The 72,089-nt window shown below is 32.4% G+C and overlaps 4 protein-coding genes and 2 pseudogenes across 4 annotated transcripts; all 6 read right to left on the reverse strand.

Annotated features, from left to right (window-relative positions):
• Nucleotides 1–7,328: 7,328 nt before the first annotated feature.
• On the reverse strand, nucleotides 7,329–8,264 carry LOC143396972 (olfactory receptor 6C2-like). Its single transcript, XM_076852973.1, has one exon. It carries the CDS (start codon nucleotides 8,262–8,264, stop codon nucleotides 7,329–7,331), a length of 936 nt encoding a protein of 311 aa, XP_076709088.1.
• Nucleotides 8,265–16,059: 7,795 nt separating this feature from the next.
• Nucleotides 16,060–18,108, reverse strand: LOC143398476 (olfactory receptor 6C2-like; annotated as a pseudogene).
• Nucleotides 18,109–27,807: 9,699 nt separating this feature from the next.
• On the reverse strand, nucleotides 27,808–28,743 carry LOC143396973 (olfactory receptor 6C2-like). The gene has a single exon (XM_076852975.1). The coding sequence runs from the start codon at nucleotides 28,741–28,743 to the stop codon at nucleotides 27,808–27,810; it is 936 nt and encodes a 311-aa protein (XP_076709090.1).
• Nucleotides 28,744–42,776: 14,033 nt separating this feature from the next.
• Nucleotides 42,777–43,721, reverse strand: LOC143398477 (olfactory receptor 6C2-like; annotated as a pseudogene).
• Nucleotides 43,722–48,663: 4,942 nt separating this feature from the next.
• Nucleotides 48,664–49,611, reverse strand: LOC143398478 (olfactory receptor 6C2-like). The gene has a single exon (XM_076855387.1). The coding sequence runs from the start codon at nucleotides 49,609–49,611 to the stop codon at nucleotides 48,664–48,666; it is 948 nt and encodes a 315-aa protein (XP_076711502.1).
• Nucleotides 49,612–64,603: 14,992 nt separating this feature from the next.
• Nucleotides 64,604–65,545, reverse strand: LOC143396974 (olfactory receptor 6C76). Its single transcript, XM_076852976.1, has one exon. It carries the CDS (start codon nucleotides 65,543–65,545, stop codon nucleotides 64,604–64,606), a length of 942 nt encoding a protein of 313 aa, XP_076709091.1.
• Between the last annotated feature and the right edge of the window lie 6,544 nt (nucleotides 65,546–72,089).

Consider the following 72,089-nt stretch of genomic DNA (forward strand, 5'->3'; position numbering starts at 1 on the left):
TTTTACTTTATTTTTTTTTCCGTGTGTGTTTGCTTGTTTCACTGACATTTTGGGTAGATATATTAATATAGCTATCTATATCTAGCATAATTTTTGTAGTACAAAAACATTAAAATTTCTCAAAATAGCATTTTTAACCTCATTCCTTTTGTATTGAGAAAAGCCTATCCTATTTAAAATTTTGGCTTTATTAATTTGATATAATTTAAAATCTCACAATATTCAACTTTTAGTATTTTAGAGGTCTTTCTCAAATTGAAAGGTTTGTAATTCCCTTTCATGACAAAAACACTAATTTTTGGTGCAATCTAAGCTTTTTGTTTTTATTATTTAAATTTACATTTTAAACTAACACATAAAACATAAAAAAGTATACATATTTATGGGGTACAACATGATTCTTCAATACATGTATACATTGTATAATATTCTAATCAGGGAAAAATAATCTGTCTTCACAAACGTCATTTGTTTATGACTGAAACATTCAAGATCCTTTCTTCTAGCTGTTTGAAATATCTGATATAATAATGTTATCTGAAGTCACTCTTCTGGGCAGTAGCACAGCAAAACTTCTTACTCCTATTTGTAACTTAATACTCATCAATTTACCTTTCCCCATTCTACTTTCCCCAGCCTCTTGCAATTGCCACTCTACACACAACTTCAATGAGATGCACTTTTTTATATTTCACACATAAAGTACTTGTCTGTCTGTTCCTGGCTTATTTCTGTTTGTATCTCTCTTCTTTTGGACTGAGGATTAAAGTACGAGCACTTAATCACTGAGCCACTTCTCCTCCCATTTTTATTTTGTATTTTGGAGACATGGTCTCTCTAAATTCCTGAGGGTCTCACAAGTACTGAGACAGGTCTCAAATTATGATCCTCCTCCCTCAGCCTCCTGAGTCACTGGGATTACAGGCATGTACCACTGTACCAGCTTATTTATCTTAATGCAATTTTTTCCACTTTCACCTATGTTATTGCAAATAACAGAGTTTTATTTTATTTTATGTGTGGGAAGTATTACAATGTGTATATATACCACATTTTCTTCATCCATTCTACAGCTGATAATCACTTAGCTTGCTTGTCTTTTTCTTGTTTTTATTTCTGAATGTTCACAAGAGGATTTTTTTTATTCTGATTTTTTTGTGCTCTGTTTGTACGATCTAGAACAGTACCTACTCTAAAGAAACTACCCAATACATATTCATTAGGTGAATTAATGAATGAATCATTTGGAAGTTTTTGATTGGAAGAAACAGTGGTGATGATTATTTGTTCTGTTGTCCTTGAAAATGTAAAAAATGACAAGAAGTTTATATCTATTTTATTTTCTTTTATCTTATTTTTTGGTCTTCAAATTTGAAATTGAAGCAATGATTTAAAATTTTGAAAGCTATTAACATGCCTATTATGAAATGATGTCATCTTAAAAGAGGCTTGTTGAGAAGATGCCACTGGATGAGGATGAGCAAGAGCGTTTTGAAAAGTTAACTTGCCAACAGACTTTGGGAAGTTCACCAAACTTGTTCATCAAGTTCATGTCCCTTATTTCTTGAAAAATATAAAAATTCTTTTGACTGGCTCCTTGAAGGGCTGTTGTATTTGCTTGTTTCTTAGTGTGTAAATGAAGACAAGCTTCCATGGAAGCGATGGAAGTAGTGAGGAGAGTCACCCCCTTATTTATGGCCATTGAGTCCTTTGTTGAATGTTTAAAGTAGATGAAGATGCAGCTGCCATATGTGAGGGAAACTAAAATCATGTGGGAAGAACAGGTAGAAAAGGCTTTTTTCTATTGCTGGGCAGAGGGAATCTTAAAATTGCCTTGATGATGTAAATGTTGGACAGAACTACACACATGAGTGACATAATGAGGTTCAGTACAGCACAGATGATAATGGTCTGTTCCATAAACCAAGTATTTGTGCAAGAGATTTTCAGAGGGTTTGAAATGCATCATGAAGAAAATGATCAATGATACTGAAATCACAAATCTCCAGATTTAGGCCCAGGCTGAGTGGGGGGATTAAAAGAAACAGACCAGCTACTCAACAACAAAAGACAAGTCTCCTGCAGACTCTACTACTCATGATAGTCACATAATGCAGGGGCTTGCAGATGGCCACATAGCGATCATAGGACATGGCAACCAGGAGAAAAAGTTCAGTTACACCAAAGAGGTCAGTAAAAAATACTTGGCTGACACAGGCATTGTAGGTAATCATCTTGTCACCTGTTGCTATGTTACATAAGTATCTGGGAATACATTTGGATGTGAATGAGGTCTCCAAGACAGCAAAATTTTGTAGGAAATAGTAGATGGCTATTTTAAGGCAAGCATTCACTAAGATGAGAGAGATAATAATCATATTTCCTCTAATGCTTAACAGGTAGGTAAGAAATAGAAAGATTAAAATCTGAACCTGCAGTTGTGGGTCATCTGTCAGTTCCAGTAGAATGAAAATCATTACAGTATTGCTAGCATTGTTGATTCCTGACTTCTGTTAAATCTACATGTAACATTCAGATACATACAGTTTGCTACAGAGTATTTATCAGTTTTACCTCTATCATTTAGGTTTTTTCTTATTCACAATGGTTTTAAAAAATATTTCATGTTTATATTTGAGCACTATTTATCTTTGAAGTGTATATTTAAATGTTTTATGTGTGTATTTGTATATAGGCATATGCTCTAAAATAGCAAATCACTTAATTTTTAGATAAAAGAGATTGCATTTCTAAATGAATTTTATCATGATTAAAAGAAAATGTGGTAATCTCAATGGTATCTTTTGAAAATTAATAATGAAACATATTATTTGATGTTTTCAAACTACCCAAACTTTCTCTAATTAACTTGGGATATCTCTAAAGCAAATTCTAAGTGATTTGTGAATTGCTGTGAAGTAAGAAAAATACTAATTCTGTTTTGTTTTCAGATAGTATTTATCTGACCTATGTGTCAGATCTCCATGTAAAGCAACACTGTTCAAGTTAAATTACTTGGTTAGTTATAATTTATTGTGAAATACTTCATATATTAGTTTTTCTTAGCCCTCTCAAAATATCACTTTTCTTAAATACCTGTTTCCTCATTTCAAGTCAGAGTTATCATTCAGTTACCTGTGCTACTTCTGTCATAACACATTTTTTTAATAACTCAATGGCACCTATCCCACTAAAATCATTATAATTTCCCAATAATTTACCCATTAAATAAACTATTTTGATTAACTTTTTTTCAAAACAGATGCTTATAGTTATACACTTCAAATCTGAGTTTGCATATAGCCATGTATTGTGAACTCATAAAATTAATCTTTCTGAATTGGAATAAATACTTAAAAGTGAAAGACCTTTATTTATTATTCAAAAGAAAACTGTCAGAATGTTCATTTTTTTAAAAAAAAATAGTTTAATTATCAATGGACCTTTATTTTATTTATTGATATGTGGTACTGAGAATTGAGCCTAGTGCCTCACACTTGCTGTGGAAACAAATTTCCACTGAGCCACAACCCCAGCCCAGAATGCTCATTATTATTTCAAAATAAATATCTCGAAATTTTGGTCAGTTATCTAATAATACAAAACCCTTTATCCCCTAAATAAATAATTTTATTTGTATATTTTAATGGAAATATTTCTTCATTAATTTTACTAAGATAATAAGTAATTTAACATTATGTTGACATTAGTCAATGATTAGACTTTTTAAAAGGTCAATATCATTTACACATAGAATAAGTTCTTAAGCAGAATTTTGCAGTCTTTTTCTGCATAAATAAAATATATTGTTTTCTAAATTTTATATTATTAATTCTTACTGCTCTCTTTCCCCAAACATGTCATGATCCCAACATTCAGATATTCTTACAAGTTTATATTTATTTTCTTAAGATAGTCATAACAAAATTTTTAGTAACAGATTCTCTTTTATAAACTTATTTGTTGGGTTCCTTTTACATTCAGATCCTGAATTTCTATTGTGGTCAAAGTACTTGATATATTATGGATTTTGATTCAGAGTGATATCTCACAAAATGAATTTGTAGGTGTTCCCTGTACGTATTTTTTTTCAAAGTGTTGAAAAATTGGTATTAACTCTTCCTTGATTTTTTGTCAAATTCATCTTCAAAATCATTTTATCTTTGGCTTTTCTTTTTTTAGGGAAGTTTTGACTACTACTTCCATCTAATTGTAATTAGTTTGTTTAGGCTATTCTTGATTCAGCATTGGTAGGGTACATACTTCTAGGGATCTGTCCAGTTCCTCTAAGCTATTCCATTTTTGTGGCATATAATTTTTTATAACAGTTTATTATGATTTTTTTCCTGAGGTATCTGTCATATATTTCCATTTTCATTTCTGATTTTATTTATTTCAGTCTTCTCTCCTCTTATTCTTAATCAGACTGCCTTAGAATATGTTGTTTTTCTATTTTGAAGAAAATAACTCTTTGTTTGAATAATGTAAAATATTGTACACACTCCCTACAGGTAGAAAGGAACAACAATCTCTTTCTTGTAATTCAATAGAATTATTCTTTATAAAAAATGATGAAATTTCTGTTATTTTACTAAAAGTTTAATACGATTACAGATAAATCATAAAACCAAATAAATATATAAACATATGAATATTTGCCTTGCAAATACAAGTCTTTCAAGAATTTTTGGGGCTGGGGTTGTAGTTCAGTGGTAGAGCACTTGCCTATCATGTGTTAAGCACTGGGTTCAATCCTCAGCACCAATAAAATAAATAAAATAAAGATCCATCAAAACTAAAAAAAAAAAAATAGAAACAGAATTTTTAGCATCTTACTTCATGTAAATTCTATTAAACTTAGTTCATTTGCCCTGTGATTTTCAGAGTATTCAAATTGTACAATTTCATGTTTTATAATTCAGTTTCCATGTTGACATGAACATTTATATAGATGTTTATTAAGCATTGAAATGCATCTGTTTTTTAGTTGTTATTTTTGTGTTTATAATTTACATGTAATACGTTTTATCATGTTTTTAATTCATTGGTCCCATAAATCCGTTAAAACACTAGACTCAAAAGGACAGGAAATTAGTGGGTTTTCTATTTATTTCATCTCTGCTGCCTGAAATGGTGCCTTGCTTTAGAAAAGGCTTCAATATTAGAATTTTATAAAAAAAATCAACACTCATAAATCAAAGGCATTTCTGCATATCATTGACAAAAACTTAAAAAGAGAAACGAGGAAAACTTCACCATTTTCAATAGCCTAAATAAAATAAAATAAAATACTTGGGATCAATTTAATGAAAGAGGTGAAAGATCTATAAAATGAAAATTAAAGAACCCCAAATAAAGAAATCAAAGTAGACCTTAGAAGATGGTAAGATCTACCTTGTTCTTGGATAGGCAGAATTAATATTAACAAAATGACCATACTTCCAAAAGCACTATACAGATTTAATGCAATTCCAATCAAAATCCCAATGACATTCCTCATAGAAATAGAAAAAGCCATCATGAAATTTATCTAGAAAAATAAGAGACCCAGAAAAGCTAAAGCAATCCTTAGCAAGAAGAGTGAAGCAGGTGGCATCACTATACTAGAATTTATAGAGCAATAGTAGCAAAACAGCATGGTATTGGCACCAAAACAGAGTGGTAGGCCAATGGTACAGAATAGAGGGCACAGAGACTAACTCACAGAACTACAATTATCTTATATTAGACAAAGATGCCAAGAACATGCATTGAAGAAAAGATAGCCTCTTCAACAAATGGTGCTGGGAAAACTGGAAATACATATGCAATAAAATGGAATTAAACCCCTATCTCTCAGCAGGCACAAAACTCAACTCAAAATAGATCAAGTAATTAGGAATACAACCAGAGACCCCATGTCTAATAGAAGAAAATGTAGGCCCTATTCTCCATCATGTGGGATTAAGCCCCAACTTCCTTGATAAGAGTCCTGTGGCACAAGAAATAAAATCAAGAGTCAATAAAAGGGATGGACTCAAACTAAAAAGTTTCTTTTCAGCAAAGAAACAATGTGTGAGATGAATAGAGAGCCTACATCTTCGGAACAAATCTTTACACCTCATTCATGTGATAGAGCATTAATATCTAGAGTATATAAAGAAATAAAAGCTAGACATGAAAAAATCAAATAACCCAATCAATAAATGAGCCAAGGGCCAGAAAAGACACTTTTCAGAAGATGATGTACAAGCAACAAATGAACATATGAAAAAATGTTCAAAATCACTAGCAATTAGAGAAATGCAAATCAAAACCACTCTAAGATTTCATCTCACTCCAGTCAGAATGGCAGCTATTATGCATACAGACAACAATAAGGGTTGGTGAGGATGTGGGGAAAAAGGTACATTCATACACTGCTGGTGGAACTGCAAGTTGATGCAGCCAATATGGAAAGCAGTATGGAGATTCCTTGGAAAATGGAAAATGGAACCATCATTTAACCCAGCTATTCCTCTCCTCAGTCTATAACCTAAGGACTTAAAAAGAACATACTACAGGGACATAGCCACATCAATGTTTATAGCAGTACAATTCACAATATTTAAACTGTGGAAACAACCTAGATGCCCTTCAATATACGAATGGATTAAAAATGTGGTATATATACACAATGCAATATTGCAATAAAAGAGAATAAAATCATAAAATTTTCAGGTAAATGGATGGAGCTAGAGAAGACAATGCTAAGTGAAGTTAACCAATCCCAAAAACCCAAATGCTGAATTTTTTTTTTTTTTGATATAAGGAGGCAGATTCATAGTTGGATAGGGAACAGGGGCATGGGAGGAATAGACGAACTCTAGATAGGGCAGAGGGGTTAAATGGGAAGGAAGAGTGTATGGGGTTATAAATGATGGTGGAATGTGAGGAACATTATTATCCAAAGTACAGGTATGAAGACATGAATTGGTGTGAATATACTATGTATACAACCAGAGGTATGAAAAATTGTGTTCTATATGTGTAATAAGAATTGTAATGCATTCTGTTGTCATATATCAATAAAAAATATTAGAAATGGAAAATTCAATCAACACAAATTCTTAATCCCAAATATGTGGTGAATGTATTGATTTTGTTTATTTGTTTCACTTTATATGCAGTTTCTGTTCAGATTTTCTATTATGTTCCAGTTGCCTGGAAGTAGGTTTTCTTTTTGAGAAGACTTATCCTGAAACTCTTTCCTTGCAAGGAAAGGAATGATGTAAAAAGTCAAACACACATATTTAGAGATCAAAAATCTTTTCAGTACACATAGAATACTTTTAAACTAGAAAATTCCCTTACTTATTTAAGAACAATGCAATTCTTTTGACTGAGTCCTTGAAGGCCTGTTTTACTTGCCTGTTCCTCAGTGTGTAAATGAAAGGGTTCAACATGGGACTGATGGACGTAACAAGGACTGTAACCCCCTTGTTAATAGCCACTGAATCTTTTGCTGAAGGCTTAACATAGATGAAGATACAGCTCCCATAGGTTATGGAGACCACAATCATATGGGAAGAACAGGTAGAAAATGCCCTTTTCCTTTGTTGGGCAGAAGGGAATTGCAAAATAGTTCTAATGATGTATACATAGGATAGAATGACACATATGAGAGTCATGATAAAAGTTAAAACAGCACAAATTATAACCATCTGCTCTATGAGCCATGTTTCTGTGCATGAGATTTTTAGGATGGGTTCTGCATCACAGGCAAAATGGTCAATAACATTAGAGTTGCAGAATTCCAGATTCAGGACCAGGCTAAGTGGTGGGAGTATGACCAACAAAGCAGCTGTCCAGCAACAAAGGGTGAGTCTTCTGCACACCCTGGTGTTCATGATGGTCACATAGTGTAGAGGTTTGCAGATAGCTATGTATCGGTCATACGACATGGTGGCGAGGAGAAAAAATTCTGTTACACCAAAGAGATCAGTGAAAAATATCTGAATGGCACAACTGTTATATGTGATGGTCTTATCCCCTGTTGATAAGCTGTACAAGTATCTGGGAATACAAGCAGTTGTGAATGAGATTTCTAAGAAGGAGAAGTTTTGCAGGAAAAAGTACATGGCAGTTTTGAGGCGTGCATCCAGGAAGGTGAGGGAGATGATTGCCAGGTTCCCAGTTATACTCAGCATGTAGGTGAGAAAGAGAAAGATGAAAATCACGACCTTCAGTTGTGGGTCATTTGTCAGTCCCAGCAGGATAAATGTTGTTATTGTGTGATTTCTCATAAGTGGATCCTGACTTCTAGTTAATTTGCATTTCAAATTCGGAGATGTTTGTGTAGGATATTAAATCACAGAAGAAGAATCTGGAAAACCCATTCACATGTATTTAAGTATTTTGTTTACAAATGTTGTCATTCACTGGTAGCATAGGTTCTATAATTATATATATTTTGTTTCAAGGTAGATTTAAAAAATCAAATTGCATTATGTATACCAATTCCAAAATGTTATGGTTGCTTCCTTCTTATTGCATTCTGTCTTATTTTTTTATTTTACCTGCCTCTCGGATTTAATTTTCCCCAACAGTTAGATTTGACTACTAGTGTTTTCTGAGATTGAGAGATTTTCCTTATTCATACTGTAAACCCTAAAGCTGAACCTTAATCTTTCTTTTTCATATTTATGCTACCTTGAAGTCTTTTTATTAATACAATTACATCACACAGACAGTTAATTATACAGGCTCTCCTTCTGTGGCTGAGGATGTCAAGTACACTTGTGTTTTCTTTAAACAAAATTACTTCCTTACTTATTCCCCTGATTTTCCCTCATAAATTTCTATTTAAAATACTTCTTTCCTCTTTTGGTACATAAGAAAGAGTATTTTTTTTTTTGAGAGAGAGAGAGAGAGATTTATTTATTTATTTATTTATTTATTTATTTTTGTAGATGGACACAACACAATGCCTTTTTTAATTTTTCATGTGGTGCTGAGAATCGAGCCAGGTCCCACCCATGCTATGCAAGTGCTTTACTGCTGAGCCACATTCCCAGCCCCAATAAGAAAGTGTATTTTGAGGATGAATTTATTGTATAGGGTGATAATATGTTACATATGGAATATATACCCAATAAAAATCACAATTGTTTTTTTTTATTTTTTAAATATAATATATTATTTTTTAAATATAAGTGTGGAGCACAGTATAAAATACTGTATTAGTATTCCAAAATCCAAAATATATCAGGTTTAAACTATTACATATTTCTTCAAGCATAATTTAACTTCACTGTGACTCAGTTTGTTAGTGTAAAATGTAAAATAAAATATTACTCTTCATACATATACTATGTGATAGTATATTTTATAAAATATTTATAAAAGTACCTGTCTAATAATGAGTAATAAATATAATTTAACTACTTCATCGCCTTGGTTCATAATTATTTTCCTTTTGTTGGTTACCATACATTCATTCATTATTATCCTGAAATGATGTTTTGCCCCCATGTTTTTCAATATATGAATTACACGAAAGTTTATCAAATACCTCCCTTTTTCTGTTGAAGTTTAGGAAATTTCTAATTATAATGTTATAATGTGTGTTTTCTTCATTTGCTTTTCCTAATTTTGAGACAGGGTCTAACAAATTGCCCAGGCTGGCCTTGAACTTGTGATCCTCCTATACCAGTCTCTCCAGTTGCTGAGATTATACGAATGTGCCACCCTTCCCAGCTCAGAAGTGTTTTCAACCACACAGTATTTCTAGTAGCCTCTGTTAACTTGCTGATTGTTACATACATATTGAACCTGTCACCTTTTTGCTTTGTCATTTCTAGACATTTATTTTCTTGCTGGTGTCTCTTATGTTGATAGTTCTTAGTGGTTCATTATTTCTATCTGATAGATTATTTTCCTGAATTTCTCAGCTCTAAAAAGTGATTGCTCTTTATGATCTCAATTGTATAATCAGATGTATCCCAAACAAGACCAAAGTGAAAATCATGATTATCCACACCCCTTTTTAATTCTCACCTTGTATTCTTTATAATCAAATTAGTATGTTCTAATTATTAAAACTTTACTACAGATTAGACATTGAAATAAACACTTCACATGGATTATCTGGAGTAATCTTCTCTTCAATGCTCTGTATTTGTCCATTTTATCTCTGTCCCACAGTATCCAATTTTAGTGGAAATGTGCATATCAAGCCATTAATTTTTAGGTTTTAGTTTCCAGAAATTTTTGTTGGAGATGTTACTACTTTTCACATGACACAAATTATGCTACTTTTTTTATTGTTACCTAATATAATCTTATAAATATCTATACAATACAAAAGATTAAAGCACTCTAAAAATACTGTTTAGTTAAAACCACATTAATTTACGTTTCTAAATTTTAATGAAATCAGGCAATATTTATTTATTAGAGTCACATATGACCCAATTCTCAAGAAAGAAAATGAAACAAATGACAGAATTTATTATACTTACCCTTCTGGCAATTAATCATAACCTTCCTCTATTAGTTGTTTACATGTATTTTTACAGACACAACTTGAAAATGTTGAGAAGAAACTTGATAATTTTTAGCCACTACTGATTGAATTTGGTCACTTCAACACTAACACTATCCTGGGAATATGTGATTTTCTTGGATTTTCTCTTTTATCAATTGCACCAACTTTCTCACAATAGATACAGTTCTATCATAAGCCCAGGAAATTATTTTTTATTTTTAGCTATCACTGAAAATTGTGTTCAAGGGAACTCTTGTTACCTTTAGAATAATTGATGTTCAGAACTCTTTTGCTCAGAGAAAGGGTTTTCCCATTTGAAGGTAGATATTTATTTTATTTGCCAAATCTGCAACAAAGTTAATGAAAAAAAAAAAAGTCCTCTGTGACCCAGATTCAAAAACTACTAATGAATCATTTGTGTAATGAACTTGGGGAAAAACAATCCAACCTACCATATTAACAATGGGAACATGGACTTTAGAGACAAAGAGAAAGCATGTGGATCATTAAAAGAGACTTGTAGGACAACTTTAAGAATCTCATTAAAAACACAACTTAGTCCAGTTTCTTTTAATTAATTGTTAGCACACAAGGTAGCTAAAAGATCTCTTTTTCTGCTTTACCAATTTTTATGCAAAAAATAAATTATACATAAAGATTTAAAAATATTACTCAGCTTTACTTTCTCAGAATGTTATTCTTATTACACAAAACATAAAAATTCTTCAGTCAAAATAAATAAATAATTTCAACAAACATGCCTAGGTTCAACTGTGAGCATTCTAAAAGAAAGCAGAAATGTCAATTTCTTTTTGTGCACTAACCTATCTGATATTTTAAATTATGTTAAAATATAGTACCCCAGCATTTCTGTGACTTGAAATCCACTGAAAGGTCTTCACAACATGAAATGTATTCTTTCATAAAATTGATTTTATAATTGCCCCAGGAATAGAAATATAATAGAATGCATGAAAATATTGTTAAGCAAATTTCTTACAATACCACTAAGTATAAGAATATTTTTAAAGCTCACATACAATAAATCTATTTTTATTAGTATTAATTTGACAAACCATAATTGTATGCAGTAATGGCATGAAATATGTTTTAATATATGTGTACAATGAGGACTGAACCAAGTATGCTAATTAGCGTATCCATTGAAGGGTTATGGAAAATAATATTTCTACAAGACAGCGCCCTAAGAAAAAAATGAAGGTACAGTTGAGCTCCGGAGGAGGTAGAGAAATTAGCCAAACATTACGAATAGGCCTTGATGAAAATGCAAACTTTCATCCTATCCAGGTTCATCACCAGCATCTCCACCAAAAGTAAACCTTCACCCTTCCCAACCACAATGGGTCCTGAAGGAAGGAGGCAAATACCAAAACACTGGGCCCTGGAATTTTACCCTTTCCCATTGCAGTGAGTCTTGGAAAGAGAAAAGCAAATAGTGAAGCCCTAGGTAAGCTCTAGGTGGGTCCCAGAGATAAGCAGTGAACAATTGAGTTGGGAACTTTTCCCATGACAGGAAGTTTAAACCTTTTTACAATTGCCTTCCTGAGTTAAAATTTTAATCTGCACAACTACATCCCTGACTGTCCAAACTGCACATCTGCATTCTCCATTGATTAAGTTACCCTCATTGTAAACTATAAAACCCAGACTTCTTTTGTAACCCAGAGGGCCATTTCCTGTACCCAGAAAATGAGCCCTCCCAAGTCTGATCAATGGACTTTGCTGCAGAATAGAGGAAAGCTTGCTGATCCAAGGTTTGCTTCCTGTCTCCTGCCTCAGTCATTTGGTGGCCATGTGCTTCTATCCATCACCTCCCATGTTTTCATGCTTAGAGATTTGAACTTATTTTCAACTGTTTTCTAATATACAATATACTGTTATTCAATATATTCACCCTGATATACAACAGATCTCCTAACTGAAATTCTGTGTTCTTTGACCACTAAGAGAAGAAAGTATATTTGCTGTTTCAGGCTGCAAAGAAATGTGGAAAGAGATAGATGAAAAGTGATCCTGAGGATAAGAGAGTTCCTTTTGGGATGATAGAAATGTTCCCATATTAGATTATGGTGAGGTATGCACAACTTTGTAAATATAACAAAATAATTTGATTCTATATTTAATTGTACAATTATAATCTATACTTCATATACTTATATGTATATAAGTCACATATTAATAAAGGTGTGTTTATTGTTTTTTACTAGGTATATTTAGGTGTACTCTATGGTATTTTATTTACTAGTTCAGCTGTTTTCTTAAAAAATGGATTAAGTGCTTCAATCAAAAGGAAATGACTGGGGCTGGGGATGTGGCTCAAGTGGTAGCGCGCTCACCTGGCATGAGTGCGGCCCGGGTTCGAGTCTCAGCACCACATACAAACAAAGATGTTGTGTCTGCCAATAACTAAAAAAATAAATATTAAAAAAATTCTCTCCCTCTCTCACTCTCTCTTTAAAAAAAAAAAAAGGAAATGACTGAAGTGGGGTGAATTGGTAAAAATCTCATGGCTGGTAGGAATGATGACAGGATCTGATTTAGATACTGTTACCTCAAGGTTAACTTTTCAAAGAGTTAACCCGTTTGAAAAGTTTCAACTCTTTTTTAAAGATTTGAAAAACCCCAGGATCTGTGATTTAATATCTTTTACTAGAGAACATGCAACTAACTGGGTAAAAACTGGATGCACCTTTAGTAAAATAAAATGTATGATATTCAACCAATCTATGCAATGTAGGTCAAAGTGTACAAACTTGCAGTTATACAAAATGAATGAATCTAGAGGCAGTTTACATCAGGAGGACTATAATTAATAATATTTTATTTTATACTGAAAAATCAATAAGAGATATCAGGTGCTTTTACTATACACAAAACAAAGACTTTTTGAGATGATGGGTATATTAATTTTCTTGATTGTAGTAATCATTTCATCATGTATATCATGTTGTTTACTTTATTTTTTTAATTTTATTTTTTTAAAGAGAGAGTGAGAGAGGGAGGGAGAGAGAATTTTAATATTTATTTTTTAGTTATCCGCGGACACAACATCTTTGTTTGTACGTGGTGCTGAGAATCAAACCCGGGCTGCACGCATGCCAGGTGAGCGCGCTACCACTTGAGCCACATCCCCAGCCCCATGTTTACTTTAAATACATACAATAAAATCAATAAAATGATACATAAAATAATAAATATATATGTATAATAAATTAGAACTATATATTCACTGAAAGCAGCAATCAAAAATAAAATGCAGGAAGCATATTTATGTTATAATTAATATAGCATAAATTAAAAAAAAAACTTTGGTTTCAACACTGATACATTCAATTTCTCTTGTTGGAGATATTTTTCTCTTTTATTTTCTGTTATAATGATCCAAATATATCTTGTGTCATTTTTTATTGTTGAGAAAGTTGTACTTTCAATATATTTGAAATTATTCATACTCAAGGACAGAAACTAAACTGACAAAAATTTTTCTTTCAATACTGACAATCTATTAAAATATATAGACAGAGAGATAATGTTATAATAGCAGAGATACAGGATGTTTCTGCATGGTGACTCTTTGGGGTTTGAGCATGTAGGATTTTGATTGGATAGGAAAAATTCTTAGAAGGAGTAAATTTTATTTTGAGAACCGAGGCATAAAAAATGGGGAAATTTTTTGGACATATAAACATCATATGGAAAAGATGAGGGACAAAAAACATTAGAAAAACGTAACTTCAAATGCCATTGGGATGGGAATTAGTTTCAGATGATGAGCCACATGAGCTTTTTGTGAGGGGAATCTGATAAACAATTTATAATCTTATATTATACTGCTGTTTATGTCCTAAAAATGTAGTACTATATTTGTAGCTTTTCATATTCCTTTTAGAAAATTATCTAAATTTTAAAGATACTATATATTTGGCTGCTTTTATTTCCTTGATTTCTTTTTACTTTATTTTTTTTTTCCATGTGTGTTTGCTTATTTCACTAACATTTTGGGTAGATATATTAATATAGCTATCTATATCTAGCATAATTTTTGTAGTACAAAAACATTAAAATTTCTCAAAATAGCATTTTTAACCTTATTCCTTTTTTATTGAGAAAAACCTATCCTATTTAAAATTTGGCTTTATTAATTTGATATAATTTAAAATCTCACAATATTCAACTTTTAGTATTTTAGAGGTTTTTCTCAAATTGAAAGGTTTGTAATTCCCTTTAATGATAAAACACTAATTTTTGGTGCAATCTAAGCTTTTTGTTTTTATTATTTAAGTTTATTTTTAAACTAACACATAAAACATAAAATGTATACATATTTATGGGGTACAACATGATTCTTCAATACATATATACATTGTATAATATTCTAATCAGGGTGAAAATAATCTGTCTTCACAAACATTTATCATTTCTTTATGACTGAAACATTCAAAATCCTTTCTTTTAGCTTTTTGAAATATCTGATGTTTTAATGTTATCTGAAGTCACTCTTCTGGGCAGTAGCACAGCAGAACTTCTTACTCCTATCTGTAACTTAATACTCATCAATTTACCTTTCCCTATTCTACTTTCCCCAGCCTCTTGCAATTGCCACTCTACACACAACTTCAATGAGATGTACTTTTTTATATTTCACACATAAAGTACTTGTCTGTCTGTTTCTGGCTTATTTCTGTTTGTATCTCTCTTCTTTTGGACTGAGGATTGAAGTAGGAGAACTTAACCACTGAGCCACTTCTCCTGCCATTTTTATTTTGTATTTTGGAGACACGGTCTCTCTCAATTCCTGAGGGTCTCACAAGTACTGAGACAGGTCTCAAATTATGATCCTCCTCCCTCAGCCTCCTGAGTCACTGGATTACAGGCATGTACCACTGCACCAGCTTATTTCTCTTAATGCAATTGTTTCTACTTTCACCTATGTTCTTGCAAATAACAGAGTTTCATTTTATTTTATGTCTGGGAAGTTTTCCAATGTGTATATATATATACCACATTTTCTTCATCCATTCTTCAGCTATAATCACTTAGCTTGCTTGTTCCATTTCTTGTTTTTATTTCTGAGTGTGCATAGGAAGATTTTTTTTATTCTGATTTATTTTTGTCCTCTGTTTTTAGTACCTAGAACAGTACCTACCCTAAAGAAAGTGCCCAATACATATTTATTAGTTGAATTAATAAATGAATCATTTGGAAGTTTGGATTGGAAGAAACAGTGGTGATGATGATCTGTTCTATTGTCCCTGAAAATGTAAAAAATGACAAGAAGTTTATATTTATTTTATTTTATTTTATTTTATTTTATTTTATTTTATTTTATTTTGGTTCTTCAAATTTGAAAATGAAGCAAGGATTTAAAATTTTGAAAGTTATTAACATGACTATTATGGAATGATGTGATCTTAAAAGAGGTTTGTGGAGAAGATGCCATTGGATGAGGATGAGCAAGAGCGTTTTGAAAAAGTTAACTTGCCAGCAGACTTTGGGAAATTCACCAAACTTGTTCATCAACTTCATGTCACTTATTTCTTGAAAAATATAAACATTCTTTTGGCTGACTCCTTGGAGGGCTGTTGTACTTGCTTGTTCCTTAATGTGTAAATGAAGGGGGGTTCAGCATGGGAGGGATGGAAGTAGTGAGGACAGTCACCCCCTTATTTATGGCCACTGGGTCCTTCTCTGAAGGTTTAATGTAGATGAAGATGCAGCTGCCATAAGTGAGGGAAACTACAATCATATGGGAAGAACTGGTAGAAAAGGCTTTTTTATTCCACTGAGCAGAAGGGTCTTGATGATGTAAATGTAGGACAGAACTATGCATATGAGTGTCATGAGGGTCAGTACAGCAGAGATGATACTGGTCTTTTCCATAAACCAAGTATTTGTGCAAGAGATTTTCAGGAGGGGAAATGCATCACAAACAAAATGATCAATGATATTAGAATCACAAAACTCCAGATTTAGGCCTAGGCTGAGTGGGGGGATTAAAATAAACAGACCAGCTACCCAACAACAAAAGATAATTCTCTTGCAGATTCTGCTACTCATTATAGTCACATAAGGCAGGTGCTCGCAGATGGCCACATAGCCATTATAGGACATGGTAGCCAGGAGAAAAAATTCAGTTACACCAAAGAGGTCAGTAAAAAATACTTGGCTGACACATGCATTGTAGATAACCATCTTGTCACCTGTTGCTATGTTACATAAGTATCTGGGAATATATGCGGATATGAATGAGATCTCCAAGAAAGCAAATTTTGTAGGAAATAGTAGATGACTTTTTAAGTCAAGGATTCAGTAAGATGAGGGAGATAATATTTCCACTTATGCTTAACACGTGGGTGAGATACAGAAAGATAAAAATCAGAACCTGAAGTTGTGGGTCATCTGTCAATCCCAGTAGAATAAAAATTGTTACAGTATTATTTACATTGTTGATTTCTGACTTCTGTTAAATCTACATGTAACATTCAGAGACAGTTTGCTACAGATTATTTGTCAGTTTTACCTCTATCATTTAGGTTTTTCTTATTCAAAATGGTTTTAAAAAATATTACATTTTAACATTTATTACATTACGGTAAGCATACTTTATTTGATCAATTTAAACTTCTGCTTTAAGCCCTCTGGAAAGTTTTCTGCAAGTCTGATGACTGCTATCATGTACTCTAGTAGAAAATGACATGTGCTACTCTATTAACACCTAACAAAGAATACTAACTTGGGGAAGGGATCAGGCTGCGTGTGTTTTTTTCATCATCACAGTCCCCACAATATACACTGTTATACACATGTTTTTCAATTGTCCAAAAATGTTTCTAAATTAATTCATCTATTGCATATTTTCTAATTAGATGCCTACTAAACTATTTTCCTTTCAATTTAGACTCTTAATTTAGACATTAACTTTGTTTATTTAAATTATCTTTGACTTTGAACCACTGTGAATTTTTTTTTTAATTTTCACTTTTCAAGAGATCAACTTTTATGCTTTATTATTACCTTTATTTATTACCTTCATAGCTCATAAAAGAGAAACTGCCTTCATTTTGCTACTATTTTCAGGTATAAATCCTTCCTCCAGTTCCCCTTCTGATCTCTCAGATCACATCATTGAGTCCAATTAAACAGCCTTATCACCATTGGATATTGGTCATGCTTTAAATGAGACTATTTTTTTGTTTATTCTGTTTTCAAAGTGTGTGTTTGAAATGAGGACAGAGAACTCTAATGAGGTGATGAAAATTATGCCAGTTTGCCATTCTTTTGGAGGGCCGGGGGTTGTTATATGCACATTTATCAGTTTCTGATGTGAGCTGATAAATAGGTAATATATTTCTGGATAACTACCAAATTTTAACATTTCAATGTCAAATTGAAATGTGTAAACATCTCCCCAAAGTGGCATTTTATTATGCAAGGAAACCAGATTCTATAAAGAAAAAAAACATGCTTTACTAAATATAATTTTTTTCTCTTCCACAAATAATAATATTTAGATTACAAAAAAGTAAATATAATTAAACTAAAATAATAAAATTTATTGCACTTACCATTTTAGCAGTCATTTATAGTTTCTTTTGGTTATTGAAAACCCACAAAATCTTAGAATTTCTAAACTGAAAAAGGTAATTAAAACGATTTTCGTATGAATTTCTTGTTACATTTGCTTCTGAATTCACTGTCAAATTCATGACAACTCTAGGTAGCATAAACATCTCAGAGGTATCCATCTTCAAACAGTTCCTTGGACTTCTTCCTACTGTTTTTATACCCTTAAAATAAAAGAAAGAAATAAAAGAAAACATTTTAATATGAAGACTGTGGAATGTTAGGAATCTGCATCTGAGGATAGTTGGCACTGATTTCTCAGGACAATGGGCACCTTTGTTGTATCTAGCTTAAAATTTGCTGTTTGATAAAAATGCAACCAAATGAAAAACGGGGTCCCTGGTGACCTACAAATGGTTTCTAATGAATCTTTGGAGTAACCAAATTTGAGGTTATAAACAGAAGAATGCTAATTTTGACTTCCTTGGAGACAGTGTCCTTGGAGACAGGAGGATGCAGCTGTGGATAAAAGTCAGCAGAACAAAAGAAGAATCTGATGGTGAAATAAAACACAACTTTATCTCCTTTTTAAAAACTTTCACTTTACATAAACTGAGGGAGAATCATAAGAAACCACATTAAAAGTTTGTTACATGAATTACTCATTATATTTGGGAAATTTCAATTAGAAAGGAAAAATGTAAAATTACATAACCCATGTTGAAAGGGCACTCCCAAAGTCCAAAGACCACACCACACGCCAGAGATTTATTGTCAGTAGCATGGAGCAAACCAACATGGCTGTCCCTTCAAGGAGAGCAGCAGCATGTTGGTACTCCCAGAGCAGCTTTATAACCTGCAAGAGGAATTTCACATGCATGATTAGGGGTTGTGACATGGGCTGGGGTAGGGTTGACCTTTTAGCAGTTACATGTTTTAGGGGAAGCCAAGCAGTTGTGCTTCAGGATGGAAACTTTGGGAATTCCTAGATAAAATGATTCTCTACCCCAAATGGAAGATCACATGCCAATATATGTGTTTACATTTCTAATTTTTTCTACAAATATATCAGTATATTTATAAGTGCTATTTAAAAGTAAACATTAACAACATAATTTGGATAATTAGGTGTATAATGCCAAATGTTCTTAAACTTTTTTGGGGGGTGGGTGGGTGGTATTGGTGGTTGAACTCAAGAGCACTCCACCACTGATCCACATCTCCAGCCCTATTTTGTATTTTATTTAGAGACAGGATCTCACAGAGTTGCTTTTAGTGCCTCACATTGCTGACGCTGGCTTTGAACTTGCTATCCTCCTGCCTCAGCCACTGAGCTTCTGGGAATACAGGTGTGTGCCACCATGCCAAGCTAAATGTTCTTAAACTACACATAATTATGTATATTTATGGGTTACAGTGTGATATTTTGATTCATGCATATAATGTGTAATGATCAAATTAGAGTAATCAGCAAGTCCATCATCTCAAACATTAATAATTTCTTTGGGACATTCAGATGTTTTCTTCTAGCTATCTTGTATATAAATAACTTATGGTCAAGTATCGTCACCCTACCATGCTTTAGAACACTAGAACTTGTTCTTTCTTACTATACTTTTGACTTCAATCACCAAGCTCTCTCTATTCCTCTTTTATTTTACTCCTAGTAGCTCTTGGTGACCACTATTCTACTCATGGTTTCTATGAAATTAATGATTTTTTGCATTCTACGTATGAGTGAGATCATGCAGCAGTTGTCTTTCTGTGCCTGGTTTTCAATATTTTTATGGATGAGTTAGTATTCAATTACATAAATGTGTGTATGTGAGTGTGTGTGTACAAACACTTTCTTTATCCTTGTATCTGCTCATGGAGATCTGGGGTGATTCCATATCTTGGCTACTTGTGAATAATGCTTCAGTAGACACAGAAGGGCAGATATCTCTTCCACATACTTATTTCCTTTTCTAAAGGAAATAATCTAGCAGTAGGATTCCTGGATCATATGGTAGTTGTACAGTTTTGAGGAACCTCCATTCTGGTTTCCATAATGGGAATACTTACTTACATTTCCATCAACACTGTATGATGGAAGCAGCCTCACCAGTTGTCTTTTTTTGTTTGTTTTCTTTTTTTGTCTTTATGTTAATAGCCATTCTACCTGGCATTAAACAGGATCTCATTGCGGTTTGCTTTCATTTCCCTGATTATCATTGAGGTTTAGTGTATATTCATAAACTTTTTAGCTACTTGTAAGTCTTCTTTTTTTGTAATGGGGATTCAACTCTGGGGCACTCAACCACTGAGTCACATCCCCATCCCTATTTTATATTTAGAGACAGGGTCTCTCTGAGTTGCTAAGTGCCTCGCCATTGTTGAGGCTGGCTTTGAACTCTCAATCCTCCTCAGTCTCCCAAGCCACTGAAAATACAGGCATTTGCCACCGCACCCAGCTGTAGGTCTTCTTTTTGAGACATTTCTATTTAGATCATTTGCTCATTTTAGAATTAGATTTTTGCTACTTTTGCTATTGAGTATTTGAGTTCTTTATATATTCTTGTTATTCCTCCTTTGTTGAATGAATAGTTTGAAAAATTTATTCCCATTCTGCAGGTTTACTTAACTCTGTTGATTGTTTCATTTGCAGTGTAGAAGATTTTTCATTTGATATAATACTATTTGTTTATTTTTGTTTTGTTTCCTGTGCTTTGTGAATTATCCAAAAAGGACTTTGCCCAGACCAATATCCTAAAGTGTCTCTCCTATGTTTTCTAATAATTTCAAAAGTTTATGTATGACATTTAAGTCATTTTGAGTTAATGTTTGTATATAGGGAGAGGCTGGGATCTAGATTCTGCATATGGATACATGTTTTCCCTACCACTATTTGTTGAAAAGACTGTCATTTACGCATTGTGTATTCTTGAAAACTTTGATGAAAAATAGTTGGCTGTATATCTGTGGATTTACTTCTACCTTATCTCTTCTGTTGCTTTGCTTTGTGCATTTACTTTAATGCCAGTACCAGGCTGTTTTTGCTACCATAACTTTATATTATGTTTTGAAATCAGGAATTGTGCTGCTCCAATTTTGCCTCTTTTGCTCAAGATTTTTTTTTTTTTTTTGCCTATTTGGAAGTTATGTGAAGAATATATTTGGTAATTTGATGGGGATTGCACTGAATCTGTAAATGATTTGGGTAGTATTGCATTTTAACAATATAAATTCGTCAAATTCATGAACATGAAAGATCCTTAAATTCTGGGCCTTGTTCAGTTTATTTTATCAATATTTTATAGTTTTCATTATAGAGATATTTTGCTGCCATTGAAAAGTATTATTCCTCAAAAGTTTACATTTTTAATAGCTATTATGAATGGATGACTTTCTTGATTTCTTTTTCAGCTACTTTATTATTAGTTTTTAGATATGCTACTAAGTTTTGTACATTAATTTTGTATCCTGAAAATTTACTGAATTTTTTTATCAGTTTTAATATATTTTTTAGAAAAGTATTTTGATTTTTTTCCATATAAAAATTTCCCCTGCAAACAGGGACAACCTAATTTTCTCCTACCTAATTTAGATGCCCTTTATTTTTCCTGCCTTAATGCTCTGTCTGGATTTTACTACTGTGTGGAATAGAAATAGTGAAAATGGGTATTCTGTTAAGAAGAGCTTCAAACTGTCCTCATTCAGTAGAATCTTAGCTGTTTCCTGTACTTATACTTAGTTTATTGAGAATTTTTATCATGATGGGATGTTGAATTTTATCAAATTGCTTTCCCCATATCAATTGATACTGGTGATTGAATCCAGGGGCATTCTACCCACTCCTTTTTTTTCTGGGAGGGGGTGGTACTTCTTGCTAAATTCATTTAGAGGACAATTATGCTATTTTGATTATTATGATTTTATTTTTAGACTCCTTATTTCCAGTATCTAGAAATAAAATTGATTTTTGTTTATGGACCTTCAATTTAGTAGTTTTGCTATGCTCACTTAGTTCTAGTAGACTTTTTAAAATCTATTGTCTACATAGACAAAGATTTGCAAATAAACATTGTAGCTCTACTTATTTTCTTTAATTTTTATACCTTTTCTTTATTTGAACTTTCACTGTGGCTACTCTTGCCTTATTCCTGATTTTAGGTAGAATGGATTTAGGTTTTTATTTTTTGCTATTAAGTATGATCTTAACTCTATGTTTTTGTTAAAGTACGACTTTTATTTAAACATTTTTATTGAAATAGAGTATATGTATTTAAAAGTTCATATATCATATATAGATAACAAGATGGATTTTCAAACATTTACAAAATCAAATAACACAGATAAAAATAAACAAAAAAAAACAGTATTACTAGCACCCTCTGCTATTTTGAAAATGATCTTTTATATGAACTACTTTGTCATACATCATTTTACCATATATATGTGTGGGAGTTTTTTTAGTCTACATTTTTGTACTAATATATTGTTTCATCTTGCATTAATGTCATTTTATTACCATGCTTATATAATAAATCTTGGTAACATATAGGATGCATCCCGCTGTTCTTCAGAATTTGTCTTGTGCATTCCTGGCTTTAATATTTTGACACAAGTTAGGAGTCTGTCTGGAATTTCCCACAGAAACAATGAAATGTTTTTCCTGCTTAAAGCATCTATTCATGTGCTTCTTTTCCATACCTTCTGGTCACTAATTTTGTACATGGAAAGGACCTAAATTTTGGCAGGCCAGAGGACATCATTTTTGCTGTTGACTTGTGTCATCCAAAATGGCATTGTGAAGTTCAAACCTTCAGTACTTCAAAAACTAATGTTATTTTGAGGCAGGGACTTTTAGATACAATCAAATTATGATTAAGTCATTAGGTTGGGTGCTAATTCAATATGATTACTGCTCTTATAAGAAAGGGAAATTCAAACATGGACACCCACATGCTCAGAGGGAAGAGTATTCAGAGACACCAGTAAAAAGATTTATGACAGCAGGTCTGGGGTTATGATAGCAGGCCTGGGTTGTTACTCAGTAGTAGAGCACATCCTGGCATGTGTGAGGCACTGGATTTGATACTCAAGCACTACATAAAAATAAACAAAATAAAGTTTGAAAACAAAAAAAGACTTATGATGGCAGAGTCAATGACTGGAATGATGTGCCTACAAATCAAGAATCATGAATAAGTAGTTTTGGTCTCTGTCTACAAGTACCTTATTGTTTTTGTAGACCCATCACACATCTGAAACAGGGAAGGAACAGAGTTGAGTTAACAAGGTTTTCAGTCTGTATCTGATCCACGTGTTATATGGTAAATTTCTTTCCCTTTCCTGGACTCCTTATTCAAATATTAGAAAAGAGGTTTGGCTTAGCTCTAAGGAGCCATGTGAATCTAACTTTCAATGACTTTAAAATGAAGTGTAGTAATGCTGATTCAATTATCCAAGATGCCCAACAGTATGTTATGACATGTAATTAAGTGTCCTGAAGATTTCCTGGTACTGAGACAACCTCGCATGATCAGAGCAGAATATGAGAATAAGAAATAATGGGGATGCATTACAATACTTATTACACATATAGAGCACATTTTTTCATATCTCTTGTGATATATAAAGTATGCTCACGCCAATTCATGTCTTCATACATGTACTTTGGGTAATGATATCCATCACATTCCACCATCATTGCCAAACCCCTGCCCCATCCCTTCCCCTCCCACCCCTCTGCCCTATCTAGAGTTCATCTATTCCTCCCATGCTCTATATGTGTAATAAGAATTATAATACATTCCACTGTCATTTATTTTTTTTTTTTTAAAAAATCAGTTAAAAAAAGGAAGTAATGGGTTCAGAATAAACCACTCATGGTTTAGCTAGGAACATCAAAGATAGCTGCTTTCATTCCCAACATTTCCAAATATGGTATTATTCAGTGAATTACATCAAATCTGCTTCTTGACACCTTGATTAAAATATCAGCAATAGTCTTCCTACTCTATAGGCATTATTTTCTAAGGGCTTAATTTTAGGAAAATATTCTCTAAATGTAAATGAATATTTCATTTATATCTGGAAGATGTCTTGGACCTTTGATGGCAGTAAACAGAAACAAGATAGAGACTAATTTGTTAGAAACATCCATCCATTGAACTAGAGTTGAATGACCATCACCTGGGGCAAAAAATAAGTTATAAGCATATAAGGAATTATACATGAGTGTATGATCATAAGATATCTATACCACTGAATTTCTATTGGAGTTATTATACCATCAATGTGATTTGAAGATTTCTTAAAGAAACATTGGAATAATTATTTTGAATTTTCCCATAATGTCTAGCCAAGAATAGTTGCTCTCCTCATTTCCCACCCATCATAGAGACAGGATAGACTTCCTGACTTTGGAATTATTTGAAAAAATGGCATTTTAAACTATTTCAAAGTTTTCAATGGTCAGTATCTGAATGGTCCACCAACTATCCCAGGGCATTAAAGGTTGGTAGTTACTGGACATAAGGAGTACCTCAATGATAGATCAGTGGTTTTGCATGTGTAAGACTCTGAATTCAATCCCCAGCAACACACACACACACATGCAAACATACACACACACACACACACACACACCACTTTGTGGTTCCTAGTAGGTAGGCTGTTCCTTGGGAAAGGGGAAAAAAGAAGATTGCCCTTACAAATTATATGATCCTTTTCCTCAAAGATTAGTTGTTTTTTTTCCTTAATTAAACCCGATGGGTTAGGGAAACATTTAGAGGGTGCCAGGAAAAGGCATCATATTAATCAAGGTTCGAAGAGTCACCATATTCAGTTTTTGCTTTCCAAACAAGATTCATGCATCTGGAATAATTTCCCCTGTGCAAAGTACAAAAAAAGGAGAAAGTGATTTCTAATCCCTTTGTCAATTCTTTCTTGGGGACAAAGAACTTTCCTGAATTGTTGAGATTGGTCTGCATATCACGACTTAATGTTGACTCCACCTGCTTGTTGTTGCCCCATCACAAAACAAAACCCAACCAAAATGCAATATCTTCTTTAATACCAGCAACCATAAATTATACTTAATGTATTGTTTAGAGTATCATGTTTTGCTAATTTATGGCTAGTATACAATACTCAATTTGGTCTGTCTGATACAGTTCAGTTTTGTTAACAATAATGATATATTCATTCTTATCTCAGCACAATGATTATTTATCATTTTGTTGAGAAACTGTAGAGGAGGAGAATAATAGATGATTGATACCTTAAAATCCATAATTGGTTTCAAGCACCAATTCATCCCCTATTCAAAATTTACCAAGCAATAAACTTGAAAATTACTGCAGTATTTGGTGGAAAATAAGACTATGTACTTATACAGTCATATATTTTTTGGTGTGTTGCAATGTTACAATTCAGGAACATTGTGTTTGAAAATAAGAATGATTTCTTTGACACAAGCAGAAATATAAAAAATAAATAAAAATTGTAATAAGGCACCAAAAGTCAACCTTTCAGAGCCATGGAGAATATGTAATGTCAAGCGAGAGTGAGTCTCATGTTAGGAAAAAAAAAAAAAAGAACCCACATTATATGAGTCAGATCTTCCCACAACTAAAGTTGAGAGTGTGTTTAGCTTTTAACTTCCTATATTATCTGAAAATATCCTTAGAATTTGACTTATTAGATACTTAGCCATCAAAACTAAATCACTGAAGGCTCAAAATCTTCCAAAGCTTCAAATTTTTAAAAGCTTATGCATGGTGGGCTGGTGCTCAGATTTTGATTTTATAAATAAAGTGGCTATTAAAATTCAACTGTCACTGGGTTTATGAAGAGATGGAGGTAAAAGACAGAAGAGAACCCAGTAGGATCCTTAACTATAAATCGAGGATAGCTCCATTTGAAAACATAGCAGGGTTGGATATGAAAAAAGCAAGTGAGCATCAGTTTAGCCCCAAATGTATCAGTCATCTGAGTCAGTTATTCAACAGTCAAATTTTGAATTTTATTTGTTGTGATGTTCTATTAGTATCTCTGTGTTTAGAAGTTCTGACCAATAGTTTTCATCTGATCATCACTACCTATTAAAAACTTAAATGTAAGACATGAAATTGTAAAATTTCTAGAAAGAAAACGTAAGAGTAAACTTATATATATATATATATATATATATATATATATATATATATATATCCAAAACATAAAATAGAAGGAAATCACAATATCAATTTAATAGCACACCCCAAAAAACTCAATTTAAAAGGATGAAAGACATTTCTTAAAAGAAGACTTAAGAATAGCCAAAAGATATTATCTTTGAGTTTCATTCAGCTATAATTCATTAAAAATTAATTTGAAATGCAACATTAGACCCCATTCCTTTCTGGGATCCATGTGTGTACTAACAAGAAGTAGCACTAAGTCAAAATAGGGAACTGTAAAATATCCCATTTAAAAAGAAAAGGAAGTTGCAGTGTCTCCCTCCCTCTGTCAACTTTCTCTCTTGAATCACGTCTGATTGTGCAGTGTGCTTGTGTAATACAATGTGGTAGGAGGGATATTGGACCTCGCATGACCTGCTCTGGGGTGACATGACCTCTCATGTGAGCAAGTGTGGCCTATAGCATAAAACACCATGGGGAGTGGATTTAGTAGTCTCCATAAGGAGCCATCCTACTTCTGTATTTGTGATTGAGACCAGACATTCATCCTGCCAATCCTGAGAACAAGTCAGACTGAAATCAGTTGATTGCTCCCCAGATCACCATAAATATCCAGCTAGCCCAGAAATCTGTGTTTGAGAGTGCTAATTTGAGGTTATTTGTTATTTGGCCATAGTCAACTCTACAAAGGTAACAGGTACACACATGAGGGCTACTGAACACAGGTCTAGAGTACACAAGAGGGGTAGGGAGGAGTCCATATATTTTACTGCTTTAGTTTTTTAATTTCTTTCTATTATTTCATCTAGCTGAGCTTCCTGCCTCCTATTGGCTTGTTTAAGCTACATTAAGGAATTTGAAATTAGCACATTTTTTCAAATTGGTCCTGGTTTGCCATCCTAAAGATGGCTTTATGATACCTCAGTAGAGTTTATTGGATACCTATTATGGGGGTTATTAATTTGTGCAGAGATTCCAATCTTTCATTTTGGAGATAATCCAGTGAATCTGAATTCTAAATCACAGGGGTTTAAAGTTTCCTTTTTCAGGCTAGATATTTTCAGATTCCTTAACTTGTATATGTTAATTTTCAGGTATATAGTGACATTCTGGTTTTCTTTATTTTTTAAAATTATCTTGTTTCTGATTGAGAATAGTATTAACATATATGATATTTTTCTCTTGTCAGGAAGGTTTTTTAATTGGAAAAAAGAATGGTCATTACTGCCCTTTGTTTTTCTGTTAATTAAATAATATAACTTTCTTTTTTTTGTTTTTGCTTAAACTAGTTTGAATATACTCAAGACTCCTTGATCCTGGAAATCTGATTCCATTTTCTCTGAGGACAGCTGTAACCTCAAAGAAAATTTATTTGCCAAAAGAAGAGAAAGAATTTTAATTGTTAATTCAAGAAACGGTAGTGCTATAAGTAAGACAGTAATACTATACCAGGGACAAGGAAGAGATAAAAAATTAAGAAAATGAGAATATATACTTAAGGTTATCTGCTCTAGTCTGATAAGTTAAATGTTTAAATTCAACATTCTTTTACTTTGAGATCATTGAAATTCTTTTGATTAAGTCTGCAAAAGCTTGTTTCACTTGTGTGTTCCTTAGGGTATAAATAAATGGGTTTAACATGGGGGCAACTGAAGTAGTAAGCACTGAAACACTCTTATTAATTGCTACTTGGTCTTTTGGTGAAGGTTTGATATAAACAAAAATACAGCTCCCATATGTGATAGAAACCACCACCATGTGAGAAGAGCAGGTAGAAAAGGCCTTCATTCGTTGCTGAGCAGAAGGAAACTTTATAATAGTCTTGATGATATAAATATAGGACAGGACTATACACAGAAGTGTTATGAAGGTGGTCAGTGCAGCAATGGCAATGGTCATCTGTTCTATGAACCAGGTATCTGAACAAGAGATTTTTAGCAGTGGAGAAGCATCACAGAGAAAATGATCAATGACATTATAGTCACAGAATTCCAGGTTTAAGCCCAGGCACAGTGGCGGAAGTATGACCAACAAGCCTGCCACCCAACAGCAGATAACAAGCCAACTGCGGGCTTTGCTGTTCATGATGGTCACATAATGCAAGGGCTTGCAGATGGCTACATAGCGATCATAGGACATGATGGTCAGAAGGAAAAATTCTGTAGCTCCAAATAAGATGATAAAAAATACTTGAGCAACACAAGAATTATAGGAAATTGTCTTGTCTCCAGTTGATAAGCTATAGAGGAACCTGGGAATACAGGCCGTGGTGAATAAAGTTTCTAAGAAGGAGAAGTTTTTGAGGAAGAAATACATGGCACTTTTAAGGTGAGAATCCACTAAAGTGAGTATAATGATGATCAAGTTCCCAGTTATACTCAATGTATAGGTGACAAACAGAAGTATAAAAATCAGAACCTGCATTTGAGGATTATTGGTGAGTCCCAGAAGTATGAATGTAGTTAATGATGTATGGTTTCTCATCACTGACTCTCACTTTTCAATTTTGTCACAAACCCAGAGGACATTGAACTGAGAACGTTTATGTAAGATCTCAAGGACGATGGCTGGGAAATCCAATTTTGCCATCTGTAGTCATTTTCTTCTTTTACTTGATATATGACTGTTGTCAAAATTCCTGTTGATAAGCATTGTATGTCTCATGAAGAGAATGTTTCTCTTTAATATTGGTTTCACTATGTTATAGTTCACATACTTATTGCCTTTTGCACTTTCTCACACATTTTTTAAATTACTCTAGTATCACTCTTTTTTGCCTCTAAAATGAATTAAGATATAAGACTAGGAAAGACCTTTCATGTTACATAATTTGATGAGTTTTATAATGTCCTCTTGTTTCCAATGGTTCTTCAACTACTCATAAGTTGAATCCAATGACTGTCTTGTTGTCAAATTCCTGTTTAATGGAAAGAAAGCAATGAGTTTGACAGACAGTCTGAAGTTATGTGTACAGTGTTTGAATGCTATCTTTCATTGTTATGATTAAAGAGGTTTGTGTAAGTCAGATTTCCATCACTAAAAAAATACCTCAGATAATCAATGTAAAAGAAAGGACACTTTTTCTTGTCCTTTCTAAAGCATTTCACTCTTGAAAACAGTGTTTATAGCCATTGAATTATTGTCATCAACTTAAGTACACATCTATACGCCTTACAGTTACATGTATCAAATTATCACTCTGTACCCCATATATTTGAATAATTAAAATAATAATTAATAAAAAGAAGAAATCTATGTGCAATTATCTCTGGTATTAACTTTTTGTGTATCTTTAAAGGGTATTAGTGATCTTATATTCTAGGACAATGAATAAAATATATATGTCCATTTAAAATAAACTTATTAAGAAAATTACTGTGTAACTACTACTTGGGTCAAATATAGAAAAATAGTGAAAGCCTCAGAAGTTGCTTCTTTATTTCTTAGTTACCACTACCTTCTTCCTTCTCTGTTGAACTAACACATGTCCTGATTTTTTCCTTTAATCTTCCCATTTATGCATGTGTTCTTAAACATTTTTAAAATATATATAAAGAGGAAAGCAGAATGGTAACTACAGGTCCTAGGGGGAAGTAAAATGTAGCAAGGGTTCTTATTTAATAAATATAGTATTTTAGTTTTGCAGGATAAAAATATTATGAAGAGCTCTTTCACAACAATGAAACATAACACTACTAATGTTCAGCCTCAGCAGTAATTTGTCTTAGAGTGCAAGAAGTCAAAGATTTATAATTCTTTTCTGGGTCAATACCTATCCTATATCTGGTCTTGTTTTTTTTTTTTTTTAAAAAAAACTGATTATAGCAGTTGCTTAAATATTTCCTCTCTTTAACCTGGACAGCTTGTCATTTTTTAATATCACAAACTTAAAAACATTTACCTTGGAGTCTTGATGGGATGTGACAGAAAGTTTCCCTGGTTGTTTTAAAACATTTCCTTTCTACTAAGGGTAATGAAGGTAGATATCATTTATTTTGTTTCTAGTTCCATAGGTTAGTCTAAAGGGGATTTAGAAAACAAAACCATAAGAAGAGATTACAACTTGCCTCAAAGTTAGACCCCCACCTTGACACCATGGCAAGGATCACAAAGGCCAAATGTAGCACATGGTAGAGAAATGGGCTGCACCTGCAGCCAGGTGCCTTGCCTCCATTCCCCTCTCCCCAGCTCACTCCAGGCAAACTGTTCACTCTCTCTACCTAGGATTGTATCTTTTCATTCAAAAACATCAGTTTTCTTTAAGTCGTTAATAATTCATGTACTTGAGAACACTGTCATAAAATTGTCATTAAGATGCAGAGATTTAAAACTTGAGTTTAGATTTTAGAAGGTTATTAGAGGGTAGGGTCACCAAGTGACAACACATCAGCAAATAAGAAGTCAGTCGATGGAGGTAGAACTTACATATTTTATACACAGCTTTTGATGAACTAAAGGATGAGATTGTGGTAGATGCTGCTGAATGGTGTTCTCCCAGAATTCTACTAACGTTAGACCACCTTTGTTTTATTGATACATGGAAACATGGCATCAGAGACTATCATATATTTGCCACTTCTGTTAAAAGGCTTACTTCATATTAAATTATATAATATTAAATTCATTCATAAAATATCAAAATAACAAAATTACATTATTTATTTTGTTATTGATACTTTTCTCAGAAGAAAGCAACATTCTATAATTTAAAATAAGAAAATAAAAAATGATAAAGGTACTTACTTTTTTATTTGTCATGGCTTCATGTGTTAACTGAACTCCAAAGTAGTAATGGATGGAAAAAGCCGCCTAGTAATATCTCAGTGGAGGTAGGAGGGTGGGCTCTGGCCACTCATTCTTACGAACACATCCTTACACAGGGAGATCTGCAAAGCAGTTTTCACTAAGTCTTCTACCACCTACACAACATGAGGACTACGTGACAGAAATCCTGTCTCTTCTTGAGCCAAAGGAGTATTTTCTTTACTCTCTGTTTCTATAAAGATAACAATAATTTAAAAGCCTAGGAGGTATTCCCTATTTCTCCCTCCCTCTCTCCCTCTCTCTCTTCCCCTCCCTTTCATTCTCCCTCTCCCTCTGACTGTGGTTCTGACCTTTCTGGGAAGAGGTAGATATTTCTAACCTGACAAAATTGACTTCATAATAAAAGCTTCAATTTTCAATTAAGTGAGGTAAACAAAAGTGTCCTTAGTGGCCTCATCTACACATTAGTAATGAATCTCTACTGTAATAGACTTTGGGGCTTTAGAGGATAATAGGCAGTGCTGGGAAAGTGTGTTCAGAGATACAGGTGTAAACATTAGCATCATAAGCTGGTCAAGGGCACCACAGTAGCCATCACAGGCAAATGCAACCTTATTTTATTTTCTTTTTTACAATTGAAATAAGAACTTTATTTTAAAAAAATGACATTAGAAAAGAACATTTAGACAGTTTTAAAAAGCATAATAGACTGTGAAGTGGCTCTGTTTTCCTTAGAAGCAAGTATAGGAGTGTCACCAAGAACCAAGAGGCATAAGCAGTCCTTAGAGACCCAAGTGAAGATATTGCAAGTCTCCAGGCCGCTGCTTGTCCCCTTTCCTCTTATTTATGGTATGAAAGAGCCCTTTGCTCCTGGCCTTGTTTTGTTGTGATGACCTTTAAACATTTGATGTTTTTATTTCTAATGAAAAATAATGCAACAAACAAAACCCCACCTTCTTTTATTTTAGCATTACTTTAGGCATTATAACATAGTAAGGTTGACATTTTCCTTTCCCACTAATTGTAGAAAATTAATAATAGTTAATATAAATACTGCTTTTCCAAAAATCAAAGAGAAAAAAGGGCTTATAAAAACAAAAAAAAAAATAAAATAACTACCAGTGATATTTATAGAATAAACATCCAGATATTTATTATTTTTTATTTTTATATATTGTTATTTTTATTTTAAATATCTGTTATTTTAAAATGTATACTCTTTATACATTTTTGTTTTCATTTTTATATGTCGTCACTTTTTTTTGTATTTTTATGTTTATGCTTTCACTATGCATAGGTTCATTTGCAATTTTCTTTGAATTGATCTTCAAATATTTTTTTTAAATCACTTTCTGAGTTTTCCTCTGAGAGTCTAATCACACTTATGCTAGAGCTTTTACTTTTTATCCTGAATGTTGGAGACTCTGCTATTTTTTAAAAAATACATAACTATTTATTCTAAATATTACATAATTTTTATTATTCTAATTTCAAGATCATTGCCCTTCCCCTGTGTAATCTATATTATATTTTAAGTCCAATCAGTGAATTTTTTTCAGTTGCATAATGTATTTATTTTTATCTTAAATTTTCACCTTAAATATATATTTTATACTTTTCTGTGGGCTTTCTTAACTTTTTGTTTTTCTTAACTTTTTGTGTTTTTCTTCCTTTTATTTCAGAAATTATTGTTGAACTGTTTGCTTTAAAGTCCTTGTCTGATTATAGCAGTATTAGAATCTGCTTGGATTTGGCAATGACTGATTATCTTATTTTTTCCAGAATGGAATATATTTTACTAGTTCTTTGTAGTAATTCATCTACAATTTAGGATAGGTGAATTGTATCCTGGACTTTATAGATATATATTAGTTTAACTCTGAGTTCTAGTATAATCCTTTGGAGATTTGGTCTAATAGATAAATTGTTCTAGTAAGCATTCTACCCTTTTATACTTAGACCATGAGCCAAATCTTACCTACATTTGTGTTTTTTCAAATTTCAGATAAGCATTTTAAGCTTTTGCTAAAGTCTGTTTTAGTCTGAACCATAGGCATTTGGTTCAGGGTTAAGCCTAAAATTTGTGCAGTTTCATTAATGTAGTTAGGAAATAATCCTCTTTTCCTTTTCCTCTCCAGAATTTCTATCTATTTACTGAATGTCTCCAACATTCAGGATAAAAAGTAAAAACTGTAAATAGTTTTCCATGTGTTCTGTTATTGTTGTCAAGCATGTTCTATAAATTCATATAGATGCTCTTGGTTGATGAAAATCTCAATAGAGATCTTCACTATTCATTTAAAATTTTCATTTTGTAATTTAAGTTCTAAATATTAAAAGTCAAGTGATCTTTTTTAATAAAATATTAAAGTCTATGAAATTCTAATAAATTGGAGATGGATTTTGTAATTATTCACAGAACATATGAAATAAATCTTGAACACTATATGATTTATAATTGAAAATAATGTTGAACTGCATACATTTATTGGATTATGTGAGTATTCTAGATCATTATTTCAGCAGAAAACAAGGTTTAACCTAAATTCTATCCAATTAAACAGCAACATAGAGACTGTTGATGTTAGATGCATGTGTATGTGTGTGTGTGTGTGTGTGTGTGTATGTTTACATATCCTATGAATACATCATGTATCTTAAATTATCCTCTTAAGATACATGATGTATTAATCATTATAGAATATATAATGTAATAATCATTATAGAATATGCTTCAACAAGTATGGCCAATGTGGCTAAAAATTCCAATGATGTTTTAGAGAAAAAACCTGAGATCATACTCTATTCATAAATTCATTTTTATAACACCACACATTTCATTCTCTTCACTTCATGGTTCATTGTCTACATTTATCAACCTAGTTATTTTTCAGATGTCAATTTGGGATTAACACTAATGAATCCCCAGGCCTGAGTCCATCCTGCCACTGGCAGACAACCCCAAGTGATCAGGTCCAGCCCAGATCCAACTTGTTGACCTGCATGGAGCCAGGGCCCAGGGTAATCCTGGGTCGACCTGCCCCACACCTGGAGCCCAGGTCTAACCCATTTCCATCTTGAGACACTGCAGCCATCCTCATAGCCTTTCCAACATTGTAGCCTCTACTTTGGGACAAAAGACAGGGCCTAGAAGCAGCTGCATCTTATAGTAGACATCACAAAGCCAGTGTAAATCCCACCCTTTCAAGCACATCTCTGAAAGACATTACATCTATCTTTGGGCACCTTCCCTGCTATATCAAGTTATCTCCTCCTATTGCTGCCACCACCTATAGTTGCAGTAGCATCCATGTTGGGACACCAGCAGGGTCAGGAAGCCCAACACCAAGGACATACAGATAATCTGCACAGATACTACAAGATTGTAGGGTTCAAACTGTAATATCTCAGATGAACACTGCAAGAAAGGAAGACACACAGACAACATGAAAAACAAAGAAGGAAATTGCCCCAAACAAAACAAGATACTTTAATAACAAAACCCATGGACAGTACAGTTAATGAAATATCAGAGAAGGAGTTTGGAATGTTCTTAATAATGATGATCTGTGAATTAAAGAATAACCTAAATGAGCAAATATAGGCAAAAATTGATAACTACAATGAAGAGATAAGAGAGCAAATACAGGCAACCATTGATGACATCATAAACAAATAAGGGAGCAAATGCAGGCATCAGTTGATCACACCAACAAAGAGGTAAGGGAGTAAATACAGGTATCAAAAGATTACTTCAAGAAAGGAGAGAGATTCTGAAAAAAAAATCAGAACTCTTTGAAATTAAGGAAACAATAAACCAAATAAAAAACTTAATAGAAAGCATCATCAACAGACTAGATCATTTAGAAGACAGAAATTCAGATAATAAAGACAAAGTATACAATCTGGAGTTTCAAACCCAAACAATGCACAATTCGTTCAATGAGATAATATCAGAAAATTTCCCAAACATGAAGAATGAATTGGAAAAGTCAAATACAAGATGCTTATGGACACCAAGTGTACAAAATTTCAACATATCTACACCAAGGAACATTATAATAAAAATGCCTAGCATACAGAATATAGATGGAATTTTAAAGGCTACAAGAGAGAAGAATCAGATCCCAAATGAGGGAGACCAATTCGTATCTCAGCAAATTTTTCAACGCAGACCCTCAAAGCCAAGAGATCCTGGAACAACATACACTAAGCTCTGAAAGAAAATGGATGCCAAGCAAGAATCTATATCCAACAAAATTAAGTTTTATATTTGATGATGAAATAAAAAGCTTCCATGATAAACAAAAGAATTTACAACTAGAAAGCATTCACTACATAACATATTGAGTAAAATATTCTATGAAGAGGAATTAAAACACAATAAAAATCAGCAAAAGGATGTATTAAACAAAGGAAAAAAAATGAATCAAAGGAGAAACCAAGTAAAGTTAAATGCCAAAAATAAACAAAAATGGCTGGGAATACATATCATGGCTCAATAATAACCTTGAATGCTAATGGCCTAAACTCACCAATAAAAAGACATAGACAATAAAGAGCCAGCAATATGCTGTTTCCAAGAGACTTCTTTCATAGGAAAAGACATCCATAGACTGAAGGTGAAAGGTTGGGGAAAATTCATAATATTCACATGGACTGCACAAGTAAACAGGGGTTTCCAGTTATTTCCATCATAACAAATAAAGTAGACTTCAAACCAAAGTCAATCCAAATGGATAAAGAAGGATATTTCATACTGATTAAGAAAACCGTTCATCAACAAGGCATAACAGTAATAAATGCATACGCCCCAAACAATGGAGCATCTATATTCATCAAACAAACTCTTCTCAAGTTCAAGAGTCAAATAGACCTCAAAACAATAATTCTGGGTGATTTAAACACACCTCTTTCAACACTGGATAGTTCTGGAAAAAAAAACTGGAAAAAGAATCTATAGAACTCAACAATACAACCAATAACTTAGACTTAACTGACATATATATATAATATTTCAATTTCAACAGGTGAATATACTTTCTTCTCAGCAGCACATGCATTCTTCTTCAAAATAGACTATATATAATGCCACAAAGAAACTCTTAGCAAATACAAAAAAAGTAGAGATACTACCCTGCATTCTATCAAATCATAATGGAATGAAATTAGAAATCAATTATTAAAAAATAAAAGCTACTCCAACACTTGGAGAGTAAATAATATGCTACCAAATGAACAATGGGTTGCAAAAGACATCAAGAAGGAGATTAAAAAATTCTTAGAGGTAAATGAGAACACAGATACAACATATCCAAATCTTTGGGACACTACAAAATCAGTACTAACAGGAATGTTCATTGCATGGAGTTCATTCATTAAAAGAAGAAAAGGTCAACAAATAAATTACTTAACACTACATCTCAAAGTCTTAGGAAAAGAAGAACAAATCAACACCAAAAGTAGTGGACAGGAAATAATTAAAATCATCTGAAATCAATGAAATTGAAACAAAAGAAAAAATTGACAAAACAAAAAGTTGGATCATTGAAAAGATACATAAAATTGACAAATGCTTAGCCATGCTAATTAAGAGAAGAAGAGAGTAAACCCAAATTACTAACATATGTGATGAGAAAGGGACTATCACAACAAACAGTGCAGAAATACAGAAGATAGTTAGAAATTATTTTGAAAACTTGCACTCCAATAAAATAGAAAATATCAAAGGCATCAACAAATTCTACAGCCATATATTTTGCCCAAATTGAATCAGGATGATATAAATAATTTAAACAGATTTCAAGTGATAAAATAGAAGATGCCATCATAAGCCTACCAACCAAGAAAAGCCCAGGACTGGATGGATACAGTTCTACCAGACTTTTAAAGAAGAACTAATACCAATATTTCTCAAATTACTTCATGAAATAGAAAAAGAGGGTATACTTCCAAAATCATTCTATAAGGCCAATATTACCCTGATTACAAAACCAGGCAAAGACATATCAAAGTAAGAAAACTCAGACCAATATGTCTAATAAATGTAGATGCAAAATTTCTCAATAAAATTCTAGCAAATTGAATATAAGAACATATTAAAAAGATCATCCACCATGATCAACTGGGATGGATTCCAGGGATGCAAGGTTGGTTCAACATATGGAAATCAATAAATGTAATTCATCACATCAATAGTCTTAAAGATAAGAATCATATAATCATCTCAATAGATGCAGAAAAAGCATTTTACAAAATACAGCACCCCTTCATGTTCAAAGCACTAGAAAAACTAGGGACATCAGGAATATATCTCAACATCATAAAGGCTATCTATGCTTAGCCCCTGGCCAACATCATTCTAAATGGAGAAAAATTGAAGGCATTCCCTCTAAAAACTGGAACAAGACAGGGATGCCCTCTTTCACCACTTATATTCAACATAGTTCTTAAAACACTGGCCAGAGCAATTAGACAGACAGAAGAAATTAAAGGGATACACATAGGAAAAAAAGAACTCAAATTAACACTATTTGTTGATGATATGATTCTATATCTAGGGGACCCCAAAAATTCCACAAGAAAATTCTATATTGAATTCAGCAAAGTAGCAGGATATAAAAATCAACACCCATAAATCAAAGTCATTTCGGTATATCAGTGACAAATCCTCTGAAAGTGAGATGAGGAAAGTATCCCATTTATAATAGCCTCAAAAAAAACCTAGGGAATCAATTTAATGAAAGAGATGAAAGACCTCTACAATGAAAACTACAACACACAAGAAGGCTTTAGAAGATGGAAAGATCTACCTTGTTCTTGGATAAGCAGAAATAATATTTTCAAAATGAGCATACTACCAAAAGCATTATACAGAGTTTATGCAATTCCAATCATACTCTCAATGAAAACTTGCACTCCAATAAAATAGAAATAAAAAAAGCAGTCATAAAATTCATCTGGAAAAATAAGAGACTCAGAATTGCTAAAGAAATCCTTAGCAAGAAGAGTAAATCAGGTGGCATCACTATAGCAGAACTTAAACTACACTGTACAGAGAAATATTAACAGAAATCGTATGGTATTGGTACCAAAATAGACTTGGTACCAATATACAGAATAGAGGACACAGAGACTAACCCACATAATTACAGTTATCTTATATTAGACAAAGGCATCAAAAACGTATTGTAGAAAAGATAGCCTCTTCAACAAATGGTGCTGGGAAAACTGGAAATCCATAGGTAACAAAATGAAATTAAACCCCTATCTCTCACCATTCACAAAACTCAACTTAAAATGGATCAAGGACTTAGGAATTAAATGAGAGACACTGTGCCTATTAGAAGAAAGAATAGTCCCAGATCTACATCATGCTGGATTAGGCCACAACTTCCTTAATAAGACTCCAATAGCACAAGAATTAATATTATGAATCAAAAATGGAATGAATCAAAACTTAAAAGCTTATTATCAGCAACAGAAACCATCACTGAGATGAATAGATAGCCTACATTTGGGAACCAATTTTTACCACACACACATCATATAGAGCAATAATCTCTAGAATATATAAAAAACTCAAAAATCTTAACACCAAAAGAACAAATAACCCAATCAATAAATGGGCCAAGGAACATAACAAACACTTCTCAGAAGATATATAATCAATCAACAAATTATAAAGAAATGTTCAACATGTCTTGCAACCAGAGAAATGGAAATCAAAACTATTCTATGATTTCATCTCACTCCAGTCAGAATGGCAATTATTAAGAATACAAACAACAATAAGTGTTGGTGAGGATGTGGGGAAAAGGCACACTCATACATTGCTAGTGGGACTGCAAATTGGTGCAGCCAATATAGAATGCAGTATGGAGAATCCTTGGAAAACCTGAAATGGAAATACCATTTGATCCCACTCCTCGTTTTATACCAAAAGGACTTAAAAGTAGCATACTAAAGGGACACAGACACATCAATGTCTATAGCAGCACATTTCACAATAGCTAAACTGTGGAAGCAACCTAGATACCCTTCAGTAGATGAAAGGATAAAGAAAATGTGGTACATATACACATGGAATATTATTCAGCAATAAAAGAGAATAAAATCACAGCATTTGCAGGTAAATGGATGGAGTTGGAAAATATAATGCCAAGTGAAGTAAGTCAATCCCCAAACACAAATGCTGAATGTTTTCTCTGATTTAAGGATGCTGATACATAATGTGTTTGGGGTAGGGCATGGGAAGATTAGATGAACTCTAGATTGGGCAAAGGGGAGGAAGGGGAAGGGAGAGGGCATGGTGGTAGGAAAGACTGTGGAATGAGATGGACATCATTATTTTGTGTCTATGGAGACACAAATTGTGTGATTCTACTTTGTGTACAGATATAAATATAATTGTGCTCTATATGTGTAATATAAATTGTAATTCATTCTGCTTTCATATATAACAAATTTTTAAAAATCCGTACAAAGACCAAAAAAATTAATGAATCCTTTAGGTCAGGTATTACTGAAGAAAAATTCTTTCTTTTATATATGAAAACGAAGATAATGTATTAATAAATCATGTGTCTGAATGTGAATGAAATAACTTTAAGGAAAAGATATGAATCTGCTCCGACAGAAGATAAGTGAATTAAGGTGTGGAAATACATTTCAGTAATGGTAATGACCCCCTTAGAGTATCAAATGATTTAATGTGTGAATAATCAATGGCATCTACAAACCCAGCTACACTTAGGAATAGAATATAATCAATTGGCAGTTTTGTGGAGTTCAAAACACTTATAAGTGCATATAATACCTCAGTTGCACTCATTACTATTAAATCGGAAGGAACACTTGTGATAGCTTAGCAGTCTCCACCTTATTAGATATTCTTTGGAAATACTGGGAGCTAATCATGTAGTACAAGATAGGTGAAAATAACACATAGAAAATTTGTTCAATGACATAATATCAGAAAATTTCCCTAGTCTTTGGAATGAGATGGACTTGCAGGTACTGGAGGCATTTAGATCTTCAAATAGATATGATTATTAAAGGACTTCTCCATGATCTATTATGACTGACATGCCAAAAAAAAAAATGAGAACAAATAAATAACATTAAAGGCTGCAAGAGAAATGCACCAAGTAACTAAGAAAGGTAAACCATTCAGAATAGCAGCAGAATTTTCAGACGAAACTTTTAAGGCCCAGAGGGCATGAAATGATATATTTCAAGCACAGTAAGAAAATGACTCTCCACCCTAATTGACATATACAGAAAAACTCTCCTTCAGAATTGAATAAGAAATAAAAAGGCTTTTAAGATAAGCATAAATAAAGGAGTTGATGAATACTTAAAGGAATCCTCCACATAGCAGAGAAAGCAAAAAATAACCATAAGGGCATTGGAAAGAATGTAGAAAAGTAGATAAACAAACAAAAATTAGGAATGGTTCAGATATTAGAAATGAAACAAAATGATTATTAACACACACTTCCCTAAGGTAAGGCTGAATTTAAATGGTCTTAATTCTCCAATTTAGTGATATTGATTGGGAAATTGGATTAAAAACAAGACTTAATTGTATATTGTCTCCAAGAAAATCCTGCATAGGCAAAGGCATTCACAGACCGAAAGTTAAAGGATGGAAAACGATACTCCATTCAAGTGAAACCTAAAAGTCACTCTCAACAAGGCAATCTTTAAGCCAAAATCAGGCATCTCAATACCTGATTTCAAATTATATTACAGAGACACAGTAACAAAAACACCATGATGTAGGCATAAAAACAGACATATAGACCAATGGAATAGACTAGAAGACACAGAAACAAACCAAAAACAGTTACAGTCATCTAATTTTGAAAATGATACTAAAAATATACATTGGAGAAAAGAAAACCTTTTAAATAATTGATGTAAATAGAAATGGATATCCATATATAGAAGATGAAACTAGACTCATATCTCTCACAAAAGGCAACTCAAAATGGTTCAAACATATAGATGAGAAACATTTCAATTCTTAGAAGAAAATGTAGGGAAAACACCTCAACATATAGGTACAGGGAAAGACTTTGAATAGGAGCTTTATAACTCAGGAAATGAGAAATAAAAAATTTTGTGGCCTCAAATAAAAAGGCTTCTGCACAGCAAAGGACAGAATTGAATGAAATTTAAACCTTAAAGAATGGGAGGAAATCTTTGCCAGCTATTCTTCTGACAGAAAACTAATATCCAGAATATATAAAGAACTCATAAAATCTCAGTATTAAAAAACTAATAAAAGGGCAAATAAACTGACCAAATACTTCTCAAAAGGAAAAATACAAGTAGACAACAATTACATGAAAAAAAATATATTCAACATGATAAGGCATCCAAATCTACAGATTACAACTCACCCAGGATGGCAGTCATCAATAATATAAACAGCAATAAAATGCTGGTAAAGATGCTGGGAAAATAAACTATTTTTAGGAGACTTCATTTAAATTTTTGTAGTGTATTATATTTATACATAATATTGGGATTCATTTTGACATAATTATACAAGCATGAAATTTAATTGCTCCAGTTCAATCCCAAGTACTTCCCCTTTAACTATCTTTCTCCCTCCCTCTATTCCTTTTTCTCCATTCAGTGAATCCTTCCTCTACATATTTATAGTATTATTTTTAATTAGTGCATTATAGAGACACATAAAGTTGAAATTCTCCATGGTATATTCAGGTATGTACATAGGATAGTTTGGTCAGTTTAATTGCACCACTCCTCCTTTTTCCCAGTCTGTTTCCCTTCCCGTCAATTCCCTTTTCCACTCTACTGATTTCTATTTTTATGGAGTTTCCCTCACATTTTGTTATTAGTTTTCATATATGAGAAAAAAAATATTCTACCCTTGACTTTTTGGATCATGGCCTTTCTGGTGCTCCCCAGTTCCATCCATTTATCAGCAAATATCATAACTTTATTCTTCTTTATGGTGAGTAAAACTCAAAATGGAGTTTTATATATCACATTTTCTTTATTTACTCATCTGTTTATAGGCTACTGTGCTGGTTCATAATGTGACTAATGTGATTGTATCTGCTATAAACATTCATATTGTGATAACTTTAATAAGATGAAGGTATTTCTTATGTTTCAAATATTCATAATATTTGTATATTTAAAATATAGATAAATATAAAATAAGACCAGTATCCAAAATTTTCTCAGAAATCACAAATATGGTCCTGCCAAGTTATACCATTTTTATGAATAATAGTAAAAAAAATCCAAATAAGAAAGAAGTGAAGATTTTAGTTTCTGGAAGTAAATTCTAATGTACTCATATTTTAATTTAATTTTTCAGTACTGGTGATTGAACCCAGGTATGCTTAACCACAGAGCTGCATCCCTAGCCCTTCTTAATTTTTTAAAAATTTTTAGACAGGGTCTCACTAAGTTTCTTAGGATCTCACTAAGTTGTTGAGGCTGGTTGTGAATTTGTGATCCTCCTGCCTCAGCTTCCTGAGTCAATGGGATTACAGATGTGCATCACCATGCCTGGCCTGATATATTTTAATGATAGAAACAATTATGATATTAAAGAGAGAAAAAATTAATTTTATCTAAGAAGAGTCCTAAATCAATATTTGAAGGACCATGAGAAAGTTAATCTAGCTAATCTAGTTAGAACTTCAAGAAAGACATAAAGGAACTAACTTGTCATTTTCATTTAATTGCTTATATCCAGCATGCTCCTAATTGTATAAGATAAAGGCAGTTTCTTTGATTGTGTCATTGATAGCTTGTTTCACTTGCTTGTTCCTCAAGGTATAAATAAATGGATTTAACAAAGGGGCAACAGATGTAGTGAGCACAGATACCCCTTTATTGATGTCCACCTGTTCTTTGGCTGAAGGCTTGACATAGATGAAGATGCAGCTGCCATAGGTGATGGAAACCACAATCATGTGGGAGGAGCAGGTGGAAAAAGTTTTTATCTTTGCTGAGCATAAGGAAATATGAGAAGTGTCCTAATGATATTTCTGTAAGAAAGAATCACACCTATTAGTGTGATAATGAAAGTAAACACTGCACCAATAACAGTCTGTTCTAGAAACCACGTATCTGAGCATGAGATCTTAAAAAGAGGAGATGCATCACAGCCAAAATGATCAATGACATTGGAGTCGCAGAACTCCAGCTGGAGGCCCATGCTGAGAGGTGTGATGATGATCACCAGCCCAGAGATCCAGCAAGAGAAGACGAGGATGGCACAGATTCTGTTGTTCATGATGGTGATGTAATGAAGGGGTTTGCAGATGGCCACATAGCGATCATAGGACAGGCTGCCAGGAGAAAAAACTCTGTGGCCCCAAAGAGTCCAGTAAAAAATATTTGGCACAAGCATTGTAAGTTATATACTGTAGAGGAATAGTTGATATACTAGTTGATATACTGTAGAGGAATCTGGGAACACAGACTGTTATGAATGAGATTTCTAAGAAGGAGAATTTTCAAAGTAAAATATACATAGGTGTTTTAAGATGGGAATCCATCAGGGTGAGAAGTATAATAGTCAGATTACCAGTGATGCTCAGAATGTATGTCAAGAATAAAAAGTTAAAAAACAGAATTTGCAGCTGTGGGTCATCTGTAAGCCCCAACAAGTTGAATGTTGTTATTGCTGTGTGATTTATCATGACTGAATTTGATGTTTTAGGCAATTTGCATGCCAAAAGTCAAAGTACCTAAACAGAAGAAAAAGAAATACTTATAATCTTTGAGAATGAGGTACAATAAAAAGGATGAAATTAACTCCAAGCATACTAAGACAAACAATAATAAGGACAATAAAGTCAATAAAATTGAAAATGAAAAAGGAAATAGAGAAAAATCAATAAAATGCAAAATTGACTTCTGAAAGATGCATGACACTAATAAAGCTCTAACCAGACTGACAGTAAAAGAAACACACACACACACACACACACACACACACACACACACACAAAATAATAATCACTAAAGAAAAAAAAGCACATATTAGAAATACTAGGAATTAGAGAGGAGTAAATCACTAGGGATTTCCCATGAAGGAAAAGCAATGAAAATTATAATGAGATACCATCTCACCATAGTTAGAATTATTATCAAAAAGCAAGAATACAAACAAAATATCCAAATGTTGACAAGGATGCGGAGAGAAAGGAACTCTTAGGGATATAAACCAGCAGAGCTATTGTGAATAACAGTATAGAGATTCCTTAAAAACTAAAGATAGATGTACCGTATGATCCAGGTATGCCACTTCTGGGTACACAGTCAAAGGAAATGAAATCTACTCACTAAAGAAATAACTACCTGTCCAGGTTTATTGCATCACTATTCACAATAGCTAAGATAAGGAATCAGTCTGGTGCCTATCAATAGAAGACTGGGTAAGGAAAGTATATCTCATATACACAATAGAATATTGTTCAGCCATAAAAGGGAATGAAATCTTGACATTTGCAACAAAATGGATGAAATTATTTGGATGTGCATTATGTTCATGTAAAAAGCCAGACACAGAAAGACAATTACGACATGTTTTAACACACTGCCCATTGGATGTTTTTGGATAAAAGTATTTGCTAAATTCTTATCTTTCCTAAGATATTTGCATGTCCTTAACATCTAATTTTTAATGTCTTTAGAAGTCTTATATCTTAGAAATCTTATTTCATGATTTAATATTTAATACTAATGATAGAGTTTATATTTAGAAGAATTTGTTCTTATATCATAATATATATTCTTGATTTTGATTCATGATTTCTAAATTTACCAGCATTATTTGACCTTTTCTTTTGACCCTGATCTGGACATACATGTTACTTATATTTTCTTCCAGTGATTTTATTATTTACCTAGTTTATATTTACATCTGTGTCCTATATTAATTATAATTTGGTATAATGTATAAGGATATGTAATTTTACTCCAAGTAATTAGTCATTTTTTGACTTAATAAACAATCAACTATTTCGATTTGTTTTTAGAACTTACCCTATTTCTTCACTTCAAAAGGAAGAAAATGAGCCATCTTTAGTGTATAAGTTTTGAAACATTCCTAATACCCAGAAAGTTAAATTGTCCTATTTTTTCCTCGATTCATTTTCACTCCATATTTATATCATCTTACTAATTGATCCACTGGATGGGAAAGAGAAAGAATTCCTGACACTTATATATGTTGGATTACTACATGTCCAATATATATATCCATTATTAACCAATAGGAACAAGAGCAAAAAGATAATTTTCCAGTGGAACTGGATTGCTTTATGGAGGAGGCTGAAGGTGTCAAGAAGTACAATGAAAAAATAAAAAGGAGAATGGGGGTCATGATACTCGCAAGTGCTGATTAAATAATTTAAATATATTTTCTCTGTTGAATGAGAAGGGTAATAAATATAAGACTGAGTTAACAGAAGTGGAAAGTAGATGGGTTTAGAATTAGAATTTGTCAAAATATCAAATAATAGGTGCAAAAGAGTAATTTATTAAATATTCTAATTCATTGATTCATCAAAGAGTGATAAAAACTGTAGTGTTCCTACATACCCTCTATTTATCTATAAAAAGTCTTGATATCCAAAATATGAGTGGAATGAAATTATAACATTTTAAATACTCACAGCTAATAGAATATTAAAGTAAATAAACACAACTATTTAAATTTTGAAAAAGAAAAAAGTTAGTTGCTACGTCTTGAATGTGTACTCTCCCAAAGTTAGTCATTGAAATATAATGGTTACTGTTGTCTTAAGAGTCAGACATTTAAAAAGTGAGTAGGCCATGAGGGCTCCTCTCCAGTGAGTGAGATTGAGGTCCAGTCTCAGGTATTTTGTTATGGAACCACAAATGGACTAAGACACTAATGTTTATTTAGATGTAATTGAAGTCAAGTTACATGTGGACCAGTTTTTCCCTGATTTCTTTATATTGTACAGAAGTTCTCAGAGACAGAAATAGTTAGTAATAATACTAAAAGCTTATTAAACAATGGGATTATAAATAATGATCTACTGATATGTTTCAAGCAAGATAGTGATCCCAGGACAGTGAAACAGGGAAGGCAAGGCAGCTGAGTTTACTATGAAATACCCATTCTACTCTGGCTTCCCAAGTAGATAACTAGGTCAACTATGGTAGCCAGAAGAAAAAAAAAAAAAAACCTGCAAGCAAAAACTAAATGAGACAGATAACTATGTTAATTAAGTCAACTTGGAAGCAGACTGAAATCTCATCCTAAGCAAGGAGGGTGGTAATCTGAGTTAATTGGATACCCATCCTGAGATCTCTGAACAGATGTGCTACTTGCTTTTTCTTATCACAACATAATAATGCAATTAACTTGTATCAACAGTATGGACTATTTGTTAACACACATTTTATTTCAAAGATAGCAATACCCCCAAAGACCAGAATGTATTCTGTCTACCAAGATTTGACATGCAATTGTAGCAAAATGTGCTTTCAGTGGATCTTCAAATTCTAGTAACCATGATATTTGAGAAAGAAATGTTCTAAGCATAAAGAGAAAAGAAAAATGGCTCCATCTTGAAAAATATAACTGATTTACATACTTCTTTCTTCATCAGCAATTTTACATTTAATGATCTAAGTTCAGGAAGTCTTCACTTCTCTTTTCATGCATAATTGCTTACAACTCTAGTCCAGTTTTCCTTCTTTATACATTATTGTTATCAAGTTAATTAGGTAGAGGGTTTTTAATTATTTTAGCATAAACTCTAGAAAAAAAGCAGCAATATTCTGTATTTGTATGGTAGTGAAGTTTGCATAATTCCAGCGGCGTGGATATCACATCTCCATTTTTAAACACCAGCAGTGGAAAATAAGCAAAACCTGCCTTGTTCCTTCCTATTGACAAAAACATCTCCATACACATTACATCCAGAATTGAATCACCAATAAAAGATGCCATGATGATCATGGCATTAAAGAGCAAGCAGATGAAGGGGCCATGTGGGCTGTTACTCTAATGTTCTTTCTCTAAATAAATAAATTCTTAGAATAAAATGAAAATAGACATAGATCAGAACAGAATCACTGGGATATTTTGAAGGTTGTTCTAAGAGGAAAGTTTATAGCTATTGGTACCTATATAAATACAACAACAACAAAATAAACAAAGCCCAAACCCAGAAAGATCCCAAATAAACATCTAATGTTGCATCTCAAGGTCCTAGAAATACAAAAGCAAACCAATTCTAAAACAAGTAGAATTAAGTAAATAATTTAGATCTGAGATAAATTAATGAAATAGAAAATAAAAAGTACAAGAAGATGTAATAAAGATTTGATTGTTTATAAAGATAAAAATGATAATAGACCCTTAGCCAAACTAACTAAATAAAAAGAAAGATGAGATAAAATGAGAGATAAGAGATACAATTATAGAAGAAAAAGGACATATCACCACAGACATCAGTAGAATCCAGAGGCTCTTTAGTTACTATTTTGAAAACTTTGCAGGGCATAAATATTTAATATTATAATATATTCTTGTTGGGTTGCTCCATTTACAGTGTGAAGAGAACTTCTTTGCCTCTTCTGATTAATTTTGTCTTGAAGTCTGCTTTGTTAAATATGAGAGCAGCTACTCCTGCTTATTTTCAGGCTCCATTTCCACAGATTTTAATTTCTGTCTTTTTACTTTAAGCCTGTGGAATTCTTTGCCTCAGAGTTGTGCATTTTACATGCAATATATAGTTGGTTTTTTTTTCTTTTTTGTTAAATGACAAGTATGCTGTTAATAGCTTCAAACTCAAAGCTCTTTAATTTTTGAGTATTTTCTGCATTGTTCTCTTGATCCCTGTATCACCATTTATATTCCCTTATGTTTTTCCTATTTTGCTCATTAAAAATCATTGATATCTTTAATTTTTCTCTATATTTTTGTGTTGATTTAATTAATTTTTCCATTTTTTGGAACTTAAAATTTATTGTTCCAATAAATGCATCTATTCTGAATTAGTACTTATAATAAGTGATTTTAAATTTATATTTCTTTAAATTAAGTATATTTTTAAGTGATGTTCTTTTATATAAGGAAATAACAAGTAATTTTACAAGTGATTTTAAAGATATCATCAATTCTAATTACTCATAAACTCCTGTTGATGTCTCCTTCCTAATTAGTGTAATAGGCCTGGAATGTCTTATTTGGTTTAATATATGTTAGCATGTCTCTGCTATTTTTTTTTTATCTTTTGAATAAGCATTTGTGCTATTCATTTTATATCTGTATTACAGTAAGAAAGTAACTAGTATTATTGCCATATAATTTAACACGATAATTTGTACAATTTAAAATATTATTTTCTTTCTTTTCCTAGCTCAGAAGTGGAGAAAAATTTAATTCCATGGAAATTATATTTTTTAGATTCACAATGAAGGAAAACACAATGAATGAATTTGGTTCAAAGTAATAAAGAGTTTAATAAGCATGAGATCAGGATGAAATATTAAATGTCTTTGAGAAGGCTAATGTGACTGAAATGTAGAAAGGAAACAATGAAAAAAGTTAGAAGCAACAGTAAAACAGTCGTAGAATGTTTTATTTCCTTCGATTCATCAAAAGTCCTGCTTCTTTGAGAGAAATACAATCTTTTTTATGGAATCATTGAAAGCGAGTTTCACTTGCTTGTTTCTCAAGGTGTAAATGAAAGGGTTCAACAAGGGCGCTACAGAAGTGGTGAGAACTGAGACACCTTTATTTACAGACACCTCTTCCTTTGCTGATGGCTTGATGTAGATGAAGATGCAGCTGCCATAGGTGATGGAAACCACAATCATGTGGGATGAGCAGGTGGAAAAGGCCTTTTTCCTTTGCTGAACAGAGGGGAATCTCAGAATGGTCCTGATGATGTACGTGTAGGACAGAACCACACAGACTAGGGTAATAATGAGCCCAAATACAGCCACAAATAGAACCATCTGTTCTAACATCCATGTGTCTGAGCATGCGATCTTTAGGAGGGGACTTGCATCACAGATGAAATGATCAATGGCATTAGAATCACAGAATTCAAGCTGGAGACCTACACTTAAGAGTGGGACAATAATCATCAAGCCAGCTACCCAGCAGGAGAGGACTAATAAGGTGCACACTCTGTTGTTCATGATGGTCATATAATGAAGGGGTTTACAGATGGCCACATAGCGATCATAGGACATGGCTGCCAGGAGAAAAAATTCTGTTGCTCCAAAGAGAAAAACAAAAAATACTTGACTTGCACAAGCATTGTAGGTAACAGTATTGTCTCCAGTTGATAAACTGTACAGGAATCGAGGGATACAGACAGTAGTAAATGAAACTTCTAGGAAGGAAAAGTTTCTGAGGAAGAAGTACATAGGTGTCTTAAGATGGGAATCCACCAATGTGAGGGTGATAATAGTCAGGTTCCCTGTTACACTCAACATGTAAGTGAGCAGCAGAAAGATAAAAAGCAGAACTTGCAGTTTGGGGTCATTAGTCAGTCCTAGCAGGATGAAAGTGGTTATTGCTGTGTAGTTCCTCATCGTTGAACATTGATATTTACCTAAGCATTGTGTAAAAATCAAGATTGTATGAAGAGAAATATTCAAATTCTACATCAAAAAGGCATGCATATAGAAGCCCAGCAAATCAGCTTACATTTATCTTTTCCTTTTACATCATTATCAATATTTTTGCTATTCTAGTAACTTTCATGAATTTATGTGTTTGAACAGTGGAAATTTCCTTAAGTTTTCATGTTATTGTAAAATAGTCCATTTTTTTTTTATTCATTTGTCAACCCTCTGAATTTGTAAATGTAGTTGATTTGTCATATTAATTTGTCACATATGAATCATTACATGGACTGGATTTCCAAATGGGTTAGTGAAAGATGTCATTTTATGGATGGCTAACGTTTCTTTGTCCAAGGCAAACGTTGGATACAGGGCATATCCAGGTAACTAAGAGCATGGATTCTCTTCACTTGTTACTACCTGGTGATTGTTGTAAGGATAAGATATATTTTCTCCTGGAAAACAAATAAATGACAGTAACCAAAACAGGATTTCTTATACTGGAAATTCTAGCACTTGTGGACATTTTGATGTACAACTATTTTACCTATAGTGTGAGAAAATATTATGTGCAAGATATATACAAAAGGAATGTTTTCTTATGCATACATTTATGCTCAATTACTTGACTGTGGCTCTTATTTTCTCAAAGTCCCAGAAGTTAATTTATATATAATATTGCTAAGTATAGCCTTCTAGGCTGTATCTTTTTTCCAGATGTTTTAAATTCATTTGAAAACATTCATTTCTCCTCAGTTCATCTTTACTCCATTGAGGTTTTTAACTGGCCATGCGGAACTTTCACTTACAATTCCCTATAGCTTTCTGAGCACATCCAAAGACTTCATTTCTGTTGAAGCCAATGACATATTTTAGTTTTCATCTTGCCTGAAATTGCCAAAGCGTTAAAAAGCAAAGTTTGGTCATTCTTTAGATTAATCCCATGGCATATTTTGATTTTCTTTCTAGGTTTATATTATTATTTTTAATGTTTCTCATTTTAGCCCTCTCTTCCCTATTCATATATGAAATATTTGAGTTCTCTAATATTGTATTTTCTGACCTCCCACTTATTGTGTTCTATTTGTTATTCTTTTTTTCTTTATACTCTTAATGAATGATTTAACTGATTCACTTTTATTTTCTATAAAAACATCATTAAGCACATGGGTCATCCCTGGGCATCTGTAGGATACTCCACAGATACCAAATCTGAGGATGCTCTAAACATAACAAGTTGTGTGTCCACATCTCAATTACCATATGCTCTAAATGATTTACCTTATCTTCTTCCAGTGTTAATTATTTTTTGATATAGAAAGAATTATGTTTTTGTTTAACCTGCAAGACTAATGGAAAGTACCTTCTTTGATTTTCTCATTTCAATATTTGTCATTTTCTTATCTGTCTTCCTTATGGTTTGAGTTCCAATAACACTGACAACTTGAAATTCTTTATATTTTCTACATGGTTTCTCCTCTGCACAGGCTAACTTTTGATTAATGACTATTAGTCCTTCAGAGTTCCCCATAGGTATCAGTTCTTTCAGGAAATCTTCATTCATGAACCCAAAGCATATGATAATTTTGTGGTGTTTCCAAGTACCTGCTTTTTATCCATTCATGGAGTATATCACATTATATTATGTTGTACACGGTAATTACATTTCTCCTGTATGTTCCTATAAATTTTTCTAAAGTACAAACAATATTTTATGTGCTCTTAAATTTCTTTATATTTGGCTTATCTAATAAATTTAGGGACAAAAAAAAGCAGCATTGTCTATATACTGGGGTACTCCTTAATGCCTATTCTGGTCAGTTGGTTCAAAGTTCTTCTTTTACATGTGCTTCAAACTAAGCTTTCATTTTGAATACTTTTTAAAACAAAAGGCCTGGATATGCCCAGTTCTAAACTTTAAAGATTCTCCTTTTTCAGTGTTTCCCCCATTCTGTGTACTGCCCATTCCTTTAACCTTAATAATTAATTCTCTATCTGCAGGTGCTGTTTTCTTTCTAGTTTCTGATAAACTCTTTCCTGGCCTACTCCTTGTTGGAAACTTAAGATTCCCACACTTTGTAAAAAGTATTGGCTTCCCATATATCACTTTTTGATACTGCAATTATTTCACGTTCTGATTTTTTGATGCTTATACTCCCTACTAAATATTTTAATTTCTGATATTATTCTTTTTTGAGACTTATACCTCCTATTATATGTCTATAAATTTAATCTTCCCAAAGAGATTTTGTTTATTCTTACTAAAATAGATAATGATCCGCATAGATAAAATGAACAGCTACATTCAAGAAGCCCAAGAGTACCTGAATATTCTCAAGATTATTAGATTTTGGGGGTCAATAGAAAATGTACTTTAAAAACAGGAAATTTGTTCTTTTCTGTTGCATATTTTGTACCTACAAAGACAGTATCTGATATATAACACATGTTTAATAATATTTGAAGAAATAATTTAATGTACCTTTATGTAATTGTAATTTGTGTTTCCATCCTTCTAAAAGTAGAGAATATTTTAGGTAATGCTCATCGCCAAAAGGCTCTCGCTGCAATGTCTGCAAGATTAGAATTGCTATGAAACCTTGTGATTGTAACCCAAATAGTTTTTTTTTCTTCTTTATTTACTTTTCTATCTATATCCCCAAACCATTTTTGTCACACTGACACTCCAAGTACATTGGTTGATATAACCAGAATGTAATTAGTGATAAAGCATTTTCATGTTCATAGTATTACTTCTATTCATCTCTTTTATTCATATTAGGATGTTAATTTAGCCATCTAGTTTTCTGTATTTTTCATAATCAAATTCAGTGATAGTGTTTCTAGAGAAAACTGCTGCCATAGAGATAAATATATAAACCCACCTTTTGTAAGGGAAAAATAATGTCATCACATTTCTATGGCCCCAGAACATTCACAGTCTGAAAAACTGCTTTGCCTGGCCAGGTTTCCTTCTCTTTTCTCCATTCTTCTAGTCCATTGATTCACCTAAAATATTATTAAATGATAAATTTCTTAGGATCCAACAGTTTTGAGGTAAGGTACACAATAGCAGTGAATTTTTCCTTTGTAGTGAAGGAGAATCAGTTACAGGATAAAGAAAAGTGCAATATTTGTTACACTGAAAATCTTGGGTGTTTGGAGTCGTACAATAAAAACAAAACAAAAGAAACCAAACTTGACTATTCAGCTTCCTAACAGCTCATATTAAGATGTAAACTACAATAAAATGTCACCTTATATATCTTACAATAAATATTAGCAGCAAATATGTGTTTTGATAAGGACGTGGAGAAATTTAAATATGTGCAACCTTTTGATGGTAATGTAAACTGGTATAGTTAATGTAGAAAACATTATGAAGTTTTCTCAGAAAACTACCAATAGAATGGCTGTATAATCTAGAAATCCAATTTTGTCATATTTCCAAAAGAATAGAAATAAGTATCCCAGAGAAAAATCTGCATTTCTGTGTTCATTGCAACAAAATTGAAAGTAGCAAAGACATGGAAACAACACAGATTTATGTCAACACATAAGTGGATAAAAAGAAAATGTGGCACACACAGACACACACACACACACACACACACACACACACTATGGAATATTATTTAACTTTAAAAATAAAGAAACCCTGCAATATGCAACAACATGAATAACTTTGATAAAGATATTATCAAAGTGAAATGAATTACAGAAGGTCAAATGTTGCAGGAATCTACTTTTGTGAGTATTTAACATGGTCATATTCAAGCAAACTGAGATTCAAAAGGGTGGTTGCCATGAGCAGAGGAAGGGGAAATAGAGAGTAGTTCTGTGGCTATGAAATTTCAGTATGGAAGATAAGTAAGTCTAGAGATCTATTGTGCAACATGGTGCCATTATTAGCACTGCTATTTTGGGTACTGAAAAAAATTTAAGAGGGTATATGTCCTGTTAAGTGTTTTTAGCAAAACAAAGAAATAAACAACAACAGTTATAAACAAACAAACAAACAAAAAACCAAAATCTAAAAGGGAAACAAGGAAATTTTGGGAGCTGGAGGATATATGTTCATTTTCTCTATTGTGATGATGTCTTCACAGTATGCATGTGTCCCACCTCATCAAATTGAGTATTTCAAATATATGCAGTTTATGTTACAAATTATACCTCAATAAAACTGTTAAAAAGAAACCCATGCTGAAGACAATTACACTATCTAAATGAATTCTCACTTCCATAATTATGAACAGGATGCCTCATACTTTGTCAAATGGCATCTGGCCCCATACCGACTGATCTCTGTCCCTAGTGCATGGGCTATTGGTGAATCACATCTAAAGTCACTTGGTCAACTGTATCATTTGGGAAAGACCTAGGATGTTTATTTGGTGTCTTAAAGTAAAAATTTCTTTAATTATCTGACACAGAGTTTTTCTTTTTGTACTTTTATAGCCTTTCATGTGATCCTTTACCCAAACTTCAAATTTCACCTATTTTTCTCCTCAGAAACACAATATCACATTCATTTCAGTCTTTATATTTTACTAAGTAGGGATAAATATATCTTCTCCTTTTTTTTATAAGAAAAGAATCCTCTTAATTCCCTAATATTTTTGAGTTTTTTCCTCTTAGAAATCTTTCCACCAGTGCAGGCTATGGGAAGTTGTATTAAGGTAATTATTGCTTCATAGTGTCTATTCTCCATACTCATCTTCCCAAACTCCCAATGTCCTCTGCCAGAGTGCTCCACTCTGACATTCTCTTGCCCTAGTCTTCCCAAACAATGAAGTGCTTTGGATCCTTTCATCCTCCTCGCTCTTATTAATTCTGGTTCAGGGATTGATTAAACTGGGCTATTGGCAAACATGAAACAAGCTATATAAAATAAATCTATTCTATTCATCATCCACCATTTCCCAGGCACCAGGCTAGGTTCCATATCATAAAACTCATTTAATTTGTACTAAAACTCTCACTGTCACTGTAATGTGTAATATTCATCTTCTTAATTAGAATTGTCAAAGAAACTTTTCACAAACATATATGCTTGGGAATTAGACAGAGCTAATAATTTTCACCGGGAAGTAAGGGACTGAGATCAAATGCTAGTGGAGAAATTAGAAGCTAGAATAATTGTAGTATAAAGATTAAGAGTTTCATATGAATATTAATATTTGAGAATCACCTAGGTAATTAAAGCTTAGTGTTCAACACTGACATTGTCATCTACCCACTTCATCAGTGCTGTTCTTTATGCCATAAACCATCACTTAATTTATATATTTGCATTATAATGTAGACACAAATGAAGGATGAGTTAAATATTAATATAGTCTTTTACCTGAATTACAGGTCTTATTTTGTTAATATAGCCTCTGAGCATTATGTGTATTCTTCATGTATAGGAACAGATTGTACTTCTGTTTATGGAGTAATGATTGCCCCTAGTCTGCCAGGATTAATTATTTATTATGCTAGCAATGAACATATGCACTATCTTAAAATACAGTCTCTTGAGCATTTGCTATTTCCTTATCATGGAATGAAAGGATATTTCTGCAGGAGATAACAATTTGTTTTAAGAATGACTTTATTTTATTTTATTTTTAACTCAATTTGCTTTTTAAAAATTGCTGCAAACAGGGCTGGGGCTGTAGCTCAGTGGCAGAGCACTTGCCTAGCATGTGTGAGGCACTGGGTTTGATACTCAGCACCATATAAAAAAATAAATTAAATAAGACCATGCTGTCCATCTACAAATATTAAAAAAGTCTTAAAAATTCCTTCATATAACATGAGTCCTGTTGGTCTGGAACAATTGAATTCTTCATTCCAATGCCACGTGCCTTAAAAAATCCAATGTGATATATATGGAAAGGTTCATCTTGCTTTCTGGATATCATCACTGGAAAATAGGCAGAACACTAAGGGAAATGGCACAGACCTGGTATGACTTGGATGAAGATGCTAACAAAGCATACTGATCAATATTGTACAATGACAGTGTGTCACGTGCATTTACTTCTGAGTGACAATCAAGGTTTTCAAAGAAATCCATAAAACCAAATCTATTCCCTTTGATGATATCCCACCCCCACCTCAAGATTGGTTTCTGAAAGCCTTTCAGGTTAACCAAGAGCTTATTCAAGGAAAGGAAAACAGCTCTTTGTTTTCAAATTCTCTGTGGTTTTCCATGTTCAGCTCAATCTTTTTAAACACAAATCCTATTTTGCCTTTGTTAGATAAAAATCAATGTATTAATGGTTTCTCTTTTATACAAGTAAATCATAAGCTACTACTTTACAGTAACTTGTTCTTTGATCTTAGTTTATCTAGCAACTAATTGTCTCTCAACTACTTCAGGGCCACAAAAACTGCAATGAGGAGAATAAGCTATGAAGTAGATAAAAGTTGACAAGCTTTCTGTCATCTCATTCTTCATACTCCCCCTCTGAACACATACCAGCAAGAACTGTCTTGGTGGAAATCTTAGCCTTGATGATTTTGTGCAGTGAATGATGTACAACTAAAAAGTTCTCTCAATAGAGAGTAATTTCTCTTACTTAGCTATTAAGGAAAAAATTTCATTAAACTAATAGGAGATATTTCATAGTAAAGGAATATTTACAACTTGGAAAATTTTGAAATTTTCAGCTATGTAATATCTTTGTGGTGCATTTCCCAAGACCATGGAAGGCATATTTCATGTGTCTTTTAGATGGATAACTACAAATTACTGGATCAGTGACTATAGAAGTATGTTTAATATGCCCTGAGAAGTCATTAGTCTTTTCAAGGATGTGTTGAATAATTTAAAAACATGTTTTTTACAATTGTCCATATTAAAAAGTTAAAGAAATTACAGGAAAATACACCAACAAATATTTCTCTCAAAAGAGAAAGCAGTTCTGACATCTACCTTACATTACTTACTCTTGATAATTTTTCATCATTTTGACTGGCAGCTCCTTAGTAACTGTGCTGTGTTAAAGAAGATGTGACTTGTCCTGTGTTAGAAGCATCATCTTAATTTGATCTCTAGACATGTTTTACAGAGTATTGAGTTTTCCTAGTTTCCTTTTATACATAGTATGTTTAGATCTTTAGAAACGCTTTCTTACTTTGAATATTGGAAATATTTTCTTTGCTCTCCATGATGCTGGTAGAAAATCTGAGAGGGAAAAGTAAAAAAGAATTTTCTTTGGGCTGAGAAGAATGATGCTCTGATCTTTCTGAGCAGCAGTAAATATTTCTACTCCCAAAATTATGATATTTATGTTTTCCGCTCTCTCACCTGGAGGCACACAGGGATTAACTGAATTTATAGCCAAGTATCCTTAGTGCCCAGATTCAAACATCACTTACTGAGCCCTCTGTGTAATTAGCCTTGGCAAAGCAATGGAAATAGGCAGCCGCAGAGACACTTTCCTTTGAGACAGTAAGATAGCAAAGGAGAATCAGTCAGAGGGCAGGTGCTCATCTTAATGGGAAAAAAAAAATTTAAAAAGCACAAGTCAGATTCAAATCCCCATTCTCCCCATTATACTTTCTAAGGATATAATTATGTCTGCTTATAAAATATTTCAGGAACAGCTCTTCATTTAACTTTTCTTTTGTGTTATTTTTTAAAATTTCTATTCTACTCATTTTGTCTTAAACCATTATTTCTCTCTTTTTACTAATTTTGAATTCTGTTTGTTCTTTTTTCAACTGCCTTGAGATGCAAAGATATATCCTTTATTTAAGGTCTTTACTTTTTTGATGCAGGTGTGACTGCTGTGAACATTCTTCCTAGTACTACTTCTGTTGTATATCATTGGTTTTGGTATGCTGTGTTTCCAATTTCAATTGTTTCAAGAATTTTTAAACTTCATTAACTATTGGTTATTCAACACAGAGTTGTTATATGATTTATATAATGTCCAAAGTTTTCTTTTTTATTGATTTCTATTTTTATTATGTCATGCTATGTTTGGAAAAGATAAATGAACATGATCTCAATTTTTTAAATATTTATTGAGATTTGTTTTGTAGCCTATCATATGATCTATTTTGAAAATTATTCCATGGCTTTGGAAGAACATGTATTCTTCATTTGTTGGATGCAAGGTTCTGTGCATGTCTGTTAGGTAGAATGAACTCTGCTGTTTTTGTTCATTTTCTGCCTGAACAATTCTGTGCTTTGCTGAAAGTGGGATATACAAGTTCCATACTATTATTGGTTTGGAGTGCATTTCTCCCTTTACACATATTAATATTTACTTTATATATTTGTGTGCTCAAATATTAGAAATATATATAACTATTATCTCCTTTTATAGAATTGACCCTTCATCACTATTTAATTATTTCCCTTGTATAATTTTTTAAAATTTATTTTTTATTTCTATTTTTGGTCTTGGCAGTGCCGGAGATTAACCTCAGGGCCTCACACATTCTCTTTAAGCACTTTAGCACTGAGCTACAAGTCAGTGAGAGTTTTTATTTAAGGTATAGTTATGTGATGTGACTGTGGATACTCCTGATTTATTTTAGATTCTATTTTCATGGAACATCTTGTTACTGTGTGAGTCTTAGAGGAGAATTGAGCTTCTTGTCAGCAATTTATACTTCATTCTTTTTTTGTTGTTGTTGTTGTTGTTGTTCATTTAACTACTTTGCATCTCTTAATTAGAGAATTTAACATGCTTACATGCTTACATAGGTAAAGTCTTACTACAGCCTTTGTAACTTCTTTTCTGGTTTTAGTGTACTTCCTTTCTATCCTTTCCCCTTTCTTACTGTCTTCTTTTGTGATTAAGTGATTTACTTCATTTGTGAGAGTGTTTTTATTTCTTGCTTACTATATTTGGCTTACAGATTTTTTGTGTTTACTGTGAATGTTACAAAGACATCTTTGACTATAACAAGTTATTTTTAAAAAGATATCAACACAGCATGATTATGAAGCTAAGAAAAAAAAGACATATGAAAAAGAAACTATACCAACAAAAGCACTACATTTTCACTCCACTCCTCCCCGTATTTTGAATTTTTAATATCCCACCCCACATATTCATGTAAACATATAATGTACTTATTAGGCTTGTTTGTTCATCATCTTCATAGACTCTACTGTACAACATTAAGGCATTGTGAATTTGTCTGTATGGGAACTCTTATTATTGAGTTTTAAATCTTGCCATCTTTCCTTCCTACTCTTCAACATCACTTTCTTTCATTTTAAAGAACTCCCTCTAGCAATTCTTGGCATTCAATTCTGGTGGTGTCTAATCCTCCCAGCATTTAGCTAAGCACACCTTTTCCTCTTTTTCATTTCAAAGAATAGCTTTGATTCCTTTGAAGTTAAAAGTTAAAGAAATTACATGAAAATACACCAACAAAAATTTCTCTCAAAAGAGAAAGCAGTTCTGACATCTACCTTACATTACTTTTGTTGATAATTTATTTTTCCTTCACTGTTTTAAAAATCTCATGCCACTCTCTCCAACCTATAATATTTCTGTTAAAATGTCTGTTTTCAGGTAAATTGAGATGTCCTATGTGTTGTTTATTTCCTCCAGCCACCTTAAGAATCTTATTTTTATCTTTGGCATTTGATAACTTCATTTAAGTATGTCTTGAAGTAGACTTGGTCAAGCTAAGTCTGTCTGGTGATAATTGAGTTTCCTATATATGGATATTTGTATTCCCTTATCAGTTAGTGAAGTTTTCTGTTATCATGTCTTCTAAAAAGTTATCAACTGATTCTTTTAAATTCATCCATAGAGGCTGTGGCTGTGGCTCAGTGGTAGAGCACTCAACTGGCACACGTGAGGCACTGAGTTCAATTCTCAGCACCACTTAAAAATATATAAAATAAAGGTATTGTGTCTACCTAAACTATATATATATATATATATATATATATATATATATATATATATATATATATATATATATATATATGGTGAGTTCATCTGTATTGGTTACTAACTGGTTGGCTTCCTGTACATTATTTTTACATTTTGACAATTAGTATTTTCTGGAAAGTTCTTGATGCTTAATGCTGTTCAACATCATTTAAGCACTGAGTGTTTATTCCAGTCTACATAGTCCATCTTTGGTTAGGCCTTTTGTTCTAGGAATTTTAAGAGGGCTGCTTATTTTCTGAATCTTTAGTTATTTCTGCCATTTGAACACTAGATAGTGTACTAAGTCCAGGGTTACTGTAGTCTTGTTATTGATATGTTCATTGTTTCAGCACTAGAGGGTGATCCAAGTGTAGTTTGCCCCAATTCTGCAGCTTATATTGTTCAGTATAAATTTAGTGTTCATCAGAATAAAGTGGCTTGTTTTTAGACGTTTCAGTCTATGGTGGCTTGTTCCCACATTCTGCTGGGATCAGTGCAGTGCTACACTGTAACAGACAAATTACAATGATAATTGTTAATATTACTGAAAAGTTACTTGTTTTCTTACAGTATTTTAGATGTTAACCTACATAAAATCAGAACAAAATAATCTATGCATTGACTACACTTATTTTTCCTCCTTTACAACAAATGAACAAATCTGAATTCTAGAGAAGGTAATGGTTTGTTCAAAGTGTCAAGGTTGTAAATTACAAAGCCAGCATACAAAGCCAGGCAACCTAATTCCAGCACACATTCACTTAAGCAGCACACTGTTGCTATGAAACATATGACTGATTCTCTTGCATCAAAGAGATAATTCAGAGACTTATATCTATTCAAAGGAATGTTAATCAACACTATCCAATTGACCCTTTAATTGAAATCAATGGTGATGAATCTTTTAGTTTTCTATAAGGAACAAAATATAAAGAATTGTATTTTTTATAATAAAAAGGTTTTGAATTTTGATAATTTTTCTGTATCTATTGAGATGATCATGTGATTTTATCCTTCATTTTGTTAATGTGGTTTAACTAATAAATTGATTTTCCCATTTTGAGCATTTTGTGGATAAATTGCTATTTTATGATTAAAAATTCTCAATGCACTAGGTTTAGAAGTAGGAAATAATCCCAAAGTAATAAGACAGCATATTACAAGCCCATCACTAACATCCTTTTCAGTGATGGAAAAATTGATCATTAAAGATCAAATTCAAGACATATATTGCCATATTCACCACTTTTTTTATTCAATGAGGAACTGAAAGTGATAGCTATTTAATTTGACAAAAATAAGAAATGAAAAGTATTCATTTGGAAAAAAAAAGTCATACTCTCTTTCTGTATAGATGACATGATTTTCTATAAGGACAACATTGAAGAATACACACACACACACACACACACACACACACACAGTAAAAACCAGTAAACAAAGTAAAGTTGCAAGATATCAAACATACAAAAATTAGCTGCATGTCCACACTAACAACATATATTTGAAAATTAGTAAGGAAACAATTTAATTTACAAAAACAGGGCATAAATCACTTAAAATAAACTTAAATGATTAGTGAAAAAACTTCCATGCTGAAAACTGTAAAACACTGAGGAATGACATAAAAGGATTCCTTGTTTTTGGATTGGAAGTTTTAAGTTTTTAAAATTGTTTCTTACACAAAGTTATCTATACACTCAATGCAATCTTATCAAGATTTTAACAGCAGTTTTTTTACTAAAAGAAAAAAATGTCTAAAATTCTAATGAAATATCCTAAGAATTAGAATAGCAAATCTGTCCTGAGAAACAAGAATAGAGCTGGATGCAAACACTTGATGATTTCTAAATATATGACAAAGCTACAATTAAACAGTATGGCATTTATATAAAGACAGGCATGTAAACTAATTGAACAGAATACAGAGCTCAGTAAAATCTAATAGCATGCACAGAAAACTGATCTTTTACATGGTGCTAAGAATTCACAATAGGAAAGGACATTTCATACAGTAAATAGAATTTCAAAAATCATATATTCACATGCAAAAGAATGAAACTAGAGCCTTATCTTACATTATACACAAATATGAACTGGAAAAAGACTAAAGACTAAACATAAGATCTGAGACAACACACACACACACACACACACACACACACACACACACATACAAACACACATCTGAGACAGTAAAACTCCTAGGAAGAAATATATGTGGAAAGCTTCATGACATTGATCTTGGCAATGACACCAAAAGCTCAGGTGAAAAACCCCAAAATAGACAAGTGGCAGCACATCAAATTGAGAAGCTTCTACACAGGAAAAAAAAACAGAATGAAAAGTCATTCCATGAATGAAAAAAATTATAAAATATAAACATTGTAAGGGATTAATATCCAAAATTAAAGGAACTCCATAGAATTCACAGAAAAAAAAACTAATGCAATTGAAAAAATGGGGAAAAGACCTGAATAGTTATTTTCCCAAAGATGAGTTACAAATGTATAAGGTTATCAACATCCCTAATTATCAGAGAAGTGCAAGTTAAAACCACAGTGAAGCATCACACCTGTTACGATGGCTATTATATAAATAAAAGTAAAAACAACAATCCTCCAAGTAAAAGTAACAAGTGTTGGCCAGAAGAGAAGAAATTGAGACTCATGTACACTGTTGATGAGGATGTAAAATGGCACCTCCACTACAGAGAACAGTACAATTGTTCCTCAAAACAATCACAAATAGAACTACCACATGATATGGAAATGCAAAAATTCATTTTATATGTATCCAAAAGAATTAAAACCAGGATCTTCCAGAGATTTTCAAATACTTATGTATATACCACATCATTATTCACAATATCGAGGATATGAAAGCAATCCTTTAAATATCCATCTACAGATTAGTGGACAAAGAAAACATGATATATATATACACATTAGTATATTATTCAGCCCTAATTAATAATGAGATTTTGCCATATGTAACATACATGAATGTGGAAGACATACTAAGATAAAAGTCAGTCAGTCAATGACAAATAATGCCTTGGCTCCACATACTGAACATAGTCAAACTCAGAAGCAGAAAGTAATGAATTTTTTAGGTCTGCTGTCTTGGGGAAATCAGCAAGTGCTATTCAGTGAGTATAAAGTTTCAATTATGGAGGATGTATATGTTTTAGAGATCTAATACATATCATTGTGTCTATATTAACGATAATGTATTTTGCACTTAAAATTTTGGAAAGAGAGTAAATGTTGATGTTGTGTTCTTACTAAATTAAAAACAAAAAGAATGGGGAGAAGGAATGAAATTTTGGGAGGTGATGGATATGTTTAATACCTTGAATTCTTAAATGTGGTGATGATTTTATGGATGTAAATATAATGTCAAAACAAATCATATTTTGTGCCTTACATGGTGCACTTTCTTTATATCAATCCTAGGTCAATAACTGCTAAAATATATTTTAAAATAAAGAAGTAATGTGTTATTTTTTAAAGTGAGTGAATTGGGAACTGCTGGGAACTATGCTACTTATTATGTGATTATCTGATTATTAGGAAAAGGAAACAAAACATGAACCAAGAAGTTATGATATATTAAAAGCAGGAACAAAATTAATTCATAATAATAATAATTCATGGCATACATGAAGTACTTTTTTCTAGCCCCTAAGCTAAGCAGAATTTTCCTAGATTTTATAAATTTTCCTTTTAATGTCTTAAATATTTTTTTCTTAATCAATTTTTATCTTTAATATTTATTTGACAAATAATATTACCTCACATAAATCAATGTGCAAACTTTACCAAAATCAGAGTGGAACAACTAACAAAAGAGAAAAAATAATATTAGCTAGTATACAACATGGATATATATTTCTAAATCATGGCCTAAGTAAGGTAAAATTCCTCAGAAAGTGTCATTCCTAAGCTCACATTTGCTTTTTTTTACAAATGTTTTATAAAAATTTGAGTTTTGATATTGCCTTTTCCTTAAGTAATAACTGTAATTAGAACAGTTCTACTCCCATGAAATTGGCCTTTTTGTTTGTTTGTTTGCCTCAGAGATTGAACCCACACATGCTTAACAACGTGTTAAGTACACATCCCCAGCCTTTTTTAGTTTTATATTTTGAGATTGATTCTTGGCTTTGAACTTGTGATAGTACAGCCCCAGCCTCCTGAGTCAGTGGAATTATAGGTGTGCATGACTATACCCAACATGAAATTGTTTTTAAAGTCATAGTTATATTAATTTATCTTGTGAAAGCCATCATAAAAAAGTAAAATAATACAGGTAATAATAAATATAATAAATTTATTTAGAAGCAAAAACTAGAAATAATATTAAATCTATTTCTAATTTGCTATCATGATCATGAATATTACTCAATTTTTAAATCATATAGATTTTAAGTAAGTTGTGAATTAAATTTCAAATGTTCAATACAAAAATTAATCCTCCTCTTCCACCTTGTTTAACCTATATTGTTTATATATTATTTCTTCCTGTAATCTATATGTCTGTTTACCCTATTTAAAAAACAACAACAACAGTAATCATTTAAAACACAGTATTTTAGATCTCTAGAACTACCAAAAGGCAAAAAGACGGTATACACATACACATACAGACACACCTATATGTACACACATTTGTAAGAACATATATGTGTATGCAAATATTTGTATAAACACATACATGAATTACTAACTCAAGAAACACAATGATTATTCTGTTCAAATATATGTGCAGTGATTATCATTAGCATGTATATACTTGAAGTATATAAATTCATATATAAAGAGACTTTAGACCTATTTTTGTAGTGTATCATACAAAAATGCATCAAATCATTCCACAATAATTTTTGTGTGTGAGTTCATAAAGGACTTGATATATAAGTACATTAAATTAATCCCAAATAGCATTAGAAAGTTGTTTTTCTTAGAAGAGATAAGAAAGCAGAGACTAACTAAACAGCAAGGGTTTTGGCTTTATAGTTAAAATCATGCACCTGAATTAGTTGTAAATCATGTTCAGATTGATGATTTTGAGGCAAATATCTTCCTCACAATGTCTTTAATTGCTTGTTTCACCTGCTGGTTCCTTAGAGTGTAAATAAATGGATTCAGCATAGGAGCGACAGAGGTGTTGAGCATAGCCACCCCCTTTGTTAAAGCAACTCCTTCCTTTGCTGATGTTTTCATGTACATGAAGATGCAGCTTCCATATGAGATGGAGACAACAATCATGTGTGAGGAACAGGTTGAGAAGGCCTTTGTTCTTTGTTGAGATGAGGGAATTCTTAGAATTGTTCTGAGGATGTAAGCGTAGGAGAGAATTATTAGTGTCAACGTGGTCAGGAGAGTGAACAAAGCTAAAACAAAACTCAAGAGCTCTAGAGTACTGGTATCTGTGCAAGAGATTTGCAGCAAAGGAGCAGAGTCACAGGTGAAGTGGTCAATGACATTGGAATCACAGAAATCTAACTGCAAGCCCATGGTCAGTGGTGGAAAAATGACCAAGAAACCAGCCAGCCAAGAGATGATGATGAGCTGGTAACAGATCTTGTTACTCATGATGGTTGTGTAATGTAGAGGCTTGCAGATAGCCACGTAGCGATCATAGGACATAGAGGCCAGGAGGAAAAATTCTGTTGAGCCCAGGAAGATAAAGAAAAATAGTTGAGCTGCACAAGCATTGTAGGAAATGGACTTGTCCCCAGTTAGGATGCTGATCAAAAACCTAGGGTTACAGACAGAAGTAAATGAAATTTCTAGGAAGGAGAAATTCCTGAGGAAGAAATACATGGGGGTCTTCAGGTGGGAATCCAGGAGGGTAAGGGTGATGATAGTTAGATTTCCAGTAACACTCAGCACATAGGTGAGAAACAAAAAGAAGAAAATCACAACCTGTAGCTCTGGATCATCTGTTAGACCCAGGAGGATGAAGTCTGTTACTGATGTTCTATTTTTCATTTCCAAGGAGTGGTTTAAGGCAGATTTTACTGATAAAATGTATCTGGAAAACAATAAAGTATGAGTCATAAGGGAAGCAAAAATGTTTGCATATGTTTTTTGAAGTAATTTTTTTTTGCATTTTTGATATTAAGCACTGGGGACTTTGGTTGTGTGTGTGTGTTTCTCACTTTCTATTATTCAATCATACCTATATATATTTATTTTTAATATGACTGCTCTGTTTTACTCTGTCTCTACATTTACATTTATTATTGAGAAATAAATTTATTGGCCACAAATTGTCAAATGCTTCATTATTAACTAAAATATAAGGGGTACTGTGCCTTTATTACATTATCTTTTCTAGGATTAAACATTCTTATTTGATCATGCAACATGTGATCAACATAACTTTCTAAGGAAAGTTCTAAATAATTTTTTTTGAGAAGTAGCCACTACTAACTTCACTAGTATTTTTTTCTTGACATTCACACACACACACACACATACACACACACACACACACACACACACACACACACACACACAAATAACCTGGATAATTGATTCTAATTAATATTTTGAACTTTTAAACATGGTCTGTGTAAATAGTATCCCATTTTCTCCATTCCAAATACAATCTATTTCTAGATATTATTGGAAATTTTGGAACCTCTAACTTCATTCTTGATTTAAAAAACAATACATACCATTAATTAATGGTATATTTCATAATTGCTAAAATATTTTTAAAAATCTAATTAAGCATCAAAGAGTCTGGCCAGAAAATTTTAATGTTCTATATGAATAATTCACAAATAGCACTCGAACTTGAAATATATAAATGCTTTCCATAAATTAATTAGAACTATCTTGAACATTAAGACCATTAACATGTGATAGGTCTCCTAAAATAAAAATGTACAAGTATTAAGGAAGGTGTGGTGTGTTCTACATATTTCAGTCAGTTGCCAGAATTTATTACAATATATTCTTAAATATCAATTTATTAAGTTAACTACTAAATGTATGTGTACAATTTATTAAGTTAACTACTAAATGTATGTGTATGTTTTATATATATATATATATATATATATATATATATATATATATATATATATATCAGATATATATAAATAAGCACACCAGATCAAACATTATGAAATAAATATGATAGAATAAATAGTAGTTGAAACATAGATAAAAAAATCTTAAAATTACTTGCCTCTTATCAAATATTGATGGCAAATCTTAAGTGTTGAATACAAAATAATATTCTCAATTTGCTTAAATCAAAAGTCATGCAACTGTTCAAAATATATTTTGCTCTCTCCTTCCATAAAACTGCAAGTTCCCTCACAAAGTCTTTGATGCTTCATTTTGAAACACCCAGTAAAATATTTGATTTTTAGCTTTTAATCATCATTTAATACCTGGAGGCCTGACATATTCCATTCCACCCAGTAAAATATTTTATTTTTATCTTTTAATCGTCATTTAATACATGGAGGCCTGACATATTCCATCCACTACCTTAGGATCATATCTTTAGATGAAATTTCTCCATTATAAATGATAAAAATTCTAGAGTTGGTTTTGATATTTCTCAGAGGGCCAAATCCATTATTTTCCCCTAGGAATAAAGTAAAAATAGCACCTTCAGTGTACTTTGTTTTACATAAATTCAGAAAAAACTTGAGGCAAATAAATGCTTAATTACTTTTGCGGTATATAATAGGGCCCTAATCGATCTGTGTACTTGATCCATTTTAGTAATCATATTTTAATTGTGTGATTATGGTACCTATGTCCCAGGAGAAGTCTGAGGAAATTATCCAGCAAAATGTTAACTGGGTATTTGGGAAAGGGTGAATCCCAGGAAAAATAAACAAATATCTTCTGATGTTCACTGTCATACTTTGCAAGTATTATCCTTAATGTTGAGGAAAATCAGCTTAAAATATAAAAATAAAAAAAGTGAGAGGTCTATTAAGAAAAAAGTCCTGAAAAAAATAATCTATGGAACACTTTCAAAAAATTACCTGAGGTTATTGAGATATATTATAGCAGCTGAAATTTACAGAGAGTATTGCTCCTTTCATTAGTTAAGCTAAGTTATAAGTGTTCATCTAAAATTGGAAGTAACTTTTACATTTATTTTTATTTCCAAGAAGATCAACATAGTATTGTCTGCATCTCATATGCAGATCTAAGAAAGACTGAGGCAGAAATGATATTTGAACAAACACTAAGAAACTTCCCAATTTTGATGAAAGACATACATCGACAAACCAAAGAAGTTAAAGAGACTTCAGGTGGGATAAGCTCAAAAATAATTATATGAAGCCACATTATAAATTAATTTATTGAAAGACAAAAATAAAAAGAACACTTTTGGAGCAGCAGAGGAATTCAAAGCAATTCTTGGTAAGCCTATCACCTAATTTCTCACTAAAAACCATGAAGGCATCAGGCTTTCTTTTCTCCATCCTCTTACCAACACTTGTTATCTCTTTGTTCATGTCTTACTCATATAGTAATTTAAGCAAGATATAATGTAATATCTTACTGTGGTTTTTAATTGCATTTCCATGATGTTTGGTGATGATGAGAAACTTTTGGTCATTTGTATGTATTATTTGAAAAAAAAAATGTCTATTTAAGTCTTTGTCCTTAAAAAAAAAAAGGGGGAGTTTTTCTTTTCTATTGTGTTGTAGGAGTTTCTTAATATTTTGGATATTAGCTCCTTTTCACATATATGGTTTGTAAATAATTTTTCTTCCATTATTCACATTGCTTTTTCATACTACTGATTATATATTTTGCTGTTTATAAACTATAGCTTAATACAGTATCATTTGTTTTTGTTTTTATAGATATACTTTTGGTGTCATATAAAAAAAAATTTACAAGGCCAAGGTCTTTGTTTTCTTCTGGGAGTTTTAGGGTTTCAGATCTTATGTTTACATCCTTAATCCATTTCAAAATTTTTATAAGGTGTATAAATAAAGATACAATTTTATTCTTTTGCATGTATATATTTAGTTTTCCCATTTATTAAGGAGACTTTGTCTCCTTGTATATTATTTGTGACCTTAACTACGATTAGTTGACCATATTTGTGGTGGTTTTTCTCTATTTTGTTTGATTCTTCTATGTGTTTTTTTTTTTTAATTCCAGAACTATACTCTTTTGAAAGCTGTTGTTCCATAATATAGTCCTAAATTAAGTGATACCTAATTTTCTTCCTTCTCTTTGATTGGCTTGGCTATCTGAGTATTGATGGTCCCATACCTATTTGAGAATTTTTAAATTTTCTATATTAAAAAATGTCATTAGTATTTAGATGAGAATAGCATTAAATCTATAGTTCACTTGGATAGTATAGACATTTTACTAGTATGAATTCTTGTAATGGAAAAGAACAAAAAATTTTCCATCTGTTTGCAACTGCAATTGTTTTCATGAATATCCCATAGTTTTTTTTTTCTAATATTTTTTTAGTTGTTAATAGACCTTTATTTAATTTATTTATATAAGGTGCTGAGAATCAAACCTAGTGCATCACAAGTTCCAGGCAAGTGTGCTACCACTGAGCCACAATCCCAGCCCTCCCATAGTTTTATGAGATGGAAAAACTTATCTGGGAAGTATTCATAGCAAGCATAAGGGGAAAAAATGAGTATTTGTCTTCTCATTCTGAATATTTGCAAAGTTTGCTTCAGTTTTTTAAAGTTTTAGCATTGTCTAACTGTATCTGGAGCCAAAAAAATCTCTGAACCAATTCATACATGGGATGGAGTGGCATTTTTTTGAGGTCATTTCTGTGAATATTAACTTCACCTCTGAGAAAAATTTCAATTACTCATTTAATATGTATTTTCTTTAAGGTTTTGATATTTTTAGTGTCATAACTGTGTTAAATATTTTTTTTTAGTTTCCATTGAGGATTCATGGCACATAGTATACGTTTTCAGGTATTTTAAGTGTATTTCTTGTCTAGTCCATTTAAAAGATAACATCATACATTATATCTCAAAGTTTCTTTATAATTCGATATCTTTGTACTTTTTTTGTACTAGTGTCTTCTTAATACCATTGACTCATTATATTAAGATTTATATGTGTTTATATCTAACGGAGACTTTGATATATCATGAAGGGAATAATTTTTCCATCATTTTATAATTTACAAATATTCACAAGAATATAATTCTTTAAATGAAGTTTAGAATAAAATATTAATAAAACATTGTAAATATTTTGATTGCACAGGTCTTTGAACTATTTATATTTTCAATAGTTCACAGATAAAATATATATTCAGGTAATCTGATGCTACATGAATGTTTGCTTACTGATAATTTTTCCCCAAAAAAAATTTCAAAATTGTTTTAATTTCTTATTGAACCACTATAATTATATAATAAGGGCGTTAATTGTGACATATTTATACATACACATAATGTGATCAATTTTATTCCCCAGTACCTCCGTTCCTTTATCCCTCTCCGGATTTCCTCCCTTTATTCTATTTGTTTCCCTTTCATTTTCATAATATCCTCCGTCATTTTTTCATTTTTTTCTCCGGAGCTTCCACATATGAAAACAAACAAAAACAACACTTGATGAGTTTGTCTTATTTCACTTAACCTAATGCTCTCAAGTTCCATTCATTTTCCTACAAGTGACATGATTTCATTTTTTGTGGTTGAATAAAACACCATTGTGTACATTCTTTTTAAAAACTATTCACTAGTTTTAGTTATAGGTGAACACAATATCTTTATTTATTTTATCTTATGTGGTTCTGAGAACTGAATCCAGTACCTCACACATGCTAGGCAAGGGCTTTACCTCTGAGCCACAACCCCAGCGCCCCCCCACATATTCTTTATTCATTCATTAATTGATGGATATATAGGCTCTCTACATAACTTGGCTATTGTGAACTGGGCTGCTATAAGCCTTCATACATATATCTGTAATGGTCGATGTGAATTGTCAACTTGATTGGCTTAAGAGCTGTCAAGGAGTAAGAGGCTTATAAATGTGTCAATGAGGGTGTGTCTAGAAATGATTGGCATGTGGGCTAGCCAACCAAAATGGAGACCCTCCCTAAATGTGGGCAACATGATACAATAGGGTGAAGGCTTGGATGGAATAAAAGTTGGAAGAATAAGGAAACAGAGCAGATGCAAGCTCAATTCTTCTTGAACAGGTTCTTGATTGCTACTGTAATCATATGAGGATATCAGACTCTTGCTTCTACACTTTTCCAAAGCCGACTCTGCCAGTAATTCTCCAGGGAGTTTCCAGAAGCCTTTGGTCACAGACTAGGGTAGAATTGTTGATCCCTGTTGTTCTGAGGCTTCAGCCTCATGGACTGTACAGCTACTGGTTCTTCCAGCTCTCCAGCATGCAGACAGTCATTGTGGATTATCCAGCTTCTGGTCATTTAAGCCAACCTAGTAAATCCCCTTAGTTATGCTTCCTATTGATTCTGTTCCTCCAAAGAACCCTGACTAATACATTTCTCCACAGCAAGTGTACTAATTTACAATTCTACCAGCAGTGGAATAATAAGTGCCAGCACTTATTATTATTTGTATTTGTGATGATTGCCATTCCAACTGGCATGAGTTCATATCTCAGTGTAGCTTTGATTTGCTCCATGATTGCTAAGGCTGTTGAACATTTTTTTCATATATTTCTTACCATTTGTTTCTTCTTGTGGGAAATTTCTTATTTAGTTCATTTGGCCATGTGTTGACTGGGTTATTTTTATTTTAGTTTTTAATGTTAAGTTATTTGAATTTTTAAAATATATATTCTAGATATAATCCCGTCAGAAGAGTAGATGGCAAATATTTTGTGTAGGAGCTCCATGCTCTTATTTACTTTGCTGTGCATAAGCTTTTAAACTTGATGCCATCCCATTAGTTAATTATTGGTATTATCTCCTGAGCAGAGGAATCTTTACTGATTTTATGTCTGGTTGACCTGTCCTAGGGAAAGGTGTGTTAAAATATCTCAGTATTATTGTTTTGGCTTCTTTCTGAATTATTACATGGAATCATGTTTGTTTATGTAATTAGGTGCACTAATGTTTGGGGCATAAATATTTAATATCATTATATCTTCTTGGATTTTTCACTTTATAATGTGACTGTCTTTGTCTTTTATGATTAATTTTGGGTTTGATGCCTATTTTGTTAGATATGAGGAAAACTATTCCTGTTTTGTTTCTGCCTTTATTTATCTGGAATATCTCTATCTGTTTTAGAGAGCTTTTTCTCTACTCTGACCAAAAGACCTGAAGAAAAAAAAAAAAACAATTTAAGAGGGAAATTTATTTTGGGGCTCATGGTTTCAGGGTCTCAGTCCAAAGACAGCTGACTCCATTTCTTGAGGCTCAAGGGCAGAAGAATGTGGTGGAGGTAGCAGCTCAGGACATCACAGTAAGCAGAGAGAGAGAGACCTTTACTCAACAAGAACAAAATGTATACCCCAGTGACACACATTCTCCATTTTCTCTTGCCCCACCTACTGTTAGCAC

This window comes from Callospermophilus lateralis, chromosome 4 (assembly GCF_048772815.1).
Source record: "Callospermophilus lateralis isolate mCalLat2 chromosome 4, mCalLat2.hap1, whole genome shotgun sequence".
Taxonomy (NCBI): domain Eukaryota; kingdom Metazoa; phylum Chordata; class Mammalia; order Rodentia; family Sciuridae; genus Callospermophilus; species Callospermophilus lateralis.

Bases quoted from the DNA above. Each gene is read 5' to 3' on its own strand.
- LOC143396972 (XM_076852973.1), bottom strand. From the start codon at position 8,264: ATGAGAAATCACACAATAACAACATTTATCCTGCTGGGACTGACAAAT.
- LOC143396973 (XM_076852975.1), bottom strand. From the start codon at position 28,743: ATGAGAAACCATACATCATTAACTACATTCATACTTCTGGGACTCACC.
- LOC143398478 (XM_076855387.1), bottom strand. From the start codon at position 49,611: ATGAGGAACTACACAGCAATAACCACTTTCATCCTGCTAGGACTGACT.
- LOC143396974 (XM_076852976.1), bottom strand. From the start codon at position 65,545: ATGAAAAATAGAACATCAGTAACAGACTTCATCCTCCTGGGTCTAACA.